At 33.5% G+C, this 72,089-nt stretch overlaps 1 pseudogene; it reads left to right on the top strand.

Annotated features, from left to right (window-relative positions):
* Positions 1-47,185: 47,185 nt before the first annotated feature.
* LOC109450186 (ectonucleoside triphosphate diphosphohydrolase 6) lies at positions 47,186-48,048 on the top strand (annotated as a pseudogene).
* The last annotated feature ends 24,041 nt before the right edge of the window (positions 48,049-72,089 follow it).

Below are 72,089 nucleotides of genomic sequence, written 5' to 3'. Positions count from 1 at the left end.
AAGTCAATGTATTTACCTGTGTAATTTAAATCTTTTAAAAATATTAACAAAGTTATGTGGTGAGAAATTTATCTTACTAGAATATAAACACTCAGCAATAAGTGATAATATTTACAAGGTTTCCTACTGTCTGTGAAGTTTTTATCATTTAATCCTTGGTTTGGCTGATTTAGTTGTTGACTTGTTCTTTTATAAAGCATATATTTCTCCCAGGTCAGAAAGCATTGATCAGAAAATTCAAAGAAGATGACATTTCTTTCATCAACTACACGTCACATGTGATAACTGAATCAGCAGGTCCTTTGAAAATCAGTGTAGCCTATTGGAAAAGGGGTATTAGTGTTAAAGACATTTCAAAACACTTGCTGTACATTACTTTCTTTATGCTTTGGATCAATTATTTCAACTTCATTATCCCATGTTTCATCAAGTGTGAAATGGGAGTAATAATTCTTAACTAATAACAATGCCAAGGATTAAAGATGCGGGACTGAAACGACGTACGTAAAACTTTAATATTTAGCTATAATAACAGTTTTATTTTTTACAGCTTCTTGTACTCATCTTTCTTCTAATGAGTGTGACACTTTCACTTTGCCTAAGGGAAAATTAGAACTTTGGTAATGCAAAAAGGAAAAAAAAAGATGTAAGTGAAATTATTGAGTCACCATATTCTGAGAAATAAAGCATTATTAATCTGGAAAGGATTTTTCTTTATTCCTTAACTGGAGAGCACTGATAAATCAGAATATGGCATACAGGAAATGCATCCAATCTAAAGTGGATGTGAAGACAGATGCTTTCTGATAAGAAATAGAAATACATGTGAATAGAAGAAGAGGCACAGCATCAAATGTCTAAGCTCCCTCCTCTGTAATAGTAGAAAGTTGATTCAGTGATTGGTAAAACAATTGATTAAAAGACTTCCATTTGAGGAAATCACATGTTACTGTGTATAATTTGTATGATAGAAATGCAAATGATTTCTTTCTGGTGAAAAGGATAAGCCCCCAAATGTATTGCCCTGTGAAATATTAACCAGTTTTGCATACATAAAGAAATCTTAACATTGTTTTGTTAAATTGCTGATTAGTATGTAGCTCCCCAAATGCTTTGGTACACATTCTTTGATGTTAGAGACAAAGTGTAAAATGAACATTTCCATCTAATGTATTCCAAAGGACAGAGCAGTAGAAACACATATTCCAAAAACAAACCTTCACTCTATAAAACTACATTAAGCTTTATTTGAGACAAATTGATTTATTTTGTGAAAAGAACAAAGGAGAGAGTCGACTAAATAAAAAAGATTAAATGTTAATTCACTTGATACTTAAAAGGAAATTCTACGCACCACATTTCTCTAGTGGTCTTACTAACACCACTTCAGGCCAAATACGATATACATGTATCATCAAAGAATTTACCAGCATATTCAAATATTCAGTTCTCTCTGATTTATCAACTGCATTTCTCACTGAATAATAATTTTTTCATTACACATATGAATTAGTTGCAAGTTAAAGTTTATTAATCTTTTATTCCAATTAGTGTCCTGATAATTGCTAACGTTGATTGCCTATGGCACATCTGCTTTGAAAAATTTTATGCATATATGTTTTTATATTCGGATGGTGATATTACTTTACTTCTGATTTGAATTATTATATTTAATTTTGCAAAGGTAGACTGCCATGTAAAGAGACAACCAATTTTATAATATTTGTTAAGAAAAAATGCAATCAACAGGCCCTCTTCATTTTCCTTCCTCATTTTCTCCTCTTAAGTAACTGTTTTCAAATCTGTTAGCTGAGTTTTTGTGATTTACTTCCATATCTCCAGAGAACATGCTTGACTGATCTTTCAGACATTTTGCTATTGACTTCCCATCATAGACGTTGTAGACTTAACCTTTTCTTCCACAAGCCCCAACACGTGGATATACATTTCCTCTCTACCAACCTCCACAAGTAAACATGCCATTGTATAAGTGAGGTCAATATTGAGCATTTACATTGATATGAGGCAAGTGAAATATATTCATAAATTAACCAACTAGTACACATGATTACTTATTTGTATCTGCATATTCTTTATTTTATTTGGAGTTCAAACATGTCTTATAGTTACATTTGCTTAATTTGCTCTTTATCGATAATTCAGTCACAATTTTTTTTTTTTCCTTTTCCAGTAGCTAAATCTTCTCTTAGGTTTGCATTTACTTCAGTTTACTAATAACTTTCTTTAAAAAAAAAAAAAAATTTATTGTAAAGATTTTTGATCTGCTTCGATCTGGATTGTTTCCCCTATATATTTAGTGTCCCGGTGCATATCTAGCTGTCACCTGTCTCTTCTCCTGGGGACAACGTATGTCTTTCCTTCCTTCTGGGTTTTTGGTTTCCTTCAGCCAGTATCATCTAAATATATCCCCTCTTCCTGCAAAAGGATATTAGGAGTGATAAATATTTGATGCATTGCACGTCTAAAAACATTTTTATTTTATTCCTTGCGATTAAAAGCTTAAATGGGTGTAAAATTTAGGCAGAAAACAATTTCTTTTCAAAATATTGAACACATTCCTCCATTATTTTTATTATCTTTTAGTTTCCTGTTCTGCTGTTCATAAATATGAAGTCATTTTGATTTTTAATATTCTAATGTGATCCATTTCCTGCCCCGGTATTCTTTTTCTCTCCAGCATTCTAAAATTTCTGGACACCCTGCTTTCGTAAAGTTTACATTTATACAGTGTGCTAAAGCCTCAGTGGACTTTATGAATTTGGAAAATGTTCCTCAGTCCTGACATATTGTCATTGATTTGTTGATTTCCTACCCTATTTTCTTTCAGGGGACAATCTGTATATGTGTATTTATGTTCAATCTGGTGTTTGATTCCCCTTTTTGTCTCCTGTTCCTCATATTTTTGACTTTCTAAGTTATTTCTTCAACTTCATCCTCCAAACATTCAAAAAAGTTTTTAATTTAAAAAAAATTCATTCCATCATGTTTTTAATATCCATTAGTTTTTTGTTTTTTGGTTTTTTTCCCCCTGAATATCCTTTTGACAGTATCCTGCTTCATCACATGATCATTATCTAAACTAATCTGAGAAAATTCCAGAGAAGATTTTATAAATATTAATATATAAACACTTTTTTTTTTTTTTTTTTGCATAGTCCCTATGTTTTATTATCTGTTGCATTTAGTCCTTTACATTCAGGTTTGATAACTTTCTTGGATTAGGTAACTTTCTATTTTCTATTATTGCTTCTGAAGAGCTGTGTGTACTAGGAGCTTCACCGAATGTTGACAGGACAGGTATATATTAGAAAAGGACCTCAATACCAATCTAAATGATATTTCTTCTTAGGCTGGTCAGTTTTTCCCAGAGCTACTCCTAGAAAGTCTTTGTTGACAGTAGATCACAGGATGAAGGTGGAGAAGAGCTATCAGGTTTCAGTTTGTATATATAATTTTGATTTCTGCTTTTGGTATAGTATCTTTGCTTACAACAGTGTCTGAATTCCCCTAACAGGCCTTTTACTATCTCCAGAGAACAAATTGGCATTCTATTGCTAGTTTCAGGGACTGTCAGTCATGCTGAAAGTAGCAGCAGAAGGAATTCAGGGATCTTCTCATTTTTTAATAAGTTTCAAATGATTATTCTAATTTTGTGACACCAGTCTTATTACTACTTGCTGTCAATTCATGAAGTGTTAATATATTCTGTGTTATAAATAAAGTTGATAATTACCTATCCCCACCACCAATTTAAAACTTTGCTTTTTATGGTCTACTAATTTAGTTAACACTCATTCATTAGCTTTCCTTTGGTTAATAGTTGATTGTTATTCTTTATTTTTTTTTGGCCTGAGAGCATTTTGCCTTAAAGAATAATCTTGTTGAACTCTCAAAAGCAACTATAGTTTTGGGGATACATGAAGAGATTATATGTTTAGGGGGGTTTTCCTTAAGAAAGATTATTATTTATTAAAAAAATGAATAAAATAAAATAATTAGATACAGGATCTTGGAAGCAGTTCATGCAATTTAGGTACCCTAAAGTTTAATATTAACTCAATTCATAGTAAATATATTTCTGATCATAGTGTTAGTGTGTTTTGGGGGGGGGTTCGGGGGTAGAAATTAGATGCTTTTCAATTTACCATCATTATGCAAAGTCTAATTTCAATCACTTTGAAAATGTGCTCACTCAAAAGTATCATGTGCGGGAAGAATTCATCCTTAATTTTTCCTTGTAGTGTATGTTTTACGGTAATTGGATTTAAATTTTGTTCATCACATTAATATATAACTAGTATACCATGTTTTTAAAAGCCTTGAATGTTTATACAACAATGTACTTCTTATTTTAACCTATTTTATTCTTTCATATATGCAAACTCTCTTCAGTTTGGTAAAATCTACTGTTTCACATGATCTGACCAAACACTGATGACATAAAAATTACTTGTTTTACACACAAGTTACATTATTATACAGAACTTCTTAGATATGGTTTAAAATATGCAAGAATGTGGTAGAAGAAAATGTTTTGTGGTCAAGAAGACATTCAAATCTTAGTGTCCTCTTTATTAGATTAAAGTTATAGTTTTGGGGAAGATGATTTATCGATTCAAAAGCTATTAATTGAGGGCCTTCTATGTGTCAGGCATTGTTCTAGGTATTAACTAAATAGCGGTAAAGAAAGTACAGTAAAATTTTTCTTCTTATGTCAGTTTTTAAAAAGGAAACAGACAAATAAAATAATAAACAAAACACATGACAGATAGTTAATGAATGCTAAAGCAAGTAATATGAAAGTGGGAAAAGGAGAATCCTTTAAAGACAGTGAAATTTTAAATGGGCAGAAATTGCTCCCAATAAGGTGATGCTTAAAAATCAATCGAGTAATATTTACCCTGGATGCAGTAAACAAGGATGTCACCAATTAAAGTAGGCAATGTTAGAGTTGTAGAGTAGGGGCGAGAAGGCATATTATGTAGTGTTTTGCAAGCCATTATATGGATTTGGGCTTTGAGAAAGGAGGTTAGCTGTTTAGTATTTGATAATAAATTAAATGTTGAATTTCACATTTTTGCCGTGGATGGCTCCAAGATTTTTAGAAGAGAGGTATTTTTTTTTTAACAAATTAATAGAAGGGAAGACAGAGTATGTATGTATAGATTAGAAAATAAATTAAATCAATTGAAAATGATGATTAAATTATGTGATATATGTGATTGCTAAAGTACTTAGTATTTTAAAGAAGTACAAAAATTATACTTATGTAAATAAAAGTGCACATAAATATGAAGATGAATCTGGTCTACTGTTTAACTGATAAGCATCACCAAAAAGCAAGTAACAAATATAAACAAGCACCAATATGTCATTTTGAAAGAAGAGGAAAAATAATATATGTCTCCAGAAAAAGAGTCCTCTAGACTCATCTGCACATCTTTTATCGTCTTATCTTTATTTACAATTTAAAATATTTAATTTCTACACGTGTTCCTTCAATAAAATATGCTTATTGATCTCAGTAAGTTAAAATAGTATGGCTTACAAAATTTATGAACAAATGTGCGATATAGGTATATACAAATGATCGCTCATATAAATTTAAACTTCAAGTCCTATGAAGACAAAATCTGATATCCATGCGATAGTGAGTAGCTATTCAATATTTTTACTAAGTCTGGGGAGGTCATGAAGAATTAGCCAGGTAAGGAATGAAGGGAAATAATTTTCTAAGCAGAGAGAATATTGTTCTTGAAAGCAAAGAGGTAAAAAAAAAAAAAAAAAAAAAATTGGCAGGTTCCAGATAGGAAGACAACATCTTGAGATGCATGACATGTTGTGTTTTTATGTGGATTTTTGAGAGAGAAGATTGAAGCTCTAAGGAAAGCTATATCTGACTAGGAAGCTATATCAGGTTTTGGCTTAAGGCTATAAAGCCAAACCAATAGGTTGAATGATAAGAACAGAGAAAAATGAATTTCATATTTGCCTAGCTAAGAGATAATGGTTTCCCTGACTAGTGTAATAATAGGGAAGTTGAAGTAAAGTAGAAATATTCAAGATAGTTTTAACTTAGAACTGGTAATTGAATGATGGATGGCGAAGGAGAATGAGGCACAAGAATAATGACTATTTTTGTGGTATGAAAGACCAGGAGGAAGAAATACAATGTAATAAAATTCACAAGACTAGAAAAGAAAAATATTTTTTGTGTATCATAAGAACATTGATAAAATAATCTCATGTTTAATGGAAATATTACAATTAGGAAATTATTTACTAGGGAAATATAAATACTTTTAATGAGTACAATAAAATAATTTGAATATATGTATGCATTTTAATAAAACACAGAGATCCATTCAGAAGGTATTATGTTCATATACTTATTGAACAAAATTATTTAAACACTTGGTATATTGGTTTAGTATTAAATAGGCTTATTCAGTGAAACATTTTGTTCTTGTTAAGTGGACGGATTGTGAATAGATGTATAAATATTTGTTTCAAATAAAAAATTGCAGGAATAAATTATTTGCTGCATTATGTACAGTTGGGAAAACAAAATAATAAATTACTAAGAAAAGTTCATTACATATAACACTTACTGATTATGATCCTTATAGTTATTAAATAATAAACTATTTCTTATGTCGCATTTATTGAACCAACTTGGAATCCTGAATATATACCTCCATCACTAAAGAAATTAAAATCTTCAAATTACTTTCAAAGGAACAGAAAAATGAAGTTAGTAATTTGTATTTTTTGTTACACTGAAGTCTCTATCAGTTTAACAGAAGCAATCAGATAGTTTATGATTACTTAAATAAACAGACTTGAATAACTCTGATTCAGTAAGGAACTAATTTTGAAAGCCAGTTTCTGCATGGAAATGTTTTTGTGCGTATTGTTTATTTACAAACTTGCACTGCAACAAACTCATACCATATAAATGAACATTATATTTTCTACATAGAATCATTTTAACAAAATTGAAACATGATATGGAAAGTTAACTATTGCATTACATTATATTAATTTTCATGCTTAATATCATATAGAATTCAAAGAAGAGTTTTGAAAAGCTCTATTATTTGTAACTGAGTTGGAAGTATTTGGGCACATTGTCTGGTCTTGCCAAATGAGACAGAAAATCAGACCAAAAAAAACAAACAAAAAAAAACAAAAACTGAACAGTAAAATTTAGCACCTTATTACATTTGAGTTTTAGGAAAGAAATGTTGTCAAGATAAATAGGGAGACAAGTCAAGGAAGAACTTATTTATGCTACTGTTTCATGATTGTAAACCCGGATAAGACAGCCTGTACTTAGAGATGGATAAGCCAAGGAGGTGAATCAACCTACAAAAAAGAAACATGTTACTTTTACATAGTTGGTCAGACAACAGTATACTAGAGAAAACAGAATTGTATACTTTAAAAGAAGATATTCAGAAAAAAAATGTATTCTTTTAAAGAAATTGAAGCAAATGCTGAAAATATTGTGAAATGAACCTTTACAGCTTCATTATTATGTTCTAGATTTAGAAACTAAAAGAGCACTTTTAATTTGACTCAGTCCCATTGTAAATGCTATAACAGAAAAAATAGTGAATTGTCTCAAATACCAGAAATTGTACTGAGTTTTTATTGTGTGTAATAAAATGATTGATTTGGGAGAAATTGGTTTTAAAAAATAACTCAACAAGCTAAATTTAAATTCAGCTAAATCTGAAATGATTAACAATAGGTGAAATATCATCAATCATGTTTTATGACTTCCTACAATTACATTAAATTGTTCAGAAATGTAGCATCTATACAAGATACAGATTAGCATTTTATATTAGTAAAGATGGGCTATGTCAAAAAATTATTTGACATGATCCAGAACTCATTACCATGAATTCCACAAATGTAATAAAAACGCTTTTACTCATGGTAAAGAAAATAGCATAGTAACATATAAATTTCTGGAATCCTTATCTCTATTTAATAATTTAAAAAATAAGATTTTTGTTTAGCTGTCTGTAAAACATTCTATAGTTTTCTTATCAGTACAAAGAATAAATTTAAAACAGTATCTGACCAGGTGAATTAATGTTAGCTCAAAGTGAATACTTTAATGATTATTTTTCAGTGAAAACACAAAAACGGAAAACAAATTTATTTTATTTCATTATATTATGCTCTCAAATTTGTTCTATTATTATTCGGTTTTCTTACTAGGAAACTAGAAATATATACATTAAAACATGTGATTCATGGAAAAGGTGATAGGCAGAGTTTTTGAAGGACTTGAGGATAAAATAAATAATTTATCTGTACATTGAATCATTATTTTTCAGGAGAAAGAACTTCAAAAACCTGATCATGAGCCTTGTCTAGTGAAGCTATATTGAATATTAAATATAATGACCTACCCCTGTTTTCATTCTGATAAGATAATAAGGTTTTCCTCAAAAATTTCTACAAAGTTAGGTATCAAGAGATAAGAGAAAAACTTTTCCCTGAATCAAATAAAAACTACTAGAACTAATAAGAGAATTTAGCGTCCTTACATAATACATTAATATACAAAAAATACTTGAATTTTCATTCTAGAAAAAGAAAATCAAATATGTAAATATCTGTTAAGGAGATTCACCAAGACAGTAACTTTGAGATAGAATAAACTATTGCCCCAAAAATATTATAAATGGGACAAAAAGTCCATATTGTCAATGGTCGAGCTGTCTCATAGGTGAAGTTATAATTGCCTATATTTGAGCCATGCATCACGTTATAAATGTGCATGTGTGTATATATATATATATATATATATATATATATATATATATGATTACTGATATATGAATAAAACACCAAGACATCCATGTCTGATAATACTAGTTATGACATTGTTTTGTATGGAACAGAGTTAGCCATACCAAGTTCATAAATGTATTTCATTCCTAGACATAATTTAAAAATAAGCAAGATTTATCAGCTTTGAATTATTGGTCTCCATTGTTATAGTTCTGAAATCAAATTCTGGGGAATCCAACTACCAAATGCCACCAAGTTCCATGGAATCAGGTAGTATAGACACCCCCACGAAATCGCTGCACTTTCTCCTTGTCCAACTCCTCTAGAGTTGCTGTCTGATGTCCCACAATTTCTTCTGTGCAGATGTCAGGTACTAGTGCAGTTCTGCCTCCAAGGTGTAGCTTATGGATCTCAGATACTGGTGCAATTTTGCCTTAAAGGTATAGCCTATGGGTGACCATGACTTCTAGATATTAAGAACAATAATAGCTTGAAGATGTGTTAGAATATCCAGATTTGGATATCTTTTGGAGTATTTGTCATTTATGATACTTTTGGTCAAGTAAAAATATAAAGTAACTATAAATGTATTGTTTCAATTAACATAAAGCCTGAAAGAAAAGGCAATTTTAGGATTAGTTAGCTAAGGAGCTCAACGATATCATCAAGGAACAGATATTATCAATTCTTCCCCTCTGCCATCCTCAGAGCACTGGCTGTTGTTTCCAGGTTTGACCTCTCATGTTTATAAAATGAACAAAGCCGTTTTATAAGTTCAGTTTCACCCAAGAATATCTAAATCCATAGGAGAAGAGAACATGTTCTTTCCACATGTCCCCTTTTCAAAGAAAATAATTTTTTTGGAAATTGTTCACACCCCAAGTATTATTTCAACTATTAACAATGCGTGTCAAAATTCTACAGAGATATGCAAAATGCCTGTGGGTTATCCATAATATGAGCGCATAAAAGGTATATGTGTAATATGCTTTTAAATTAGGATAATAGTAATTTTTCAACCATTGAGATATTTTTAAATATGAAAAGATTGAATGTACTCAAAACAATATTTTAAGCCTTTTGTTACATTGACAAGAGCAAAGAAATTCATTCTTTGGAGTTGACATTTCTAACTCCTGTTGTGAATTCTTGTTTCATAATGGGATTTTAAATGGATGTCAGTTTTAAGTTATTCTTTGTTGATTTAATTCAAACCTTCAGGCACTTCTTTTTTATATTTTTTCCTTTTTTTTTTTTCTATGACACATTATGCTGCTATAGATAATATGTTGTGTGCATCCAAAATAAAAAAAAAAAATAGTTGGTGAATCATTTATGATTATAAATACCCAATCTTTCAAAATTAGACTCTGTATACTTACTTTTAAGTAAACTTATATAACACTAGATTTCTCATTCAATTATATTATTCAATTTTATGAATTATATTATGTCTGGGTAACATTTAGGTAACTGGTTTAATTTAGCAGTTCCCAGTATGGAATTTGAGGGGTCAGTTCTATCTACCAACTAATAAGCTCTTTCTATCAATATCTAAATAGTTCTTAAACTGGAGATTTTTGACAATATTAATATACATTATTTAAAAAGAATGAAGGAACATTATAAAATACTAATAAATAACAAAAGCAAACATCACATGCTTACAATGTAACACATGTCCTCAAGGCCCATATGTATCATCTCAAATAATTTCCAAAAAAGTTCATGCAATGGGGATTATTTTTATGCACTTCACAGATGAGGAAACTCATATGAGTCGGTGTCATGTATTTCTCCAGTCACATGGTATGGTCTCTTCACACAGGTGGCTTCCTTCCCACGGTGCTCTTCAGGGATGTCCCATAAAGAAACTGTATAGCTTCAGCTGTTCACTTCCAATAGGTGCTTTTGTATCATACAGAGATAATCAGCAAACCAGTCTCAACTTCTGTCTTCCTCAGTCCACTGTTCATAGGGAATTCCTAATGAAGCCAGAGAGGAAAGATAATGTAGCAGAAGTGGAGGCATTGGTATTTTTTCCATTTCTAAGTTCAATCTACTTGCGCCTTCTGGGCAGCTGGAGCTTTTTGTCATATTTATCACTTCCATTTCATCATGCAGTGTAGCCTTTCATACTCATATTTATAGCTTGGCTCATCAGACAACATGCTATTCATGATGAGCAGCTCAGCTTTCAGTCTCTGCTAAGGCCCACTACAAGCCAAAACCTTTTACTCAAAAGGAGATCACTTATCTGCAGAGGGTGGAAATGAACAAGGGCCACAGAATTACTGGAAAATGTGGGAGCTTCTGTCATAAATGTATTGTTCATAGTCTTGGTGAAAAGTGTGTCCTATGGACTCTCCCAAGGGAGGAGGATCTGTTTTTTTATGATTTCATTCTAACACTCCATTTCCCTAAATCTCTAACCTTTTAGATCCCTTTTTCTATAGAACACCAAAGTGGTTTTGATTTTTCAGGTTACTGGTGTTGGCCGCCTTTGCGTCCATGTTACAGCCAAGCAACCAAACAAATTAAGAGTCTTCCTAACATATCAAGCTAAAGCACTGAATACAGAATCTCTGCTTAGTGGACCCATATCAATAAACTCAGGCTGCTTCAACTTTATATTCTTCCCACTAGGATCCCCACCTTTAAGATCTATGCCTGCATCTATTCCTCCAGATTTCTGTGTTTCTCTAATTTGGGAACATTATGTACTTCTGTTGGAATGTAGCACACCTCTGTGTGGGTCAGTTTATACTTCACTCATTGCGGATTATCTGGACTTCAGTGTAGTTATAAGTCTAGAAACAAAGAGCAGTGACAGGAGTAGGCTCTGAGGAAAATCAACAGTGCCTTGCAAAGCAACTACTTCAGGTCTTCAGGGGCGGCCCTAACAGACTCATTGGGAGAAAAATGGGCTGATATCCCTGAAAAAGGTGTAAACATTGCTACTACTGGTAAAGAAGACATCAGCTGAGAGGCTTCGATGCCCCCAGCTTTATTAGGATCTGCCCATATGTCCCAATTGCAATTTTAAGGATCCTATCTCTTTTCATTCAATACACTTACTTTAAGAGAAGACATGCTGCAAAATAAAATACAATTATTATTGTAACCCAGCCATTCCACTCTAAACTCCAGGCTTAGTTTTCAGAAATCTCAGCCTTGTGACTATAGGATATAAGGGTTTCTTTCAGGGAGACATGGAACTTCTCATGATATGTATGTGGAGCTTGAGCTGCCAACTTGAATACCTGCATTTATTTTCTTTCTCCACTTTGTCCAACTCAGTTAGGGACAATTAATCAATCTCATTATACTCATGAGTTTGATAAATGTGTTCCAAGGTCTCAAATACATGATTCCCCAGAACCTTGCCTCATATAAGTATTTGGTTAGGAGTATCCGAAGGTGCCATGTTTTGCATCTTTATTGCCACATTATGCCGTGGACTACCAGTATTCTCTTCCCCACTAAACATAGACTAATCAATGCCTCTAAATCAAGTTTAATTAGAGAAGCAATTCTGTGTCACACAAAACCAAAAAATCAGAATGGTCATCATTAAGAGTCTGTTCTTTTAGAACTACTTTCTATACCGAAATCTGTATCAATCAAGGTTCTCCAGAGAACCAGAAGGATTAAAAGATATATACTAAGGTATTTACTGCAAGAAATTGGCTTACACAACTGTGGGAGCTAGGTAGGCAAGTCCATAGGGCATGTCATCGGGAAGGGCATGCTTGAGCTCCTGGGCATATGTTGAAACTGCTGTCCATGGGCAGATTTTGTTCTTTCAGGAAGCCACAACACTGCTTTTAAGGCCTTTCAAATGACTGAATCAGGTCCATCTAGATTATCTATTCCTTAAACTGATTATGCAGTTTAATCACATCTAAAAGATACCTTCATAGAAACACCAAGTTAGTGTCTGAACCACTGGGGATTGTAGCCTAGACAATCAAAATGGCCATTACAAAACAAAATAATAATAGCTTGTAGGCAGAAATCAGAAAGACAACAACAAAAGTGTATTCTTTGCTAAGGAGTATGGATTTTATCCCGTGAAAAATTAATAGATGCTGAAAATATTTAGGCATGAAAATTGTCAAGATTTGAGCTTATTTTACAATGATAACTCTAGGCCCACTGTGAGTAAAGAAATGAGACTTCTTTAAGAAAGAGCTTGATTTAATGATATGGGAGTCACCAGAAGTGGTAACAAGTATATGCCATGAGAGTGAGTAATATCACTCATTAGTTATTTTATTTAATTAAGATTATATTTTTTAAAAAAATCACATTTCTTGAGTGCTTAGGCTATACTCAAAATTATGTTAGAAATTAATTATACTAACTTGATGAAAATCCTGCTCTTGCCCACAGAACCTCATAGTGCACAGACACTAAACCTGTAAAGAGAAAAACGTCAGAAGCTGGATGTGAAGTGATGGAGATATGCCTAGAGTAGTATAAGTGCAATGGGGGATGCCTGTGTGTGGGGACAAGAAAGAATTTCAGAAGCAAGACTAGTGCCTTGAAAAAGATAACAGGGCCTGGGTCTGAAACACATTTTTAAAACAAATAGACAAAGTCAAAGAAATTTAAATTCAATATTTAGCTTGAATGCTCAGGGGAACTAAAAAAAAACAACAAAAAACAAACAAACAAACAAACAAACAAAAAACCTAATAGAGTAGTGTCACAGAACCTAAGAAGGACATTTTCAAGAATAAATTAATGGACCACAAATTAAATAGTTCAAGGAGTTCAAGTGAGACAAGAACTGAAGAGGATTCATTATGTTTTGAAACTAAGAAAATAATTTGTAAACAGGGGAAAACGGTTTTGTTAAAATGTAGAGGGAAGAAGTTCTATTGTAGTAGGTTGAGGAGTTAATGGGAGGTCAGAAAAATGAAAATAATATTTGCAGACTGCAGAAGCTTAGCTTTAAAATAAATTATATTAGATTTTTAAAGGAGAACAAACACAGAGGGTATTTTTTTTTTTTTTTGCTTATGGGTGGTAATTTAGCATATATTAGGCCAGGGGAAACTAATCCAGTAGTATGGAAGAGATTAAGGAGTAAGAAAGGACCCATCTTCTCAAACATTAAGTTCGAAAAAGACAAAGACTTTCTATTTTTGTGGTTACTGCTGTCTCACATGCATAGTAGTTAATAAATATATAATCTCATTAATAAAATTAATGAATTAAACAAACCCATAAAAAGTAGGAGGGAACAAACTCCTCGGCCCCAAAATAGCTAATGAGAGATAATTCTTATGGTCATCGCATAAGAAGACAACTATTATCCATACAAGAGAATGAGAAAAAATGATGTTTATAGTATCTAGCCTTTTGCTATACTCTGACATATCTTCTCATTTAATTTGGCCCTTGCAAACTTATTTCATTTAAATATTATTTTCCTATAATCACAAAACATGAAACTCAGGTTCAGAGAATTTGACAAACTAGAGAATCCAGGAATTTAGATAAAGGTCATTCTGTTTTCACGGACTATGTAATAGATGATTAATATATACTCTATGATATGTTCTCTATTGTTTCTTTTCATTCTTCTAGGTGAAAAAATATGAAATTTACTGATCTTGTTAATGGAGTAAAACCAAATCATAACCATGTCTACATTTGTTCTGGTTTTAAGGATATCATATATCATTACTCAGGCATATATATTAAATATCTATGTTATGTCCTGCTATAGATATTGGTCCATCAGTCACTTCCTCTGAAAAACCTTCTCTGGCCTTCACAGACGGTAGGGAACTCTCTTATGTGTACATAGTACAGAGCACAATTGCATGAAAGCATTGTCTCCGATGAGAAACACAGCTTCCTTGCCCTTGTGCCTTAGATCCAGTTTCCTTGAAGAGGGAGGCAAGGCAAGGCTTAAGTGCAAATGATTTCTTGGGTGGAGCATTTGCAGAGCAGAGAGAGTGTGGAAGACAGGGACTGAGGTGGAGCAAGGTGAGCAACAAATGGACCTTCCAGGGCTTCATAGAAACCTGTGGAACCTGGGGAAAGGTGTAACAAGTTGCTGCACAAATGTCTCTCCAGCATGTAATGTCTTCCAAGAGGCCATACAAAACAAACAAACAAAACAAAACAAAAACTTGCCTCTAAATTGACTACTGGAGGAAATAAAGGAGAAAACAGGCTCCTGTCTCCCTTCCAGCTCTTGTCAATGAGAGTTTCTCCATGAGGAGTTAATCACCTCAGACCGGTGGCCATTAGGCCATTACCTGGTCACTTTGGCAGCTTCTGGGGAAGGCAGGTCCCATGGACTGAGTAATATTTTAACCAAATTCCAGACCCAGACCTTTACGTGGTTGGCCTCAGATGGTGGAATCACCAGGACTCGCGCAGTGATCCACACTGCTTTCCAGTGAACGGAGAGAAAACACCAGAGGCAGTGAAACCAAGGAAAGGAAGGATATATAAGTACAATACAATTTGTCCCAAGTGTTTCATTAGGAGTTCTACCGTATATTTCTTTGTTCAGAGGAAATATGGGAAAGAGGGATGGATGAGTCTATTCTCCTTGCTGCAGAAGAACGTATGCTATTAATTTCCAGAAAACAAAGCAATAAACAATTACTATATAAGGTATTATTTAATGCCTTGCCATTAAAAAAGAAGAAAAAGATCTATAGGGAATGTGAAGATTACTTAAGAATTTTATTCTGAAATGATTTTCCTTTACAAAAGCAAATGTGTTTAAATAATTTGAATACTATAAAGAGATACAAGACCAATCAAAAATTTCCATTTTGTTGATTATCTGAGATTCGACTTATCTTCTTTAATGTTCTCTGGACAAAAAGGCCTTAAAAGAAATCTGTTTCAGCCCAGTTACAACTCATGAATGAAAATTAGATTTACACTCACCCCCACCCATATTTATCTTGAGGGTGAGAATCTGAGACCATACTAATATTTTGCCTTCTTAATAGGATAATAGAGATAATGGAAAATGAGCACCACATCCTTCTTTTTAATTGCATACAATAAATTAGACTTTTTAAAAGCCCCGCTCTCGTTCAATTTAAATGGACCTTATGACTGAGTAAGAGATGATTAAAATAATGTTTTTTTTCATACCTCTTCCTAACTTTAGAATTCTCTGAACAAGATGTCTCTCTATACTTTTCTCATGTGGTAGGCTAGGTGCTTTCTGATTTGAGGAAACAGTTATGGAAAACAGAGACATGACAGCTATCAATTTCTTTGTCCAAATGTAATCATTAATCAGCCAGAAATAAATGTCCTAATCCATCAACACCTGCTTGGGATAAGCAGTAAATCCACTAGAGGCAGAGCCAAATATAGTGTGTTAATTATTTGAGTCTTTGGCACCTCACCGACTACATGTGGCTCTTCAGAGTATTCAACTAATACAGAGCGGAATCTATGTGATAAGTATCTCTAAACTTTATATTTCACTTATTAGAAATTTGTTTTTTTTAAATACCAGTTAATTTTAAAAGACTTCAAAGTCCTGGAAGAAGGTATAATAGGATGCCTTCTTGATTTTTTTGTTTTAAATTGGTATTACTATTTCTTACAACTATTAGATGATAAAATTTTATCAATATTTGTAGTTTGGTGCAGAGCTATGCTTCTGTATGAGTGGTATTTTCATACACCTAAAATGGTGATGATTAAATTGATGAGTGGGTGTTTTATGACAAAGCTGTATTTGTAGCTCTTGTTCTAAAAATGCATGTGCTGTAGCCTAAAGACAATTAAGTCATATACGTGGAATCATATGATATGTGGTCTCTTCCAGGCTGACTTCTTTCACTTAATATACTGTTTCTTGGTTGATCCATGTTGTAGCATATACCAGTACTTCATTCATTTTTAGGGCTCAGTAATATCTTATCCCTAGTAACATTTCTTTTTTAATTTTAAAATCTATTTTGTCAGATATTGTTATAGTCAATCCAGCTTCCTTAGTTTTTGAGGTTTGTTTGATGAAGATTTTCTCATCCTTTTACTTATCTACATCAATGATTTGTGTGTTTCCAGTAAAAAGCATAGAGTTCAGTCCTGATTTTATTATCCAATGTGTTAATCTCTGTCTTTTAAGTATGTTGTATAATCCATTTTTATGTAATATTATCATTGATATATTTTGATTCATGATTCATGTATGTTATTTTATTTTCATTTTCAAATGTTTCATGTTCTATTTGCTCCTTTGGTTCTCTATTACTAGTTTTTTTTCATTAAGTGGATATTTTCTAATGAAACATTTTAATTCCTTTAATCACTTTTTTCACTGTATTTTTCAGTTATTTTTTAATAGTTGATCTAGGGTTTACCATAAACATCTTAATTTATTATAGTCACCTTCAAATTTATACTCATTTAACTCCTGTAAGATACAGAAATCTTCCTCCTGTATAGCTTAATTCATTCTTTCCTCTTTTTGTGCTGTAATTGGTATATGTTGCACCAATTTATGTTTTAAACCCCTAAATACATTGTTTTAATTATTACATTATACATTCTTAGGTCTTTTTAAAAAGCTGAGAAAATAATGGAGAGCAAGTACATATTTACAGAGTTTCTTATATTAACTTATTTATCATTTCTGGTTCTCTTCATTTCTTCCTGTGGACTTGAGTTACCATCTTCTGTCATTTCCTTTCTCCAATACAGTTTTGTGCCCAAACCCTGCATTGTTTTCCTATGTGAAATATATTACATTTCTATATGTGGCAGGCTAAACAATATAATTATTTTGCTTTATGGAATTGATTTTTGTATCAACTAAAATAAAGAGGAAGAATGCATATGCATTTATATTGCTTTTTATAATTATGTAATTACCTTTAACATGCGCTTAACTTTTGTATGTATTTGAATTTCTGTAGAGTCTCTTGATTTCAACTTGAAAAATTCCTTTCCTATTATCTTATAAGGCCAATAAAAAATCGATAGCAATAAATCTCTCAATTTTGTTTTGCTGGGGAAGTGGTTTTTTTAAAACTTTTATTTTTGAATGAGCTTTACTGGAGATAACATTTTTGATTGGATATATATTTTTTAAACTTTCCTTAAGCACAATATGTATACATAATTTCACTGACTTCTGGACCCCATTTTTTTTTTTTTTTTCCTAATGATAAGTTAGCTGTCATGGTTATTGCGGTTTCCATACACTTGGTTTGCTACTATTCTCTTTCTGCTGTCAAGACATTCTCTTTGTCTTTAGCTTTTAGTATATTTACTATGATGTGACTGACTATTAATATCCTTAAATTAATCCTAACTAGCGTTTATTTTCTTGAGTGTACAAATTAATATTTTTATAATAATTTGGAAAAATGTATCTATTACTTCTTCAAATACGTTTTCTATTCTTATTTCTCTCCTCTCCTTGTATTAATATATGTAATGCTTAATTAATAATGTGTGCTTCCATTATTTGTATATTGGTGTAACTGTCCTACATTTTTCTGAAGCTCAATTCATTTATCTTCATTCTGTTCTTTCTCTCTTGTTCAGATTGCATAATTTCTATCACTCTGTTTACAGGTTTTCTTTTTGTTGTTGTTTATTCCTTCTCTGCCAGTTCACATCTGCCAGTTGAGCCCGTCTAGTTAATTTTTCATGTCATTTATTATGCTTTTCAACTCCAGAATTTCTATTCTATTTGTTTTATAATGTCTATATTTTGTATTGATATACTTTAGTTGATGAGACAGTGTCATCATACTTTCCTTAACTTATTTAAGCATGGTTTCAGCTAGTTGTTTGAAAATTTACAGTAGCCATTTTGAAGTTTTTGTTTCTAAGTCCAAAATCTGGGTCTGCTCTACTTTGTTTAATGTGTATGCATTGCTCTTTTTATTTATGTATGTATTTGCTTATTTGTCTCATAACTTTTCATTAAAGATTGAATATTTTAGATAATATATGGTAATAATTCTGGATTATGATACCCCCTCCACCCAGAGCATATTTGTTGATGTTCTCTGTTGTTTATTTGTTAAGTGATTTGAGTGTACTTCCTTTTATTTTTCCAGCAGGATGAATACTCTGATATCATTTTTCAGAGGGCACAGCCGTGGACTTGCACACAGTCACCATGGGTGACATTGGTTTTCACAATGTTGCCTTTAAATTATCCATCTCTAATAAGTGTGAATCTGCCTACGTTTGTTGACATCACATCCAGCTATTAGCCTCCACTAATTGTCAGCTGATTTCTCTATTGTTTTTGACATGCTCTGAAGTTAATTGTTCCACAATCTGATCAAATTAAATTTAGGGCCCGCTCTTTAAGGCTATTTTTTTTAGCCTGTCTTTGAGATTTACATATTTATAAAATACAATGACTAAATCTTTGTAACCCCAGCAGAGTAAGAAGCTATAATTTTGTACTATCTGTAAACTTGGAGGACATAAATCTAAACAACATTTTTATACAGATTGGTAAACTGAGGTTCACAAAAATGAACTATTTTGCCCAAAGTGGCATAACTAGTTAGTAACTGAAAATGGGAGCTCATGAATCTGGGTTATGTTCTCTCTCTACTTCATCATCCTGCTTTACCGAAATGTAGAACCACTTCTCCTCCCAAAGAAGAAAAATAATTCTGTCATTGTTGCCTTTTACAAAATATATACATGACACTTGGTCTAATTTTTGGGCTACAGACAGTAATCCATCATTAAAAAAAGAATCATATAGCTTCAGGAGATTACACATTTAATGATCAATAGCTACTGGCTACTTTTTTCTTTCACTTTTATTGCTCTGAAAATTACTGGAGAAGCCGAAAGAGTATAATTTATTGGAAGCAGGGAAAAGACATACAATTTTGCATCTCTTGGTAGTTTATAATGTGAATACTATATAACTATGATTGGTGAGTATAGGGGGAATTTTAGAAAGAGCAATTAAGTGCCTATATGCCACTAACTTCCTTTTCAGGAAATCCACAGATGAGAACTTGGCTACAGCTATATTTTCTCATAGATTCATTTATAAAGGGAAAATGACATAAGAGGGGCTGTTCTATAATATTTTATTGATATAATTTGTTAAGTTAAATAATCTGTTCATGCATTTATATAATTTATTAAATCTCTACCCACTGTTTCCTTCTTTTTTCATCCTGAAGGTAAATCCTAATTTCTTACTTAAATTCAATCTAAAAATCTAATAATAATAATTCAGTCAACTTCACTCTTGCATACTATATCACTTTGGTCTTTTTCTTATACATGTTTAGGCTTTTATCATTCCAGTAGCACAACATTCAACATTTCCTCTAAGTTTCGCCAGATCAATTAAGTAAGTCTTTCTAGCACATCCTGTGTTTAGAATAAATGCCAAAGTTACAAATGATTCCTATTACTTTACAGTGCATTAGTTAAGTAAAATCTTTTTTGTAACAAGATCAGTGCAATGGGTAGAAACATTGTTGGAAGCCAGAAATGAAATTGAACTACACGAACTTATAGCACTGAAGTCTAATTGAATGTGTGCTTCACCCACCTGATACCAAAAATGCTTATGGACTTTGCAACAAACACCATCTGATACCAGGGAAATGTGACTGTGGGGAAAACACTGGCAGAAAGAAATAGCAACGTTAGCTAATTACAGATAAAATAGGATATTTCTCAAAATTTATTTTTAAAAAATGACCATGTGAATACATTATCATTGCCCCCCATGGACCCATGAAAGAAAGTCGTCTTGAAGTGTAATCTTCATTAGCTTTCTGGTAAACCTTTTTTCTGACTGTATTATTTCCTAACACAGTGAAAGAAACATCTCTGTTCTCATCTAAAGTCCTTTTATGGAAGATGGATTCTATCCTCTTTTACCTAATTCAGGACGTTGGCTTCTTTAATTGTCCCAGTCTTACTGTATAACCATTCATTCTATTGTCCATTTGAAATTATATATATATATATATATATATATATATATATATATATATATATATATATATTTGATTATACTTTTAACGTCTTCCATCATTAGGTAAAAAACTCTAAAGTTTTTATCTATGTTTACAAATCCCATGACTGATTGGCTTCTCCTATCCCTATAACCAAACCTCCCATCCCTCATATTCTGTTCACATTAATATTATTGTGATCTTTGAAAGCTCTAGGCATATTCTAATCTCTTGAGTTTTTAAATTTGTTTTACTTCCATGTCCCACGATATTTTTCCCCCAGTTATTCACAAAGCATGCTTCTACTGGTAATGCATTTCTATGACTAAATGTCCTCTTAGGCAAAGCTTTCTCTGAGCACGTCACCTTCAATACCTTGTATTAATTCATTTTAAATAGTTTTATCATAATTTGAAATTATCTACTGTATGTGTGTGAAAGAGATAGTTTGACTTTAGTGCTCTGTTTCTGTAGTTCATATTCATTTCTGGCTACCCACATACTTCTACTCACCGTACTAATCTTCTTGTTACGAAAATGATTTTACTCAACTAATGCACTGTAGAATAATGGAAATATATAATTTTCAATGTTTTTTGGCTGTCAAGGCAAGGCATTCCCTGTATTGTTGGTCACTTTTTCCCTAGTACATGCACCAGTGCCTACAATCTGTTGGCTCTTAATAGATGTGACTTGAATGAATAAATTGATATTGATTATTTAGAGGAGGGATAGTTAGGTAGAAGATGTACCAACTGGAGAGAATGAGTAGGGAAAAGTTAGCACAGTTGAAGAACACTGGATTTTACAAGGTAAAGAGAATGGGAAACAAAAATGATACTAAAAAAGTATGTATAAGTGTACTTGATTTTTAAAATTGTTGTTCAATAAACATAACATTTACAATCTTAACCATTTTTAAGTGTACAGTTCAGTGGCATTAAGTACATTCACAATGTTGTGCAACCATCACCACCATCCACCTCCAGAATTATTTTCACCTGGCAAAACTGAACTTCTACACCCATTAAACAACTGTCTATTCCCTCAGCGTCTGACAACCACTATTGTTCTTTCTGTCTCTATGAATCTGACTACTCTATGTACATCATAGAAGTAGAATCATATAGTATCTGTATTTCTGTGTCTGGCTTTTTTCAATGAGCATAATGTCCTCAAGGTTTATTCATGCTGTAGCATGTGTCAGAATGTCCTTAGTTTTTAAAGTTGAATTCTATTCCATTGGCTATTGTGACTAATGCTGCTATGATTGTAAGTACACGAATATTTCATTGCAACCCTACTTTCAATTATTTTGGGTATACACCCAACAGTGGAATTGCTGGATCATATGGTAATTTGCTATTTATTTTTCAATATTGAGTTTCAATATTCATTCATCTGTTGAATTCATCAATTATAACAATTTTACGTTGAAGATTCTTTTGGTTTGTCTTATTACACAATCATATCATCTGAGAGTAAATAACCTTTATTATCATTATCAATTGGCATATATATTTTTTCACACATCCAGTGCCATGTTGAATAAAATTGGTGATATAGAATATCTGGTTTTGTTCTGGAGGAATGTTTTCAATATAGTAACATAGCTTTATTATGCATATCTTCATTAGTTTACAAAATTAGCTTTTATTCTTAATTTGTCATTTTATCCTTTGTTGTAAAAAAGGTATTGGGCTTTATATAAAGTAATAATTTCTGCATCTATTACAACAAACATATAAATTATATGCTAAATAATTAAATTATATGCTAAATTTTAATAGTTTTTCAATCACAAACTAAACTTGCATTCTCATTAAAACTCAAATTGGAATTAATATATTGTTATTTTATTTATTTGTAGATAACTTACTCAATTTAAAAATTGTATTGTGTCTCCCTTCCTTCCTCCCTTCCTTTGCTTCTGCCTTCCAGTTCAATACTGAATGGAGTAATAAGAGTAGACATCCTTGTTTTGTTTCATGTTTTATTTTAATTTTACAATAAAAACCTTTAATCATTCTTCATTAGGCATGATGTTAGAGGTAGACTTTTACAAATTCCTTTTATACTCAAGTATATTTCCTTCTAATCCTTGTTAGTGAGAGATTTCATTGTAAATGTATATTTCTTTTTTCAAAATGCTTTTTCTGTATCAATTGATTTGATATTTTTCTTCTTTAGACTCAAAATATAGTGATCTAAATTGATGATTTCCAATTATTGAAACAAATTTACATTCTTGGATTAAACATTCTTGGTTGTGGTGTATTCATTTTATATATTGTTAGGTTAAATTTGCTAACATTTTATTGAGGAATTTTGCATGTATGTTCACGATGCATATTAATTTACTATTTTCTTTTCTGTACTTCTTTCTCAGACTTTCAAAGGAAAATAATGCTACCCTCATAAATGAATTATAAAATGTTCTCATCTTCTATTTTTCTGGAAGAGATTTTGTAGAATTAGTGTTATTTATTCTTTTAATGTTTTGTAGAATTTGTCAGTAAAACCAACTGGGCCTGAAATTTTCTTTTAAGAAATGTTTTTTATGACAATTTTATTTATTTGTTTATTTATTTATTTATTAATTTATCTATTATTTGTGTGTGTGTAAAATTATTTTTTTATTTTTTATTAAATTTATTGGGGTGAAATTGGTTAGTAAAATTATATAGGTTTCGGGCGGACAGATATCTCAGTTTGTTAGAGTGCAAGCTCTTAACAACAGGGTTTCTGGGTTGATTCCCACATGGGCCAGTGAGCTGCACCCTCCACAACTAGATTGAAGACAACGAGCTGCCCCTGAGCTGTTTGAGGGGCAGCAAGATGGCTCAGTTGATTAGAGCATGAGCTTTCGACAACAAGGTTGCTGGTTCAATTCCCGCATGGGATTGTGGGCTGTGCCCCTGCAACAAAGATTGAAAACGTCAACTGGACTTGGAGCTGAGCTGCACCCTCCACAACTAGATTGAGATTGAAGGACAACTTGGGCTGTTGGGCCCTGGAGAAACACACTGTTCCCCCACATTCCTCAATTAAATAAAAAAAATACATAGGTTTCAAATGTCTAATTCTATAATAATCATCTACATATTACATTTGCATTGTGTGCTCACCACCCAGAGTCAGTTTTCCTCCCATCATCATATATTTGACCCCCTTTAATCTCTTCTACCACCCCCACCCCTCTTCCTCTGGTAACCACTAAACTATTGTCTGTGTCTGAGGTTTTGTTTCTTTATTTGTTTGTCTTGTTCCTTTATTGCTTTCAGTTTTATATCCCATATGAGTGAAGTCATACAGTTCTCAGCTTTTTCTGTCTGACTTATTTCACTTAGCATGATAATCTCAAGAACTATCCATGTTGTTGCAAACGGCAGTATTTCATCTTTTCTTATCGCGGAGTAATATCCCACTGTATATATGTACCACATCTTCTTTATCCAATTATCTATTGAAGCACACGTTGATTGTGTCTATATCTTGGCCATGGTGAATAATGCTGCAATGAACATAGGGATATATATCATATATATATATATATATATATATATATATATATATATATATATATATATATGATATATATATATATTTACGGATAAATGTTTTCAGATTTTTTGGGTAGATACCCAGAAGAGGGATTGTTGGGTCAAATGGTAAATCTATTCTTAATTTTTGAGGAACATCCATGCTTCTTTTCTATAGTGGCTTTACCAAATACAGTCCCACCAGCAGTGTATGAAGGTTGCTTTTTTTCCACAACCTCTCCAACATTTGTGTACACACAGTTTCAGTAAGAAATGTGAAGAGGAATATTTTGGCTCCTGACAGATAAGAGAAGTTCATACCTCAATCCTTATAAACTAACTTGAGTTGTAACAATAGAAAAATAATGCACTTAACTATAGATTTCTGTGAGTAAACTATATTAGGACAAGGTAAGCAGAAAAAATTAATTCCAATTAGACAGTATAAAGAATCAAGTCAGAGAGAAGGGATAAAATGAGTTCAAAGTTTATACACTTACAAAGAGAATTAAGACACATGAACAAGTGAACAAATAGTGTCTTAAAATGGTTATTAAGCTGTGGTAAGTTTGCAGCTAAATTGCATTAAGATCAAAGGGAAGTTTCAGAAAATTCAACATTAATTTGCAACATTTTTGTCCGCTGTAAAGTCATATGGAAATCAAAGCTTATAAAAAAATTTCTTTTTTTAATCAATCACAGAAAGTTAAACATTTTTAAATTTGCAACTGGCTATATGCATAACAAGTTCAATTATGGTGACTGAACAAATAATATATAAAATTTAATTCAATAATGAAACACAGGAATCATAAAAAGGAGTAAACTATATTAAAATGTCAAATTATAATCTCTGAAAAGTTAAAAGCATGCCTCTTCTATAAGTATGATATAAACATTTATTAAGTCATTAATGAGGAAATCAGAAAATAATAAAGCTGTTTCAAGGAACCATTTTTAAAATTGGGCATTAATAGTCCTTTTGAAAAAAATATAATAAAAAATGCTGAAATAATGTGGCAAAATTAGATATAAAACTAGTATATACCCTATAAGGCAATAAAATAATAAATTCTGGAGTTGTCTTCTCCATCAGACAGAAATCTGCATGTTAGCTATACATTTCACATTGTCTGGGCTTTAGTCAAATAGTAAATAACAAAGTCAGCACAGGTACATCCCCCAAGATAATTAATTCTAACGGGGGGTGGGGGAAGGGTTTTTTAAACAATTTCCTGTATGAATTGAAATCATATTCTATACTCTATTGCCTTATGTTCAAATTTTGGATACTTTTTTCTTTCCAATTGATAGATAATAACAGAAGACACTGGGCTGGCCATTTTAACTGATGTAACAAATATAATGAAATTATTTGAATTTATTATTAAAGCTGAAGTTACTTAAAACTAATGACAATATAGATAGAAAAGTTGATTATAAAATATTAAATGACTTAAAATTTCTGTGTTCATATACAAAAAAGGTAATGCATATCCGACCTTGATTTGTGATGATGGCCATCCCATTCCTTACATCATATTATTTACTTACAGAAACATGGGTGGTAGTATTAAAAATTAAGTACATATAAACTGTGTAAATGGTCCCAAACTTAACCATCAACTGTTTTTTATTATTTTCTTAATTCTCAAAGTTAAATATTCATTTGTAATTCAGTTTTATTTGTTTTTGTTAGTTTTTTAATTAACCCAACATACATATTTTTCATAAAAAGGGTAATGATGATTAGAAATAAGTTAGGAAGAGACAGAGACTAGGGAATGTTCCCATAGAAGATAGCAATTTAAGTCTGAGGGGTGGCCGGTTAGCTCAGTTGGTTAGAGCACAGTGCTCCTAACAACAGGGTTGCCGGTTCAATCCCCACATGGGCCACTCTGAGCTGCTACCTCCACAACTAGATTGAAACAATTATGTGACTTGAAGCTCATGGGTCATGGAAGAACACACTTAAATAAATAAGAGTTAAAAAAAAAATAAGTCTGAAATAATTGGTATGGAAAGATGCATAATGGATTATATACTAATCTGGGTTTGAACTTGCAGCTGCAGTGGTCAATTATTTCACATGCCAATTTTAGACATTTAACATAGCTTCACTTGAAGCTAGTTTTAAAGGTTATTTAACACTAAATGTAAAGTGATTTTTTAAAGAGTTGATGAAGGCAGCTAAGCAGTTTCAGCTATAGTATTTGTCATCTGCTGCCTAGCAAATAATAACACTAATAAAGGAATGGAATTTTCCACAATTAATGGCATAGATGGTATAGTAAATCACTAGAAAATCGGTCATCATTCTTTTCTTGGTCAAGGCTAAAACATGGTATAGGGAAGATGATAAAAAAATTAGGGTTCATAGGCTGATGTCAGGGGTGTTTTTCTTTTTTCTTGTTGTGGTTTATGCTTGTTTTTTCTTTTGTTTTGTTCCCTCATGTGAGAGACTGCATGTGAGGTGATGCTTAGCTTTTGGTTTGTTTTTTGTTCCCTCATATGAGTGACTGCCTGTGAGGTGATGGTTAGCTTGGGGTTCAGAAAATTCTCCGTCGTCTCATTCCAGGAAGGAGAGATATGGGATGATATTGCTTTCTGTGTTTCGCCCACATCACCAGATCAGGTGAAAAAGTAACTAAGTTATATCAAAATGACGTGACAAACAGGTTGCCAGGCTTTGAAAGGCCTTGGGCCGATGGTCCCAGGTGAGAACAGTAAGTATTGTTTGTCCAAACGGGCCTTTCAGCCAGATAAGCAATATTTTTATCAGAGGAACTGCAGAACCCTCTTAGAACTGGCCATTCCCTGAGGGGGAGGCAGGAAAAAGAAGCTTGGCTCTAGGATGCATCTAAAGAGATATATAAAACAGACCTCAATTGGCAGTACAGGATTCTTTTGTTTATTGGTGATTAGTGATTTAAAATTTAAAACTTGGAACTTACAACAACAACGACAACAGCAGCAACATTCTTGAGAACTTGTTAACATTTTAAAAACTTATATACAACATGCAGCTTGCAACATAAGGAGACGCCCTAGCTTCTAGTCGCAGACCTGGTGAGGTCTGGCTGGTTCCAGACCTCTCCAGTGTTGTTCCCTATGGTTTGTTCACAGCTTAAAACATCAGGGTATGTCCTAATCTCCAGCTGCAGACCTAGTGAGATCGGATCGCTTTCCCGACCTCTCCAATGTTGTTTCCCCACGGTTTGGTGAGCTTTTGACGTATACTGTTATTAGTTAATATCTTATAGAGTTTATTACTACATATAAATACTCCTTATTGATATTATTTGTGTATTTAGCCAAGTAATTTTTGATCAACAGTAAACATATGTTGGGATCTCTTAAACTTGTATATACATATACTCCTTTGACATGACATTGTTATCAATGTATATAGGTTAGTCTTAACCATCTTTACTTTTTGTCATTAACACATTCTTTTAAGTGCCTTTGTCTTTTGCAATTAGATATTGCTAAGTAAATTGATTAGATATTGCTAAATAAATTAAGTGTCCCACTCTAGCCTGTGCTCCCCTTTCTTTTTCCTGCTGGTCATTACACATGGCTAAAAATAAGAAAGAAAAGAAAAATACACAAGAAAAGCTTTTCGGGAGAGTGAACCATAAAAGTGAAGTAAATTTTACTCTTTGTATAGAAGACAAAATTTTTCCAAGTCAGGGAAAACTACTCATGCTTAAACAATAGACTTCAGTCCCTTTTCTATATCTCTTCACAGTGGAATACTTTAAACTGTAGCTTTGCAAGTTGATATCCAAAACTAAGTGTAAATGCCTCCATTCCTTTCTGTTAAGTTTATCTCTTCCAGATTATAACACATGGAAATCATAGCCACACCCACATCAGGACAAGAAAGAAGTGATAATATCTCTAAATGGAGATATTTACCAGAATTTACCAGAATGGAGATAGCAGAGTTTAGAGACAATAAAGGAAAACATGTCGAAAGGCAACAACAGAACTAATGGAAGTGAGCAATATCTCCCTACATCCATGCTTCCTATCTAAAAGAGAGTGTTAGGAATTTACATCTAGAACCATAATTTTGGGAAATTTATTAGCAACCTATATATACACAGCCTCCATTGTATAGTGATTGAGCTTAGTGACTGCATTATTGTCATAAATTTTACTTAATATTTTGTGTATGTTAAATGCATATCAAAAGCTTTGAAGACAAGATAGATCAGGAAGCATTAAACATGTATGATGATATTCAAAATGGCCAAAGGCATATTATGAGATAAGAATGATAATATGAAAAATGAAAGTTCAGAGAATTTTTTTTTGGTGTCAGTTAATAAGTCTAAGCTTTCAGGTTCATGGCCTTTAAGTAAAATGTTATTCAAAGGAACCAAGGTGCCGCGTTCAATAGAAAGATGGAAAAATGATGCATCATGAAAGAAAAAGCATTTTCTTACATCTTATTAAAATATTTCTATCACTTCTCCTAAGGAGACAAAGAAATAGCCAACAAATCCATGAAAAAATGCTCAACTTCACTAGCTATTAGGGAAATGCAAAACAAAGCAACAATGAGATACCACCTCACATCTGTTAGAATGGCTATTATCAACAAGCCACATAATAACAAGTGCTGGAGAGGTTGTGGAGAAAAAAGAACAGTCATACACTACTGGTAGGACTGTTATTTAATATAGCCACTGTAGAAAACAGCTTGGAGTTTCCTTGAAAATTAAGAATAGAATTACCATGTGAGCCAGCAATCCCTCTTCTGGATATCTACCCAAAAAATCTGAACACATTTATCCGTAAAGATATATGTATCCCTATGCTAATTGCAGCATTATTCACAGTGGCCAAGACATGGATATAACCAAAGTGCCCTTCAACAGATCATTGGATAAAGAATATGTGGTACGTGTATACAATGGAATATTACTCCGCCATATGAAAGGATGAAATACTGCCATTTGCAACTACATGGATGGATCTTGAAATTATGCTAAGCGAAATAAGTCAGACAGAAAAAGTCCAGAACCATGTGATTTCATTCATATGTGGGATATAAAACAACAAATGAACAAGACAAACAAAGAAACAAAACTCATAGAAATACAACAGTTTAGTGGTTACCAGAGGGTAAGGGGGGAGGGGGCTTATAGGAGAGGGTAAATTAGGCCAAATGTGTGGTGATGGAAAGAGAACTAACTCTGGGTGCTGAACACACAATGCAATATATGGATGATATATTATAGAATTGTACACTTGAAACCCATATAATTTGATGAACCAATGTCACCCCAACAAATTTAATAAAAATTAATAAAATATATTAACAATATATCACTTTATATAAATCAAATTGTATTTCACTATACAATACAAAGTTAATTGATTTGTTTTCATCAAACCATATATAAAATAACAACCACTTTGTTTTGTAGGTATGTTTTATGATGTCTATCAACATTAGTAACATTTTAAAATGCATTAATAGAAAATAATGAAATCAATTCAAAAATATCTCTGCATTAAGAATGTAAACAGTTTTTGATTGTGAGAGACAATCTTGAAATGAGTTTGCTTGCCATTTTAATTACTCCCAGTTCTGTATAAAGTGCCATGCTTTGGTCAAATGAAATAATACATTGTCATATGAAATCTAAGAACAGTACTTTTAATATATTTTGTAAGTAATTAAGTATACATTTTTCTCGTTCTCTCCTTTCTTATTTAGAAACACAGAATAGCTAGGCAGTTTATCGATGATCCTTGAGAAGTCACTACTATTGCACTTGAATCTCCATTCCTTTAGTAATTTTCACGACTTATCCTAACTCATCACCCCCTGGGCCCTATGCACTTTGAGTGAGCCTATTTATGGTATATCTGGGCCTGCTGCAGAATGTTCTTTCACTTGGACATAGACAACGATCTAAGTTGAAAGGCAGAATAGTATCGTAGTAATCATTACAGTGATGTATGATTATCTCAGGAAGCATGACTATTTCCAAAACTCATGAGACTACAAATAATCTTAAGGTAATTCATTTTTAGGTTTTTGCACTCTATTGACATTCTTCCTTAAATCTGATCATTAAGGGAATTCATCTGCCAGTCTTTCTCACCTGTACTTTCACAATTGTCCCTCCTCTCATATCCCTCATGTATTTGGAGTTTCTCCATAGAACATTATGCTGAATACAACAAAGGGACATTTCAGACTACAGTACCTAACTGATGAAGTTACTGGGGGAAAAAAAGAGAAATGCCAAATCCTGAAAATCAAACCCTTTTAAAAACAGTCTATTTTTCTTTTCTAAACATATTGGATGGAAACAAAATCAGTTCTCAGCTGATTTTTTTTTAATAAATCTCTGTAAAATTTTTGTCATATAAATCAGGAGGAGTACTAAGAGTTGAGTGGCGTCACTATAAGAGAATATTGCCATGTCCATGACCTTTTTATGTGAACAAATTTTCAGTCTATCGCTATATATAAATGAAGACTGGTGGACAATGTTTCATTCCAGCAGGTATCAGTATCTATCCACGTATATAATAATTTTAAATATGTATCTTCTGTCCAATTAAGATATACATAGATCATAAGATTTTATTGTTGATAAATATTTATCAAGTTTTTAAATATACACATACATACATTGCTTTGATAATCCTGTACTGATAATATTTTTATAAAAACTTTATTGAGAAGAAATTATTTAAAACTTAGAAACCTAAGGTTACAGGATATTTTAATAAATAAACTTCAAATTATGTATACATTTTATTGTATGAAACTCTGATTAATGTGATAAATATAAAATATGTTAAAGAATAAACCATATTAAATTCAGATGTATTTTTAGAGAAAATTGGAATGAAATAGAATTCAAAGAAAATTATTTAAAATCTTCATTGAACATTGAAAGGAATCAGAAAGTGCACAAATCACTCAAGAAATCAGAAAATTATCAGCATCACTGAAGATCTTTTAGTGCCTCTTTCCCATCACTAATACCACCTACTCCAGGATAAGCTGTATTTTGATTTCCAACAACAAATATGAGTTTTTTCCTCTCTTGAACTTGATTCATACAGAAAATATGCTTGGGTCTGGCTCTTTTATCAACATGTGCTGTGAGACTATTCCATATTCTTGTTTAGTTGAAGTTGGTTCATTCTAATTACTAAATAATGTTCTGTTACATAATACAACAAAATTTCATTCTAATGTCAGGGGCATTTGGCTAGTGTGCAGTTTTAGGTTGTAACAAACAGTACCGTTTTTAACATGCTTATACATACCTTCTTGTAAAAGTATTAACATGTTTCTGTTAGGTTATTTACCTGGGAGTGAAACTGCATAGTTTCAGGGCATGCATGTGTCCACTCTTCCAGGTTTTCAATTAATTTTCATTCCCAATATCAGAGTATGATTTTTTATGCATTTAAAGACTTCCCTAACGTTTTATTTTGTCTCTCTTTGATATGTCAGGCATTCTTGTGAGGGCACAGTGTCATCTGCAAATAATGGCAATTATGTCTTCTGCTCCAAACCATATGCCTTTTATTTTTTTTAAATGTGCTTATGATAGTGTATCATATAATTTGGTATTGTATTGTATTGTGTTTTTATTGTTGTTGTTCTGTTTGTTTTTTGACTTTATTGTTCTGGAGTGGCCCACTTCTGTAGAATATTTTATAATATTAGTAATATCAGGCATCCTTTTCTCATCCAGAACTCAGTATTAAGCTTTTCATATTTCACTATTATTTATTATAGTTGCTGTAGTTTTGGGGAGTACTCTTTATTTAAATAAAAGGTCACTATTTATAGTTTACTAAGAGTTTATAGCATGAATGGATTGATCATTTTATCAATTGAATTTTCTGTATTTGTAGAAAAAACAAAATATTATATTTAAGTTAATATGAATTATTGAATGCTTTCTGGATGCTACATCACTCATATTCTAGCAATAAACCTAGTTTGTTCGATGTATTTATCTCTTTGTTTATCACCTGATTTCTTTTGTTATTGTTTTGTTTGTAATTATTAAAAACTGTGCTCATGAGAATGATGTTTCTGTATTTTTCTTTTCTTCTTATACATTTGTGTGGTGTTGATATCAAAGTTACTGAGGCCTCATAAAAATGATTGTTATGGGTTCCTCTATTTCCATTACCAAGAGACTTTTGTGTAATATTGCTGTCATACTTTATTTTAATATTTGGAAGAATTCTAAGGCAGCCATATGGGCTTAAGTTTGAGGATTACACATTTTTAATAATAAATTTTATTTCTTTAGTAGATATCAGATTTTCAAATTATCTATTGCTTCCTTTATTTGTTTTGCTACATTGTGCTTTTAAAAAATTACCACTTTCACACAAATTGTCAAATTTAATTGGCATAAAGTTGTTCTTAATATCCTCTATTTATCTTCTGAATATCTGTGCAGTTTTTTCCCAGACTAATAAGAAATACTAATAGTCAAACTACAATGTGAGATCATAAAAATCATGTTTTGGAAACAAAAAGAAACAAAATAATAAAAGTCTCATAACATTTTTAAATGAGAAAAATTAAAAGTGTTTTAAAATCTTTACTAATTAGATTACTTGTATACATACAGAACAAGGAAAATAACTTGAGACATACACATGCAAAGTACATAGACAAATCATAGCAGTTATCACAGGATAATGGGAACACAAGTGCCTATCATTTTGTCCTTAAAGATTTTTTACCCGCAATTAACATAGTTAATATTGCTTTCATGATGAGAACAAAGTTTCAAATTAAAACAGGAGCCCATAATTTTGTCAGTATCAATCTCAAAACTCATTTAATTTTCAAAGCATATTTATAATGTTTGCATAAATGCAATTATTTTATGTGCTCCAAAGGCTTGTTAAATATACTGCTTTCATTTCAGGATCTGTTTTCAGAAGATAGAAGGATTCACAGTACTAAAAAATTGTTAGACTTATGGTTATACTTTATTATGTCATACTGATATAAATTAAGTCAGCAGAGGAGAAGCACATGGGACAAAGTCTGGAGAAAATTTGGTACAAGCTTCCAAGACTCCTCTCCCTGTAGAGTCACATAGGACTTATTGCCTCCAGCAAAAGATTGCAACATATATAAAGTGTTATCTGTAGGAAACTCATGGGTACCCAAGGCTTTTACAGAGGTTGGTGGTGTCATCACTCTCTATCTTGTGATCAATCTGTAGACCCACAATTTGATTTGTATGTCAAGACTGATGGTCACACACACACACACACACACACACACACACACACACACACAAACCAAGGAAGCACAAAAAGTTTTATAATCACACAGTGAGATTTTTGGGAGTGGTTGGGTAAAGAGCAGGATGACACCCAAGCAGGTTCTAGAAAGGAGGCTGGCCTAGGGGTTTTTATGGTCTGTAGGGGCTGGGGCTGGGATGAGTGTTGCATAGTGTTAAACTCTTTTTAGTGCCAATGAAGGTAGCTTCGTACTTCCATACTAGCTTAACCAGATATGAGCCATCAGGGAAAGAGTAAGGGACAATGCTTAAAAGCTGCCTATAGTCAAATATTAAAATATAAAATTAGACCCTTTAGTGCACCTTACCAGGAACATACCAAAATTTCAAACTCCTAAAATTAAAGATTCAGCATAAACCACAGTAAGCCAGTCTTATCTTTGAAGAAAGTTGGATACTAGCTTAAGGAAGTGACTACCCACCAAGTTCCCAGACACCATCCTAGGGTCAACTTAACAAGTAGGATCCTTAGTATTTCTTAGGATCAGTGTCTCGGGTGTGCAATGTTATTTGTTTTCTGCACATGTGTACACCAAAATTCATGTAGACTATGTGTCCACTTTGAGGCCACAAGATTTGGTAGTAAGGTTTTTAACAGGATTTGTTCCCCATGTTTGTCCTTGTATAACATGCAGCTAATAGGACTTACACTAGTGGACATGTTGCAATACAGAGAAAACAAACAAAAAATAATCCTCAAGTAGTGTGTTATATACAATATTTTGTCTATCTAAGTTCTTGGATTTGGTTGGGGCTTTGTCTTCAACTTGTTGAATATTTTCTGTTAACCTTCAACATCCTCACTATAAGTTGTGTAGTGTGAATGTTACATCAATGGCTGAAGGTCTCCTATGGGCAGCAGATATTCTTGATTGACAAGGCATGATGTATTTGATAACAACCAAGCAATGAATAGATAATATAGATTTATCAACCTGTTTTACTCTTTGCCCTGAGTGTTTGGTGTCTGTATTTATTTTCACCTATGATCTAATTATTTTTCATGTTCTCTGCCCAAAGAGCTACTATATATATTTATAAAATATAATATTAATAATAATGAAAGCTAAGATATATTCTATATGATATTATTGCCCATATGCTTTAGTTTATATTTTTTACGAGAAACTAATTAATGAAATTTCAGAGCAAAGACATACAACATGAAAATAACATTTAGTTAACTTACATCTGTGTATTGGGTATATATCAACATGCTTTCAAGGCTGTTAACATATTTCCATTTAAATGTTATAGTTTTAAAATTCAATTATATTCAGATATGAAAGAATCAAGTTATTTTTTTGTCGGTGCATAGTTATAATTCTTTTAATGAATTGGAGATTGAAAATAGGTATGACAAGGTATGACACATTTATTAAAGTAATTATACTTTGAATGCTAGCTACAAATTTCATACCTCCTGGCTGAGCAGTAAAATTGAAATAGCAAACTTGCTATAATAAAATTTACAATATAATTAGCTGTTGGTAGCATTATGTATTTCAAGTAACTCCATTATTAAAACATTTACAATTTACATAATCAGACAAATAATTTAATGGGGTTGAGATAGAAGAGCATCCCCCCCGCCCCCACATATATTGAAAGACTTAGAAGTAATGGCTAATTTTAAATACAGGGAAAATTTAAGCACCATAAATCATGTCAAAATGTTTAACCCAAATATAGTGGAAAGATGTATTTTTAGCATTAAACTGTGCTCCTTTTATTTACTATTATAAAATTGTAAACTTTGGCAACAAAATTCGTAAAATGAAACATTTTTATGTTTCATTATTTGAACTTTAAAGCATTTGATAATTATCATAAAACAATATAGAATTTAAATTATTAATTTGATAGTCTTACAAAAGTTATTTTGTTATTTTTGTGATTTGTCAAGAGTACAGAATTTTAAAAATTATTTTGACTCCTTCTCTATTGTACATGTCTCAGGGTTCAGGCCACTCTTGTAGTACTAAAATACTGTAGTTACATGACTCTGATCTGCTGTCAGTGCAAGGATCCAGACATATCTAGGAACATAGAAAAAAGAATATATAGGCTCAATAGGAGTTTCTCTATATGATGAGCCTCTCCTCCTCAAAGGAAACGCATTCAAAGAGAAGATTAGACTAGGCTCCAAGAGTGAAACTCAATAAAAGACGTTTCTATTTTGGAAATGAGGAATTCTGAATACAGTCAGATGTCTGCCACTGGATTTTTTTTTTCCTTTACTTTTCTGACACATTTTGAGGTCAAACTAGGGCTGAAATTACTGTATCATGTAAACCTTAAGCAAAACATAAGTCATGTTATGACATCCTATCCCATTGTCTAGCAGCCTTAGTATTTGGGCAAATTTCAAGAAGGATTTCCTGTGCAGTGGCCCTCTGAGGGCTTTGGGTCTCCAGTTACAGAAGAAAACAGGATTTCCATGCTCATGGGTGGTAAATAAGGCATGTGGATTGACATGTTTTTGTTCAAAATTCAACTGAAATATTTCAAGATTCTCACAGAAACAATTGTTTAATGTTTTATAGGAGTTTGAGGTTCTTGTGAGAAAGAAAGGCCACACATAACGGTGACTATGGTTGCTTGGGTTGGTATGATATCAGGGTTTTTCCCTGGAATTGCTGTACTGTACCTCAAGTTACAGGTAACAAGTTTTTGTCAAGTTAGAGTGCCGATCTGTCAGTCCCTTCTTAGGGTAGCTATACTCGCATTGATTACAGTGCTACTCTAGCACTGGGTAGAAATCAAAATATATTTTGGACCAACTCTGTCTTTCTTTAGAATGTGTTAATAGGAAAATTGTCAAATTAAAATCAAGGAATGCTTTAAATGAAAATAAAACTTAGAAGCTTTGTTGTGTTTTTCTTTCATTTAAGGTCTTCTTGGATCACACACAGTACTTTGCACATCTCTCCTTATAAGTATTCTTATCCAAGACTTGTTTTCTCTACAAAGTTATCGCCTAGAGTGTGGATCTACAAAGCAGGGACCGTCTGCCAAATCCCGCCCATCTTCATACTACCCACCAGCTAATAATTGCTTTTACATTTTTTATAGCGGTTGTTTGAGGAAAAAAGAAGACTTCAACTGAGACCATACATAGATTACAAAACCTAAAATCGTTCCTTTTTGATCATTAACAAAAGAATAATAATTGTTTTTCCTTGATCCAGAACAGTGCTTCCAATAGAACTTTCAGCAATAATGGAAATATCCTATATAGATGCTTTCCAACATAGTATTATCTAGTATATATTCAATATATCCAGTATAGTACCACTAGCCACACGAGTAATTATTAGACACTTGGAATGTGGCTAGCATTACAGAAGCACTGAAATTTTAATGTTGTTTCATTTCAAATAATTTATACTTAAATGTAAATGCCATGTGTGGGTACAGTATTGTGTGCCACAGAAGAATGTAGGCTACCAGAAGGCAGAGTCCATTGGATACTTTAAAACAATATTTATTAAACTTGCATGTGCCTATGAGTCACATGGAATCTTGGTAAAATAAATATTTTAATTTGGCAGACCTGGGATGATTCTGCATTTCTAAGAAGTTTCCAGGTGATGATGCTAATGCTGGGGTTCAAATGACATTTCAAGGGGAAAGGAAGAACATCTGGAGTTCAATAAGTAACAAATTATTGAATAAATGATTTCCAAAATATCATTATCAGGAATTCTTATGGAAGGAATCAGGAAATGATAATGGTAGGTGATTTGTAACCACGTATATCTACTCAGCTCTGTTTTAGCACTAGCTGCCAATCCATCTGTCACTCCATCATTTGCCTCCTAAAGTTAAAAAATCTGAGGGTGAACTGAACCCCAGATATTTCTAAAAACAATTGTGTGTGTGTGTGTGTGTGTGTGTGTGTGTGTGTGCACATGTGTGGCAATGGTATAGCCATTCACGAGTTGAGTACTATTATAATCAACAATCATGATAGACTGTTGTGTGCCATGAACTCTAAGACAAATTGACTTACTATAACCTGCATTTGTAGGGATTATGAATACTTAAGATAATGAAGCCTTCCATAAGAGCTGGTGGTTAAGAGCATGGACTCTAGAAGCAAATTTCATGGATTTCAAACTAGGTAATGCCATTAACAAACTTTGTAACTTTGGTCCTATTACTTAACCTCCCCATGGCTTCAGCACCTTCTCCAAAAGGAGGAGAAAGCTAGTACATAACCACATAAAGTTTTTTTTTTTATGGGGATTAAATTAGTTAACACAGGTAAAGCACCAAGATTAATTCCAATCAATATTTGTCAGTTGTTATTGGGCAATAAATATTGTTATGTGACCTAAGTTTATAAAATTACTTGTATGTTTAATGGGGTAAGAGAAAGAGCTGCTGAGATGTGAGAATCTATGTCTACTACTATAGGAAATATTCATGAGTCTGTGATCCAAATAGGTTCATATAAAATAGAAGTAGATAGTATATGGTACAATAGTATTAGATAGAATTATAATTTTGTTTAAATTTATAGAATAAAGTGAGTTTAAAATGTTATATATTACCCTTTAATGATTACAAAGGTTAAAAATGTCTGTTTTTTTGTTTTTAATTTTTAATTTTTAATTTTTTTATTTCATTTTTTATTTTTTTGTCACCTGTTTGATGGTTTAGCTTCATAGATGACAATTTTAGGGAAATAGGTCTTTTTTTTTTCTCACCCCATATTTAGAAGTATATTATAGATAGTAACACTCTTAGAAGCCATGAGCCATGACGTGTCAAAAATATCTTAATTAGGAAATTTTAAGGTTCCAAATTATACCTACATAGATTATAACAGATTTAAAACTAAAACTGTGGATAATTACCTTTTTTTCAGTTTAGGACAGAAGTCTGACAGAGGTTGCATCAGCCACCTTTTTTTCCCCTCCCTCCCTTCCTCCCTCCCTCCCTCTTTCACTCCCTCATTCCTTCCCTTCCTTCCCTTCCTTCCTCCCTCCCTCCCTCCCTCCCTCCCTCCCTCCCTCCCTCCCTCCCTCCCTCCCTCCCTCCCTTCCTTCCTTCCTTCCTTCCTGGCAATGATAGGTAAAGAAAAAAAAAATTAAAATAAAGAAAAATACAGCATGGCTAATGAATACAAATCAGGGTACTAAGGAAGAGTTGAAATTGTCAGTTCCTAAACAAACAAACGATTCTTCTTCTTAGAAAATGAAGTCATGAGAAAGCCATGGTAGCTATTTTTTAATATTAGAAGGTGTGTCCTGATTTTTTTTTCCTATGAAAAACAGGATTAAGAATACTTACTCAAAATAATTTTTGTGAGAACTGAATGGTAAAATTGTTTAGGAGAGTGCAAATGAATTTTTGCTGAGAGAAAATAGTCGCTCCCCATCCCCAACTTGTATTCTTGACTGTCTCTAATGAGGAAGAAAAATAAGAGGCTTGTTTTAAGTAACTTCACAATTAACGATACATTTGTTTGGGTGGAAATTTTAAGAAGAGGTTTCAGGCTTAGGATAAAAGGCCATTTTGTGAAGTTATATATGGACAAAAGTTGAATAAGCCTCATTGATAAGTAGTTATTTCCCTGTTTACATGTTTTGCAACAGAACCCAGAGAGTACCCCATCAGTAAAGAGGTTTAGAGTCCAATAGAGTACATGTGAAGATCTCCTAGAATTCTGATGTTCAGTAAGTCTATGTTAAATTGACTGGCTCTATCTTAATACTTAAAATGGATTTCATAAAAATAAATATTCACTCAAAGCAAAGACACTTAGCTTTTTAAAAGACATTGGATAAGTTTCCAGGAAAAAAAAAAAATGGTTATCATATAAACTGCCAGAAAGATCTGAGTATAACAGTTTGTCTAGATAATCTGAATATATTGTTTGTCAAATAATGGCAAAAAAAAAAGTATGTCTCCTCATTTAGGGCATAATACAAATAAAATTATGCCTCCCAGAGAGAGGGAGACGGACAGAGAGAGAGAGAGAGAGAGAGAGAGAGAGAGAGAGAGAGAGATAAAGGAATTATTCTAACAAAGAGGTGATTGGTGATTGTGTGTTTTCAGTACCTTCTGTAATAATTAGATATGCTCAATGATCAGCTGAAAACAAATTTTGAAAAGAAGCTCTCTGAGTGTTCATTTTTGAAAGACAAATGTCTTTCAAGCACATTAAGAGTTTAGAATATCAAACAGTATAATAATAAGAAAAACGGTGCTATTTAAATAAGGTAAGGACGCCTAATGAAAACACTCAATAGCTATAGAATACCCAGGACCATTAGTTGTAATATGTTTAACACACAAGAGCAAAATTATATTATTCCTTTGATTATTTTTTCTCCACTTTTATTTTGTAATTTTGTGGATACAACAGAAGGGAAAAAAGATCCCTGTCTCGATTATTCTAAAACTGGACATCTTTGTGTAGCCCCTATGCAAAAAAATAGAAGAAAAAGAAATGATCTTTCATGCTCAGGGCTTTCAAAAGACAATACACAGTAAAATGGGGGATACGGAACTTGAACTTAAGCAGCCAGTTTTCATAACAAACAAGAAATACTTATTAAATATCTCCTTGTACAAGATATTTTGAATGATACTCAAATGGATATTAACAACATAGCTCAATATTTTCTGCTAATATGTTTACAGTAAAATTCAAAATGGCAAAGTAATCAGACTTGCAATGATAGGCATATTGTTTATATCAAAGTTAATGCCAATTAAATCTCATAAATCTGTTATTACTATTATTTTATTGCAAATCAGGAAACTGTGATTTAGAGAGTTTATTTACCCAGACTCTCAATTAATAACTGATAGAATTTACTGAAGCACAAATATGCATTAAAACAATAATCAGCTAGTTAGTTCAATGACAACGTTTTTGTAAACATGAAAACTGATTGGGACATGTTAAACCTTTTATCAACTCTCAGACAATACAATATAAATATCTTCAATCTCTATGTCCAAAAAAGCCACCTACATCCTTCAAACATAGAAATAAAATATCTTTAAATTTTTGCCTTTCTCATTCAGGTCTTTATTCTACCTGAAAATTATTTTATGTATATTACAAGGTAGGATTATAAAGTTGTTTTCCCATATCATGATGATTATTATGTTATTGGTGATAAAGGTGTTTATGGTAATTATGGATAATAAAATAATAATAATAGTAATGATAATAAATGTTATTTTTTTACTACTTGTCAATTATTCATTTTAATATTTACACATATTAATTCAATTAATACCCACAAGAAATCTTTGAGTCATGCATGCCATTACTGTCCCACTTTACAGATGAGGAAATTCAGGCACATAGACATTAACTAACTGCTTGAGATTACAGAGTTGGTAAGTGCACATCTAATTATGTATGTAGGGTTTGGCTCAAGATTTTTGTCTTTAACAATTATTACCCAGCCTCTTTCAGTTGACAATCATCCAGCACCATTTATTTTAGATGTCTATCTTTTGTTCACTGATTTACAATGCAATCTTAGTTAAATATTGTGTTCATATAATATAGGTCTATTTCTGAGCCCTCTTTTCTATTCCATTGACACATTTTTCTACACCTACACTGAAGTATTCTCTCTTAATTACTGTAGCTTTATGACAAATCCTGTCGTTAGGAAAAGTCCATCAACTCTGTGATTCTTCTTTAATAGTACCTTGACTATTCTTAGTACTTTGTATTTTTTTGTTTTGTTTTGTTTTGTTTCAGATACATTTTAGGAAAATTTGTTAAATAATATCAAGAAAAGAAATGTTTAAAAAACGGAATTTTGACATATATTTTTGAATCTATAGGCCAAAGAGGAAACAACTGACATTTGCATAGCTCTAGGTTTTCTAATCTAAGAATATAGGACATCTGTTCATTCAGTTGGTCTGTTTTTTTACCATGATTTGCTCATTTTGCCTTAAAATTATTTGTAAAATTATTGAGGAAAAGTACTCCAAAGATGATGTGTATGTACTTGATTATAGTAGGCATTTAGGACAACTGCCTTTGGGCTGAAAATGTGATGCGACCTTGACTTTCAAATCCATTAGAATTTGCTCATTATTATAACTTGCTTATGATTTTCCTCATCAGACCTACTGTTCTACAATGAACAACTTTTATTTCTATCTTCTTTAGATGAGTAAGCAGGAAGAGTTTTAGACTTGGTACTCACTTTCACAGAAATCATAACCCTGTGGCACTGTAGTTTTATACGAGAAGGGTCTTGGATTCAATTTAGGCAGGCATTGTGACTGTGTACTTATACTTTGTTGTACATTGAGTCTTGGAGAACCAAAGTTTGTCAAGTTCATCATTTGATGACAGCATCCCCAGAACAAAACTCTCTGACACTAGAGTCTCACCTTCATTTAGATATCTAGCTAACTTTTCAACGTTTTTAAGAACATTTGTATAAATAATTTATATTCTCCTCACTGCTGTATTTTTTATTTTCTGAATACTTAGCCACCTAATTTACTACCAACAAGACCCAATTTTATTTATTTAAATAGTTCATAGTTATTAATAGAAGCCCTTCTTGAATATCTTATTACAATCTTTCCTTTTATAAACCGTGTTTATGAGATTATAAACCATGTTTATAAACCATGTTTACATATATGAAACATATATATTTCAAAATTTTTACTCTTCTTATAAATTACTAATAATACTGTTTAATATGAGAGGTATTGAGAAAATCAGAAAGATATAACTATAAGTGAGTAGAGGTTTGGTAATATAAAAAATTTATATGGTGTGTACTATATGTAAGAAGAAAGCCTAACAAACACAAACATACTAATTATTTATTCAGTAATCTTATACAAATTGAGAGACAGAATCTAAAATCTTTATTGTAAAAACAAACAAACAAAAAGGGAGCCCCTCCTGCTTTTAATATTTTCAAGTCCAATGATCAGCTGAATTATCAATGTGTAAAATTTAAATACTAGAGATTAATGTACAGTTGACAAATAAACCCCAAACCAAATAGTCTCTTAGAATTTAGAAAGATATTGTAGAGATTGCACAGTTGAAAAATGAAGAAAATATTCTGGGTTATAAAAAGATATGCAAAGCTACAGATCTTTCAAATATGATGTTAAATAACTTAATAAAAAATGTTTTTTGTGCCAGCTGTTTTCATATTTTCTAAATTATATCAAATGAGTTTTAAAAGCCATGCGACAGATGGAGAAAGACTCATATTTCCTAAAGTGTCAATGAAGTTTGGTTATAGCAAGCTAGATACAGGAAAAACAAACAAACAAACAACAAGAACAATATATATATATATATATATATATATATATATATATATATATATATATGACATAATGATTTTGTCAAGCCAGCAGCTGTCACAATGAGCTACTCATCAGCCTATATTAATTAGGGCATGTTTCCCGTATTTGATACTATGTGTATTATATAATGAAATACTGAAAAATGCTCACTTTTTATGCAAGTCAGGTTTAATGAATGTCATTTATTTAGAAAAACAATTCTAATATAATGTAACATTTTATAACCACAATAATTCTAAGAATACATGAATGGTTCTGAGAACACATTTTTATCCAAATTGATCACAGAGAATCACCATTTATTTTTGCAATTCCCATGTGTTTATAAAGACATTTATGTTACAATGCAGACATTTGAGAAATTAGGTGAGTTCTTATTACACAAAAGTTGAAAATTAGCCCTTGATAATATTGATGTACTCAGAAGTTCCAAGTAATTCTCATTTTAATGTTACAAACATTGCCTTCACAAATATAGTATCTCGTCTTAGAAATCAATAGGCAAAACTGTCTTCCCAAAACATGAAATGGTCTACAGTAACATGTAATAGATTATAATATTTTTAATAAGTTTTGACATATGTAGTTATTAGTCTTTAGCTTTGGAAACATGAAGGGAAGGAAAGATATTTACATTGAATTTTAGTAGAAAAGTAATGTTCATTGTAGCACATGAAGAAATGTGAACTGTGACAGCTGCATTTGATTGAGTAACTCAAAGATATATTCCCTAAAATAGCAGAATTAAGAGCTGAGTTTCTCGTTTCAGTGGTATTTCAATCAGGACGTCGATGCTTCTTGATTCCACTAGATAATAACAACCATGGTAAGAAATGAATTTATAGAGCTTTTTAGACAGTAGATACCGGATTGGCTATATTGTTAGGGAAATGGGCTCTAGATGACTGGAGGATAAAACGAACCCCAGGTTAGGTGCTATATTATGGAAAAGGAATTTCAAATCGAGGAAATCAATATTCTGTAAAACAAAGCCCTTACACATTCAATAGTACCCTGGAACAAAGAAGTGAATGCCCTCATTCACTACTTGGAAGTGGTCTCTTAGCTACATTAGATGAGCAGTCATGGAAGCAGTCAAGCAATGCCAAAGGGGAAAAAAGCAGAATCATTTCCCCAGCCTCACTAGTAAGCATGTGCTCTGTCTCCTTTCTAGTTCATTGCTGAAATCGCTGTGACAACTGCTGCACTATCAAAAACTGCACACCAATAGCATATAAACTGGAGCTTTATTCTGCCCCAAAGAGGTGTTTTTAAAATATGTCTTCTAATTAAAGCTAATGTCTCCTCTGTTTTAAAAGGCATATTTTTAGATTTTTAATTTTCAGTAAAAATAATTCTACACTTCAGATGGAAGAATTCTATAATTTAGATGTAAGAATGTATGCTAAAAGCTTTTCTGATATGTGTTACTACTTCTACTACCATTACCACTATTAGCTCACATTTATTAAATATTTGCTATGAGTCAAATGTTGTTTAATCACTCCATGTGAGTTATTTTTAGTTAAATTTGACACTTTTCTGAGAGAATATTATAAATTATTAACATCATAAGTTAATTGAGTTTCCTCAGGCACACAGCTGGTATCTGAACCTAGGAAGGTTACCTACAGAAAAGGCAGTCTGAAGCACTTGATGACGTTAGATTCCACAGTATCTGAAAAATATCCCTGTGCATCTGGGTCACAGATAATACAGAATTATACATTCATGTAAACTGCTCAAGTATCTGATGTGTGATTTTGCTCCTAACTTGTTCTATTGACATATGTAGAAACCATTGTCTTTAGAATTTGCTGGACCATGGGGTCATTCCAGAATACATCTCTCCATATCCAAACAGACACAGTCCTAATGAAACGGGATTAAGAGTACGTTTTAAAACATCACTGTTTCTGATAGCTGCTATGCTATGAAATGCTGGAAATTATTTTTATTTATTTATTTTTTTTTGGTCCGCTCTCTATAGGCTACACTATTTCCAAAAGTATTTCCAGAGGACAATTCTAGCTTAACCAGCAGAGCGTTTCTGGGCCAACTTCTCTGTCATGTTTGAATGGTTTACTACTGAGTGAGAACGCTGATTTTGTTTCTTAGGTTTTATACTAGAATGTCCCTACACCACAGAAGTATTTTTTTTAATTCATTTTTGTTATGATTGAGCAGTTGTGTACTAACAAATTTGGTCCCCCTTCATCTCCAGTTTCTAGGAAGCAAAATCTAAATCCTTGGGACTTCCCTAGTGATAGGAATGTCATTGTGATTCATGGTGGGCTCCGATCACACTTGATGTTTTACACTGAGGTGGCTCAGTGTGGGCCCCTAGATAGCTTGTGCTAAGGCGATGACTCAGGATGGAGGCTGGCAATGCCAGAAAGACTTATCCTGTGAGGATTAGGGCTCTGAGCCACATGCTATCAACCAGAGCTCTGGAGAAGGGAGGGGAGCTGGGAATTGAGTACAACAGCATGGTCAATGATTCAATCAACCATGCCTATGTAACAAAACTCCAAAAGAAACGGGTTGCTGCAGCGTGGGTGAGCGTCCTGGTTGGCAACTTGGTGTATTGTCACACAGTGATGTACTGGAAGGCTGATGCTTCCCCCACCATGGAGAGCAGACAATAGAAGTTCTGTGTTTGGAATCCTACTAGACTTTGCTCTGTGTCTCTCCCTTTGGCTGGTTCTAATTTGTATCTTTTTGCTATAATAAAACTGTAATCAAAAGTGTAGCTCTTTCTCAGTTCTGTGAATTGTTCTAACTATCAAAACTGAAGGCATGGTGAGAACCCACAAATTCATAGTTAAAACTGATCGTGGCCCAAGGACCTCCAAACGTAAAGCTGGTGAGGACAGCCTGATGGAGGACAATGCCCTTAATCTATGAAGTCCGGCCTGGCTCTGGGTAGGTGAAGTGAGAAGTCTTTGCAGCAGTAAAACAGTGTATTTAAACCCATGCTTTCACTCTAGAATTTTAAAATGCCTATAAAATATTGTGAAATATTGAAGATCATTCAAATATGGTGTGTTGTCTACTGTGAGTTTCTGCATGGCCTTTAAATATTGAGCTGGGTTAATATTATAGACAAACATGATTCTATTAGGTTCTACTATTTCCATGTATCCAAGGCTAAGTGTTGTTCTAGCCATCTATCTTTAATTTGAAATAAATTCAATTTGCTTCATTTAAAATTGTGTTGTTAGGGAAGCTGGCAGCAGAACTGGAAGCAGCCTCCTTCTACCTGATCCCGGGGAATGATACCTATGTCCATGGATGGGACAAAGGAGACTGTGAAGGGCTCATGCAAAGCACCAGAATCTGAACAACCATTTGTATAAAAAAGCCTATAAGAGCCTATGCTATCACAGAATCCTGTGAAACAACAAAAATGAATTGATAAAGTACTTTTGAATTGGAGAGAGAAGCTGCGGATTCATGTTTGTGCTCTGTCATGTGCCAGCTGTGCCGTCTTAGCTGTAGCACAGTCTTCAGACAAATAAATGAGCAAAGTACCAAATAAACAGGAACCTGAGGATAATGAGGATGGTAAAACTCCCAGGGCCATTTGTGTGTCTAGTACGTTGTATATATCAAAGGGGCACTGCACCTCTGTCATTTGGGTTTTCTTCAGCATTCTCAAGGAAGCTGTAGGGGTGTGAGGAGGCTAACAGGCCTGCAGCCACCTCCCCACAGCTGGATGTGGCCATGAGGTCTTTTACAGGATCGTATTTGGCATGGGATTACTGGTACCCACGGACATCTTCCCGTTTGCCCCATAGCCCAGGGAAATTCCCAGCTTGACTCATGATTCAGAGCACTGAAGCTGAGCCTTTCTGCTTATTCTGATGACCTTGGAAGGACAATAAGAGATGATGTTAAATAAGGAATTCCTGTTTCCTTCTGGAAGGTCACCTCTTTGTTCCTCAAGGCAACAGCTAATTTATGCCTGACCTGGGAGAAAAGGCTCAGAAGTAACTGCAAAAGACAAAAGGTGAAAGAAGTGTTTAAGGCATGTCCTGGCCTTACAGAAAATGACTGTTTTCATCATGAATGGAACAGATTAAGGGGTTTAGCATGGATGACAGTCAACTTCCTCACAAGCTGTAAAACCACCTATAGGAATACTCAACGTAGGCATGCTGGATTTGGGGGGATGACCTAATCTACTCAGGTTACCTTCCTTCCAGGAGTTGACAGCACACTTATGACATCCCCAGTCAGTGGTATAACATCATTCCAAATGATTAATAGAACCTATAAGTTGCATTTCTACATCCCCTGGGTCTTGGATTGACATTGGCAAGGCTCATAATTTTGAGTGGTGTGGAAGGGAACCTGCTAAAGATTGAAAAGAAATGGTCCACCCTTGTTTATCCCCCAGTTTCAAAGTAGAAATGGGAACATGTTGAAATAATATACAGAATATTAGGACAGAAGGCAGTTAGTTTCCATGAGATGTATGCCATCATACTGGAAGAAATCCTTTAAAACAAAGTACAAAGGAACAAGATGGAAGATGTGAAGAACTTGATGGAAGATGTGAAGAACTTGATTTTTTTTTTTTTTTTTTCATCTTCCAAGTATTAGGTCTTTGCAGAAAATTTTGGTCTCATAGATGCAGAGAGTGAAGAGTGGTTGGAAACTTTGAGATTGCAGCCAAGTATGTCTGTTGGATAATGGAGATCCAGCCACAAAACCATCCATTTTTATGTATGCATGGATCTCACCTATGTCAGCTTGCTGCTGCAAGAATTCAAGTTTCTGGGGAACAAAGTGCTGAAACTGACTTAGAAAATTGGCAATGTTAAGATTATCTGTGCTCTGGGATTCATTTTTCATTATACTGACTCACTAAACCAATAGAAGAGTCAAGCTCCTTGGCAGTCCAGCTTTTTGGCTTCCTACTGCAAGCTGCCCTGTCCCCCTAACTCCCAGTTAGCACTCAGATTTAACCTGGGGCCTCTTCACAATAGTGGCAACAGTCTCTATGAGAAGAGTCACCATTTAAAGGTGAATCAGGTCTGAGGATCTAATGTATAACATGGCAACTGTAGTTGATAGTACTGTATTGCATAACTGAAATTTGCTAGGAGAGTAGAATCTAAGTGTTCACACACACACACACATACACAAAGGTGAAGTAATGGATGTTTGTTAATTAGCTTGATGGTGGGGATCCTTTCACAATGTATATGTATATCAAATCATCACATTGCACACTTTAAATATACTATGATTGCGTTTGTCATTTATACATCAATAATACTGAAAAAAATAGTCAAAAAATGAGAGAGGACTGAAGAAATGCTTGTTGGTACACTCATGTATGGAGGTCTACAGCACAATTTGCCTCTATCTGTCTATTATATTCTTAGGATAGATTTTGAAATATGGTCAAATGGTTTTGAGCATTCCCCCTCACTTTAACTCTTCAAAACAAACAGGCAAACAAACAAAACAGAACATGACACCTTTATGTACCCCTCCTCTCTCCTGGTCTATAGGTTGGCTAGACATCAACCAATGTGGTTTCAGCCTTATTTTCACTGTGATAAAGGGCCCACAATATGGTCTGTCAGCCCCTTCCTTTCTAACCTTAATAGGGTTCTTCTGTGCAGACTTGCCCCAGGGATTTGCAGAGTTCTCAGTGTCAGGGTTAAGCTTTAACTTCACCTGCACAGGTGGCCCCGTCTCATGTGACCTGGAGACCAAAGAGTTGGAGGAGATTCCAAAGGCTGGAGTAGAATGCAGGTCCTGGCTTTGATTCCTCTGTCTATCTGTTTGTTTTAAGTGGGCAGTGGACCAGACAGGAAAAAAGGACACCTGGTTAAAGCCAGTGAAGCTCAACTCCCACTAGGTCTTGCGGAGGAGTCAGACCCTGCACTGCCCCTCTGTAATGGGGCGTCCTTGTAATACAGGAGTCATTTATTGCCATCTGTGCCACCTGCCTGGCTTCCTCCAGGAACCTCCACCTTCTCTGGGGAAAAATTGCTTGGGGAGGTTCTATAGACTGTCCTGGCTATTCACAGGGTAAGCAAAGAAAAAAGCAAACTATAAGAAAATAAAACCACAAAACACATGGCTGAGACAGATGAGTCCTCGGTTAGACTTCTGTGAACTTTGGAATTGAGCACACTTATCTATTCATTGGGTGCAGACATATGAAATTATACAGATGTCTGTTTTCCTCAAATCTTTGAATGGTTTGGTTTGGAGTTAAGTGACAGAGCTGTCACTGTGAATAGAGTCATATATCCCAAGGAAGAAGGGATGGGGAAGGCAAAATATCACTTTATTAAACAATGTGTGCCCTGGCTTTTCAAAAATTGTGCTTAAATTTGAACCTGATGCTGAGTGTTAATTGCTGGAAAAATATTTATAGTTGTAGTGCTTTAGTTTTCAGGTCTTTGAGTGACAATGTTCATGTAATGTGGCTGCTGAGTAGCTTGTATAAAAATTACATTCTGTACAACCTCTCTTCTGAATATTGACTCTATGTCCAAATGCTACTGGGAGCCAAGTTTGCAGCCACAAAAGGACAAAAGAAGGCAGGGAGCTCACGGGTGGTTCTCACCTGCTGACCACAGTCATGGATCTGTCTGGGCCAGAGTACTTGGAATCTATCTTTACCTGGTGTTTTTGGCCACAGCCCATCCATCAGCAAGGACAGTGATGTTGTTCATTGTCCTTCCACCCATCCTGGGTCCTGCTCATTCTACCTGTCCTGCATCAGGAGCATGATTGGGAGACTCTGTCCATCTTTGGTTGATTCTGCTTCAATGTGCTGTACATCCTTGTTGCCTGGTTCTTACAGTCATTCATGCAGGGAATGTGCAATAAATAGAACAAGCAGAACCTTGTATGTTCCATTCAAAATAAAAAGGCTTACGAGGGAAATGAAATAAAGTGTTATCAATTTTTCTCAAGCAAGAGCAATACTTGTCAAAAATATATTGTGTTACTTAGTGAATAAATGACAGTGACACTTTTAAACAATAATATAGGTACCTACTCCTTGTTCAGTGAACTATGACTGAAGGGATAGAGTGAAATCACTAGCCTGAGATTTAAAGTTAAATATCCTTTCTTTTGAGCCTCAACCATATATAACCTCAGGATCTAACCTCACTGCCTATAGTCTTAGATTTCATACAACATTTTTACAATTCATAGGGTAAGTTAGGTGAGGTTTAAACCCATTGAATGATTGATTTCTACTTTGAATAAAATTTCATAAATATATTTATCAGAAAAGAAAGTAAAACTTAGAACTATACTAATTGGGTTTTGCTTTGCCAAAAGAGATGGAGAGTTGGGACTGCTTTGAATGGAAAGAGGTTTTGTTCTTAACTGCTCTTGGGTGAACTATGAGAAGTTTAACTTTTACATGCGGGAGAAAAATAAGTTCCCAGACTTCAAAGACAGAATACATTCTAGAGTTCAGAAAAATCAGGAGGTCCTTCCTCTATTCTCAATACAAGCCATTGACGCTATTCAATTTTGCCGAAGCAGTTCTCCAGCAAGTCAAAAAGAATAAATGATCCAAGGAGTTACCAGAATAAGAAATTAATTTCTTCTTTTAACATTATGTAATATATTTCTAGTAGAGGGTTTTTTTGTTTGTTTGTTTTGTTTGTTTTGGGGGCTTTTTGTTTTGGATTTCATGAAATAGGACATTAATGAATGAACTCAGATTAAGAAAAAAATAAATAAATAAGATACATAGTACCCTCCTAAACTAAGGGCAGGATCAGATCACAGACTTAAAAATATCCCTAAGGACCTGATGACAAGGATTCTCCTTCTCTTATCTCACTAGTCACCTGAGACATTATTCTTTCTCCAGAAAGGCAATTGAGTCCATATGGTAAAAGGGCCTCTTCAGATCTGCTGAGTTTAAAAGTTGAACATCCAAGTGCCAAGAGAAAACTGTTTCTAACATCCCCAATTAAAAGTTCTGATTGTTCTCACTGAAATGAGGTGCCTACTCCTTGTTCATTTAGGTGTGACTGAACAGATGGGGTGAAATCTCTCTGCAAATAAAGTTTCTGACCTTACCGGAAGTCAAATGTTACTCACCCTCCAAATGAATTTCTGGCAGTTATGTACAGACAGGACTTTTATTATTTTTATAATTGGTAAAGAAGTAAAATATTTTATTAAAAGTGGAGTCATGATTAACTGAATATTTCCTCTTTTCATATTTTAGCTAAGATACCTCCAACTATCAATGAGTAATAATAACAAAGGGGTTTTAAAGTTAATTTCATATAATATTAGAGTCCTGTGGGGAAACCAGTGTTCTGCATATTCTTCCTAGAATATGATTTTACTGAACCTTTTTATACCTTATTCTCTTCAATTGGAATCCATCTGTATCACCAGCTTGTTTCTTTTGTTTAGGATTACAGATTGTTTTAATAATAGACCTCCCGGATCCCCATGGCAATGCAAATGATAAAATAAAAAGAACAGAGGAGGTGGCATAATCCCTAGAGAAAGAAAACATATTTTCCTATTTGCCTTTTCATTCTACAATGTGCTGATATGCTGCATGAATAAAATGTGTTTGTGTGTATTGCTTTTGAGGTAGTTTTCTAAATACTAACACTCGACCTTTGATTTTATCACATTCTTTAAATATACATAATGGATGTGCATGTATGTATATGTTCGATTTCACTTGACAGGCCATTATTAGGAGACAATATCTAAATATATCTAACAATCATTCAAATGATCTCTGAGGCACTGCTATTAAAATATATTCATGTGTGAAAAATTCTGAATTGTTTCATAATTAGAGTAGGTCTCCATAATGGAAAAAGTAAACCTCAACCTTTCAGTGACCTAACACAAGATAACTTTACTTCTCACTCTTTTAATTATCTAATGTAGGTATTTCTGTCTTATATGGGATTGTCTTCCTTGGATGGTGATTTAGGAACCAGGTTGCTTCCAGAATGTATTTTGCTACCCCCCAGAACCTCCAGTCCTCTGCCTTTATTCCTTCAACAGGAAAAGAGAGAAAAGGAGGAAGTTTCCCTGGTTTTTAATTAACTTTAAATGGACACTTCTGCTCACATTATATTGAGGACAACTCATAGGACCACCACATATCAGGGGTTCATGGAATGCCATCTCTAGCTGAGATGTTACTTTCCAATGAGAGCTGTATGACATAGAAGAGGAAGTATGGCTTTTGTTGGAAATAAATCATGTATGTGAAAAATAACCAGGAAAGTTAAAAGAAGCTTCTCAATTTGAAAAGATTCAACCAATCTCAGCTTTGCACAAAGTTTAGCCTCACCAAGTCTGAAATCTAATTCTAAATTCTCTCTCTAATGTGAAATTTCAATACAGTCAAAGCCAGATAATCTAGAGCACAGTTAAGATTTTCTGAATTGGGAGTTGTTCTGGACCATAGACTCTCACTGAATGGATGGAGATGTATTTCTTCATTTTGCTATTATATGTGCCAAACTAGCATTTACCATAAAAAAGTATAGTAATAGAGTGAGAATATACTAACAAATCAATGTAGTTGATATACAGGTACTGTTTATAAGTTAATATTTTCACCAAAGTCACCGAATTTGCAGATGAAATAATCTATCACATAGTATGCAGTTTGTAAAACTAAAATAGTTTGAAATTAACTGCAAGTTCATTAAAACTTCATTTTTTTTAATTTATTGGAGTGACAATTGTTAGTAAAATTACATAGATCTCAGGTGTACAATTCCGTAATACATTATCTATAAATCCCATTGTGTGTCATTTTAATAAATATTATTGCATATACAGCCAGAGGGTGCCAAAGAAATGTATTCACACTTTAAGAAAGGAAAAAAACAAACTGTATTACAATTGTAATACTCAATATATACTGATAACAAAAGATGAATACAAGTCACATTTGACTTCTGCAATTACAAGAGGTGCTCAAAGTGGTTACCATCAGCCTCCAGACACTTCTGATTATGGCGAACTACTGCTTGAGCAACGCTGACCAAAGTGTCTACTTATATACATTTCTTGGCACCCCTGGTATATAATAACATGTTTAATATAGGCAATTCTTTTTTGAATTTTACATGAACACATTTCTGTTTTATTTTATTATTTTAATGTTCAGATATGTTATGTATTTACATTTATTTATATACTTGTTTTTATACCTTGCCTCATTATTACTATTTTATGCTATTACACCATGCCTTATTACTACTATGTCTGCTATTGATTGAAACCATTAAATATTACTACTGAACTGATTTTAGTAGAAATATTTTGACTTAATTGAAACTGACTAGCATTTTGGCTTCCAAACTACAGTATGAAAAACAGTAAATAGACTACCAGGGAGTGACATAGCAAAAACTCATTAAATACACTAATTAGGAAGCTGAATCTTTCTGACATACCCACTTCACTAATCTGCTAGCTAAACACATCATAAAAATATGCCCGCCTTATAAGTGAGCAAATATGGAAGGAAGGATGTTTTGAATTTCCAGATTATTTGCAATTAGCAGAACAGTCTAGAATATGAAAGGCTGTGTTATTGGAATTTTTTTTTTAAGTCCCTAAGTAAATATTAGAGTCCAATCATACTGTTGCTTAATTTACTTAGGCAGTATTCTCGATAGTTTGTATCTTCACTCTTACTCTTCTCTTTACCCTCTCTTTCCACTGAACCATTTATTCAATTAATTATTTATTACAGATTTTGATACATTTATTACTTTCTTTTATACATTTTTATATTCTGTGTTTTATTATATCTACATTATTACAAATACTATATAGAAGGGTTTGTGAAGTCAGGGATTAAATTTTTTCTTGTAACCACGTAATGCCCTGTTTAGGGAAGTGTTAAGTCTGAGGCTAGGTAGAGACATTTCACTAGGCTTTTGAAAAACTGTTCAGGAGTTGGAAGATGGTACCTGGCGATCAGTCCCACTGAACATATTTCTTACTTCTAGTGTGTGTGTGTGTGTGTGTGTGTGTGTGTGTGTGTGTGACAGAGAGAGAGAGAGAGAGAGAGAGAGAGAGAGAGAGAGAGAGAGGGAAAATATCTGGAATGTCTTGCCATTAAAAAATTTAACCCATCACCCCTCAAATATTTTCAATGTCCAATTCATCATTTCTCATATGTTTTCTGGGACTGCAATGATAGGTATGATAGACTGTGATATTTTCCTACAGGTTTTGTATCATCTGGTCTTCTTTTTCTTCTTTCTTAATTCATTTTTTTTGTGTGTCATTCAAATTGTATTTGTATTTTCAACTTCATTGACCTTTTTCTCTGTTGATAAGGTAAAAAAGCAATCTATTTGTTGCACAACACTTTTCCATTTGGATTTTTTATTTCTTTTATTTCAATTATTTCCTATATGTTATAAATGTCGTTCCCTTTATTTACTAGATTCCTTAATACATTTAAACTGGTTATTTTAAATACATATGTGATAATTCCAAAATCTATGTTATCTCTCTTTTTGTTCTGTTGACTGTTTCATTTCTTAATGATGTGCCATGTTGTCTTGCTTCTTTTGTGCTTTTTAATTTTTTTCACTGTGCTAGACATTTTGGTAGAATAACATTAGACATTGAAAAATAATAATTGTATACAGAAAATTTTAAGCCTTCTCTTATGTTCAGATAAATCTTTTTTGAGGTTAGCAAGTCCACGTTGAAGTAGCTTTCTTGCTCTTCTTTTTCTCCTTCTCCTTCTCCCTCTCTTCCTCCTCTTCTCGTTTTCATCATCATCATCATCATCATCATCATCATCATCATCAATCTTGTGTTCGTTAGGCTCAATTCATTGCATACTTCAAATTATACGATATCTGGACCGGAAGCTTCTATTTTGCTGGATAATTGATTTTAATTACTTTCCCCTGCCATCAGCATTCTGGCCCTGGGCAATTGCAACCCAGGAGAGACCTCTCTCTTCCTCAGTTCTCCTGCCCCTCTTCCAGATGCATCCATATAAGATTCAGAGAGACTTTCTCAGCCATAAATGGGCCCCGATTGGTATTGAGCACATCCTCTATCACCTCTGCAGCTATTTCTCCAAGTGTAGAGGGCCACTATCTTGGACTAAGTAAGAGCTTGAAGTGTCTTTTGTGTTTATATCAGTTCTCTACCTTGTTCTAATGAGTTATTCAGGAATGATCTATCTCTGCCTCACAGGGATAACTCTCCTGGGTGTCCTGCTTTGCCTTCAGTCTTCCTGTGAGTATTTAGTGAAGACCAGTAAAATAACTGTCTGATCATAAAATCTGCATTTAATCTGTTACTCCAGTTTATACTCTCACTTTGCCATGAAGAGACACTCACATGCTCATGTGCTTTCTTCTTACCCAGGTTTCTTCTTCCTCCTCCTATCGCTTTACCAAAGAAAAAAGTAGCTGTGGTCTCTTTGTTGACAAGAGTTTCTCATCTTTTATGGAGTGGGTTTAGCACCTGTTATGCTGTAGGAGCCAAATTTCTGGTCACCACTGCATACGGGACTGAAGCCTCTTTAACAATGGCCTAAGTGTGCTCACTATTGTTTTAAATTGTTGTACTTTTCTTTTTTTACTGGTTCATACCTATCATTTTTTTTTATGTGAGCCTGGTTTTGTAACTTTTATTTAATATATTATCCATTATTGTAATATATTTGTAGCAAAAACAATTACCCAGATGAACTCACAGCACTACTTTGCTGCACCAACCATCCCTTTATGTTTAACTACATTTGTTTCCAAAAAGCTCAACAGAAATTTTCCTAAACCATTTTTGATCATTAGTTTAAAGAGAAAAACATGGAAGGCAGCCATAGAGTCTGAGCATAATAAAATATCATGCTGTAATGACATAGAAAGGTCAAGGCTCATGAAAAGCCGACTAAATGCTGATTGCACAAAATGTTTGCTCTTCTCTCTAACTTCTTCACTGTGGTCATATGCAAGAGCGTGTGGACAAAAAGTGCTGGTTAACCTCTTTAACTCACATTAGACTTTTGACTCAATGCTATTCCACAGTGTCTCCTGGATAATTTAGAAAACTTTTGCTTAATAACTATAGCAAAATTGGCATTTTAATTTCCCGAGGCTTCCATTAGGTAGAGGCAGCAATTTAGAAATGTCCATGGACAACTTATGAAACAGCTGAATGTTAGTGTGAGATAATGAAACAAAAAACCCTAAAAAGTTGTGTAGATAAGTAATGTTTACAAAAATAATTTGAATCTCTTACTTACACACAAATGCTTCTTGAGCTTTGGTTGCTTCGATTTGTCCCTGAATCCTACAATATATACTGAATTGAATCTCTGAATATATTAATATCTGTGTTCACTAGCTGATGAAATAACATGGAAATTGTGTTAGTAAACTGTATAATAATTTAGGTATTTTACTAATATTTAGAAAAGGTGGCATGTACTTCCAGTAAATAAGAATTAAAGTTTATATCCTACAAATGAGAAAATTGCAAAATACTAAGGGAATAAAATCACATTACAAAAGAGCTAAAATGTACATATAACATATTAACTATATTAACATAGATTCTTCATCAGCTATATCACTTTTTTCTTTATTTTGTTTGCTCTAAAAAAAAGAAAACAACAACATTTTAGATTTTATTCTCTAATGCTAACTCAAATTTGTTCATTGTTAGTTAGCATTCAGCTGAATCTCATACTGAATACAACATAAATCATGGGAGCAAATCAGGAAATGTCCTCTGAAATTAATTTTACAAATTAAGATCAAATATTATAGTTTGAAAAATACAGAAAAATGCACTTTGCTTTTTGTTCTAGAGTAATTTGAAAATACAAGATATTCTATTTTATATTGAAATGCTAAAATTAGGTATCATGGCATATTGTTGCAGTAATAGCCCCTAATTTTTTACACCCCTCCCTATCATGAACCTGTGCAGTCCTCTTCTACTCTGACTAGGCTTATTTTGGCCAATGGGACAAACAGCAAATCCACGGGAAGCAGAAAATGTAAGCTTGCTCACTGGGACTCACTGTCAGATACTCACTCACTACTTCTTCCACCAGATAAAAACAGGAAGGGTAGTTTGTTAGAGAATGACAGACCATGTAGATAAAGATCACATCTGAGATGAGGTTATTATTAACCAGTCATCCCAGACAACTCCCCATGTGATCACACACACATAAATGAGCTCAGCCAAGACCCGCCAAGCTGCACACATAGCAGAAGAACCAGCCAACTAAGTCCAGTTAAAAATTCCTACCCATGCAATCAGGAGCCAACATAATCGACGGATGTTTTAAGTCACTATGTTTCTGTGTGATTTTTGTTTTTAATGCAGCGCTACTAATTGATAGAGATAGATGTCATATTATAAAAGTATTTTGTAAAAGAAGGTATAGACAACGAACTTTATGTACAACCACACATGTGTATGGCAAAGACATGTGTTAAGTGTATGTTTCAGAGATGATAAATCAACTAAACCTATGGACAACTCTTACCTTAGTTGCAGTAAGTGATATAAAGCCAATAGAAGGCAGTATTAAAGAAATAGGGTTTAGACATTTCTGGTTTCCATCCTATTTTTGAAATTTACTAATAGTAATGTTTGGCAAATTACTTAAACTGAGTTTTACTTTACATGTAAATTGTGAATAACAATTCCAACTTGAGAAGCATTACATTATAGTGGACCTGATATGTCTGCCTTAAAATTCTGGTTGGGATGCTTAGTAGCTCTGCAAATTTATGAAGGAAATTTGCCCTGTGTCTCATTTTCCTCACCTTTAAAATGGGAATACTAATATAGCTGTCTAATAGAATGTTTCTTAGTAAATATGGTGGTATACTCTAAATAATTAGGCCATCGCTTCACACACTGTTAAGTGGTATATACACATTATTTATTCAACCCTCCTTTGCTTCCTCCTCTGTCACATGTCATTGTGATTGTTTTTCTAAATTTTCAGAGACATTATATGTTGTGATTATTAAATTAGGTCATGAAAATGAAACACAAGAACAGTGTCGGGTATAGCAAAGCTTGCAATAAATGGTGACGGTGATGATTGTGTTTATTTAAATGTATATACCTCCAGGAATAAACAAAATCTATATTCCTGTACAAAAGATATTGTATTCCGTTGGACATGGACAATCAATGTAAGAAAGTTGGTCCACCATTCATTCACTAAGGAGCTGCAGAGTGCCTAAAGTATATTCTAATTGGGCTAAATGCATCGATTCAAATATTCATTTTCCAAAAGTTTTGGTGGCAGGACAATAATGTACACACACTTTTAATGTACATACAGTATTTTGGGGGAAAGAAGAAACACACAACATAATTAGATTAAAAAATTATAAAAGCTAATAAGTACATTGCAGGTGTAATGTAAGTATTAACAGCAATAACCTATCTCATATATCTTTACCTCCAAAAGATAGTCCAGAGGATAGGTCAAATAATGAAAACTAAAACCATTCAGCAAAGTTCAACTTCATCCCTACCAGGCAAAAATAAAATAGTTTTAATAATAATGATACTCATGATTGCTTTATTTTTCATACCTCTTTGGTACTATAAAAGTTATGTTACACATTTATAACATACCAAAATGACATATGTTACACAAATAGAAAAACTATAGTTTGGTCAAAAATGTAATCATGTTCAAAGTTTAATAAAACTTTATTTGGCTAACCATAAAAATAGCAGGTAGCTGAGAAATGTTAATTCATAATTCATATATATTCATAATTTATTTGTATTTTAACAAGTCAACTACAATAGAAATGAAAATTCTAGTGAAAATACAAATAAATTATATATGAATATATACTGGTGCTGGAATGGGCATTATAGGTTATCTAGTTTCACAGTATTATCTTCCAGATATAGAAACTAAAGCATAGAGTATAATGGAAGATTTTTCAATTTGCATTCAAATACTGGCAAAGCCGGTCTCCTCACTTCCACCAATTTTTGCTTCAGATTTCTTTAACATGTAGTTCTTTAACAGCCTCAAATTTGAGCAAAATCTCTTAGAATTTCTGTAATTTAACTGTTTGAATGTTTTAAAATGGCCTTTAGACCCAGAAACAGATTCTAAGCCACAAGAAGATGCTTTGTTTTAATCCAGCAACTCCATCTTTCTTGTCTCTCATAAATCTGATGGCACTCATATTGCAAGTTGGCTTCATTGCCATGTTTATGAGTGACCAGACGAAGCTAGGAAGCTGTTGTTAAAATATCTGCTTTTTCTTTTGACATCCCTTCTAGGTGTTTTTTGTTTGTTTGTTTGTTTGTTTGTTTTGGATGTTTAGTATTTTGGATGTCTAGAATTTTCCAAACCAATAAAGGAAATCCATTTCTCATAATGAGAAAACACAAGTACCCTCACTTAGGATTGCTAACGTCCTGTTGTCTACTGTAAAATGGTGCTGGGGTGAACCAAAGTTTTCTGTATCAATATATTATCTGTAAATACAGCAGTGGACAAAGGAAAGAAAATATCTATCCAACACCACAGTCGGGGTGAGAGGAATTCTTTTGACATTAAATGGACTTTCAGGTTAAATACGTGCATTAGAAATGGAAAGGCATTGATTCTATGGAACGGTTTCTAAGCAAAGGTGACCAGATTTTCTACTTTGGCTGATATATGTGTTTATTTAATGAAATACCTTTTTAATTTGATTGTTTCTAATGTTTGTCTACCCTTATTTATTTTTTATTAACCTGCTAAGTGTTGTGTATATAAAAATATATATTGACATAAAATATTAATAGTTGCTGTACTCTAGTTTCCATTTTTATTTTCTTCTTGCTATTTATCTAGTAATCACCATGAAATTAAAGGGTGTTTTGTAGTTGATGTTTATAAATGAGATGGTTCTAAAAAATTAATAAGTTGTGTCTAATTTGTGATAGTACTTAATAGAGCAAGTCCAAAATTTAAACCATGTAGCTCTTTATAGAGAAGTCTTTCTCTTTACTCAGAAACCTCTCTACTCTCATGAAGTGAAACATTCTGTCAATATTTTGTTAAATCAGACTATAAGCAAAAATACATGAAGAAAAATAAAGAAGTTGACACTGGAATTACTAAACTGAGTGAAATCACCAAATGATCATTCTCACTTACTCCTTTTGTTTAAAGAAATAAAATGAGCTTCTAACATCAAAAAGAAGCAATGCCAAAAAAAGTGCATGCTATCAAAATACATCATTTGTAAAATAGATTATATTGATAGCCTTCGAAAATTAAAGCAGTTAAAATGTATATTTTATCTCTTGACAAGGTAAATAAAGTTTCATGTTAATTGAGCAGTAAACTTTATTTAGATTAAGATGTGCCTATAAAATGCAGCATTAAATAGCCATAAGAGCTGACAACTTGGATCTATATTTATTGTTCCATGATAACAAGAAACTGAGAAGTACAGAGCTACACACACATTAAACGAGTGTACATTATATTGTTCCAAATTTAACAAGAACAACATTAAAGACAAATTAAATATGTAGATCAGCATCATGTCATATCTCAAATTTCTTAGTATACTTCATAGGTAAATTTTAATTCCAATAATATTTCTTCTTATAATAAAACCATAATGCCTCGTGAAATATAGTGAAATGATAAACAAATTTGAATAATGTAATTATTAAAATGAGTGTGTGTTAAGTCAATGGCAAGCAAAGAAAGAAAACAATAAAAATTCCACTTTTTTTTTTTTAGCTTTGAGATTGTAGTATTTTTTCTCCAAAGCAAAAGTTAATCAATTCATAGCTATCAGCCTTTTTTTGTTTGATAATTTTTTTTTACCTTAATGTTAACTATCCACACTAAATTTGCTTTAGCTTATGTTCCCCTTCAATAATATGAGCCAAAAGACAAGGACAAGAAAGTACATTTCTAAAACGTATTAATAGAAAAAGCATATTTTAAAAAGAAGCAATAAGTGAAAAAATTAAGGGCTAAGCAAATATATTATTACTCTCTGCGCTGGTTTTATAACCAAAATATGTCTCTATAAAAATTTTTATACACATATTTCATTAATTTCTGCATACCCTGTTGGAATATATTAAATAGTGAATAAACCAATGAATAAAATCTAGAAATTTAGGAACCAAAATATGAAGTTTCTTTTGGTAGTGGGAATGCTAGGTATTTTTACCATTTTATTTATACTTATTTACAGTATCTGATTTTTTTTTTCTTTTTTTTTTTTTTACCTAAGGAGCATACATTATTTTTATTACTTTAAAGGTCTATTTCCAATTTGGAAGAAAAATAAAGTGAACATATCTTAATCTTAAAAATAGTGTTCATTGGATGATTGATATATTCAAAATTGACCTAAGATATACACAATACTAATTTTTAAAGTGATTAGAAAGCATTATTTAATAATAGCAGGTATCTATCATAAATGTAGGTCCATTTTTGGTGATTTACTAAATTTTAAGATAAAATAAAATTTTTACAAATCAAATTATGCTTTGCTCTTTATTTATATTAACACTTTGGCATTGTTTTCTCTTTTTTTTTTTTTTTTTTTTTTTTTTTTTTTTTTTTTTTTTTTTTTTTTTGGCATTGTTTTCTCTTAATTTCTTCTTGGTTTGATGTTGACAATGGGTATTAGCATATTGGCTGGTTCTGTTTCCCTTTGCCTGACACACTATTACTTTGTAGTATATAGAATTCTTCAAAAGATTGAAAACTTTACTAACTGGCTTACACAGAACTGTTATATTGTCTCAAGATAACAAAATATTTGCAGACATATGGCTCTAATTCTTTTTTTTAATACTTTTATTAAAGTAAAATTGATATTAAAAAACTTCACATAGTTAATGTATAATTTGATGATTTTGGACATATGCATACACCTGTGAAACCATTACCAAAATCAAGATAATAAGCATATCCATCACCGCCAAAAGTTTCCTCATGATCCCCTTTTTTGAGGGGAATAGGAAGGCAAAGAATACTTAACATGTGATCTACCGTCTATACAATTTTTTAAATGCACCGTACAGTACTAACTATAACACAGACACTATGTTATACAGCAGATCTCTAAGACTTATTCATGTTGAATAACTGAGTAATTCAGAGCTATGAGGACAACATCTCTGTGGCTTTTTCCACAACGTCTACCCTGCAACTTGTGTCATCCTATTCCTTGTCAACACAGGAAGGAGGAAGAAAAATTACCACCTTGTATGAGGGAAGTAAAAGCTTCCCTTGAAGTTTCCCAGCAGTTTTGTTTTTTATTTCTATAATAAGGATTATTTTATTTGTTACTCCAAGCATCAGTGGAGACAATAAAGCAAGTATTTGGCTTCTCCAATCTCTGGAGTGAAGTTGGCAAGATAGAAGTCATTTGGGAATGGGTGGTGAGTTAGCCAACTATTTCTGTCTCGTTCTGAAACTTTGCTTGGCTCTGTTTTGCTCATCATTTCTCATGTAATACAACACTCACTCCTTAAGCAATCTTTTATATAATTCTCTACCAAATGTTACCTCTTCCCCAAACCATACACATACGTGAACTCTGAGTTCCATATCCACATACTCATATACTACTAAACAAACTACTCTCTCAAAGTAGTGCACATATTAAATGTATCAGACAAGTCAGTGTGCACCATTTTGGATAATTGCTAATACATAACCATCTCCTTACTCTCAACACACATATACAACAACAACATCAACAACCAACAACTACCCACACATAATAGATCCAACCCATATGAATTTTTAAGTCAAAGTTAGAAATCCAGGCCTTGACATTGACTCCCTGTTACTCCTCATCAGCTATGTTGACCCACTTATTAAACCCCTCAAGCTATTATTTGACTCTGTCCTATGTTTCCTGTTATAGATATAATTATACTTTTAGGTCTATATTTTCTGACACAAACTATTGCAAAATCTCCAAAGCTCCAGTATCTTCATTCCCCGACATCTCTTTGAATAATATCATGTATGTTATTTTCAAAGTGTAAAAGATTGATAATGCTACTTCCCTGTTGATGACCCTTTCAGTGATTGCCAGTTCTAGTGCAAACACCTAAATATGAAATCCACTACACGTTTTCCTCTCCTATACCCTTCATTGTTCTAGCCATATTGAACAATTTGCAGTTATACGCAAGTTTGTGCAAATTATAATACACAGCTGGGCATGAACGCTAATGATTCATCTGCCAGTGACTTCCGGTTTAGTCTGTATGACCCATTATTGCAACAGTTGTGATTTTTTAAAAATAATTTTCCCCACAAAGGTTATAACCATCCTCCCTACTTGGTTAGCAATTCACCTTACCATGCTGTTATTATGGAACTTAGTCATTTATTTATCCTCTGTTTCTCATACTAGAATATAAGCATCTTGGAGGCAATAACTCTTATTTCCCTGTCTCTGAATCTTCAGAGCCTAGTTCCTTACAGATCATGCAGTCCAACAGAACTGGTGTCCTTATAAGAAGAAAACACATCAGTGTTTACACAGACAGTCTCTCTCTCTTTCTCTCTCTGCACATAGGAAAGGCTATGTGACAAGACAGAAAGAAGGCGCCAGCTGCAAGCCAGGAAAAGATCCCTCACCTGCCACTAATCATTCCAGCATCTTGATCTTGGCCTTTCAACTGCCAGAATTTGGAGACAATTAATTTCTGTTGTTTAAGCCATACAATCTGTGTTATTTTGTTATGGCAGCCTGAGAAGACTAATACGATGTGTGAAGCAATTGTTCAGTTCTCTATGCTAATTATTCATTTGTTGAATAGTATAGATTGTGCTAACAGAATTCATCACATACCTGATTTTCCATGAGAAAGTAAAACAAAAATATTGAGTTCATAACAAGTACAACATAAGGAAATTTGCATTGCATTTATGCAACAGGTTTAACAGGTTGTCAGATTATTCGGTAAAAGTTACTGGGTCTGAAGAGTGTAATTCATGTTTATATTCAGAATCTAAGTATATATCAGAAGACATCAATGTAAATTCAATCAAAATACTCTTTCTAGTTTAGTTTTATCTAAGTGTCTTTTATTGAAAAAAACTCAGAAAAACTAAATGTATCACTAATTCTGGTTCATGGTATAAGGTTTTCTTTTGAGAAATAGAGATTGATAATGTTTTATGTAAATTTATTTTAATTCAAATGTAAAAGTTTATTCCTTATACTTACTAAATTACTATTTTGTACAATTATAAACCTACAGCTAAATTCTATATAAAAAGAATCTGAAAATAATTGTGTACCTGTACTGACTTTTCCCCTCTTTTTAAGTATATTATACGTATTTTAATTGCACTGATTAACACAAACAAAGACATAATGAATTAAAGTTAAAAATTCCACAGCAAATCTACATAGTAGGATAATAATGGACTTAAAAGATTCCACTGAGAAAAAGAAAAAAAGGAGATTTAGAATTTGTTTCTTATCTATGTGGGAAATTATTTGAGGTAATTTCCTATATTGTTTGAATTTTTAAAAAATGCTGAAGAAATAAGACAATTAGAATAGATACTGAATTTCAGTAAATTTCCTGGAATTGAATCCAGGCTCTGTTGCTTATTCTCTTTACGACTTTGGGCAATTTATGTAACCTTTCTGAACTTAAATTTCTTACACTATTAAAAAGAAATAATTACAGAACTCACCTTTTAAGGTTGATGTAAAAATTACGGGAACTTACATATTTTAAATGCTTGGCATAGTGCTTGACACCTAATAAACACGCAAAAAGGAGGGGCTAGCTAATAATAATGCTAGCAGATATTCATTACACATTTTGTATATGATATTCAAAATAAACTGAACACATTTAAATTGGGCAAACTGAGAATACTTGCCTGACATATAATACATTTCAGAGATATATTCAGTTCTTTGTACCATTATGATCATCTGGGGTTTTGAACTTTTGACCCCAAATAAAAAGGGTTTTACCTAGAAAAATAAAGTATACAACACATTTTTTATCTACTCTGTGGAGCAAAGAGTTTCTTTATACTTTACCAAGATGGCAAATGCTTCCACAATACAGTTTCTGTATAATACAGAAGTCATTGAAGTAATCAGGAAGTTACCAGGTTATCTTGATACCAATTTATTTTCACACACACACACAAACTAAAACTAAACATCACCCAGAATAAACAAATACCAGGAGTGACGTCATAGGAATGGCAGCAGTGGGGCGCACTTTTTGAGTTCTCCTCCAGATTTTATCAGAAACGGGACATTTATAACCCATCAAAGGACTCTCTGCTCATCACGCAGAACAGCTAAAAGATTTGTGCAAGGATTACTTGCAGGTGGGGAAAATTGGGTGAGCAGGGGAAGAGGGAAGGGAGCGGAGTGGAGAAGCGGCCCAAATCTGCGGCTGTGGAAACACGGCCGACATCTGCAGCTGCAGAGACCCAGGGGATCCCAGGACCGAACAGAGAACACAAAAGCCAGGAAGTGGGCTCTTTCCCTGCGTCCCACAGCTGATCTCTTCCTCAGAGAGGGCAGCATATCCAGCATTTGAGGCAATAACCTCAGCTGATAACTCCAATTAAGCCCTAGGCCGAACAAAGAACACAAACTCCATACCTGGGCCCCTCCCCCCACTCCTCCAATCCTATCCCCACCCTTACAGAGACTTGAACTGGCCCCTGAACTGAGGAGTGTTGTCAGATTGCAGAGGAGCCTTGGTGCTCGGGCTCTGCGAAGACTGGCGGGCAGCTCTGGCTCAGGGAGGAGGCTGGGAGGAGTGTGGTTTTTGCTGGGCTAGGAGAGAGGGGACTCCTCCACCCCCAGCCACCAACTTTTCTGGCCTGCAGGAAGAGTGTGACACAGCTGGGCTGGGAAAGAGAAGACCCCTCCATCCCCAGCCCTCACCCTTTCTGGTCTGCTTAGGGCAGGGCAATTACATCTGCGGAGGCACTCCCAGGGATCAGCAGTAAGCCACAGATGCAGCTCCCCAGGTTTCAGCAGCTCAGAAATCTCCCGCCTGCCACACACACAAACACACACACACACACACACACACACACACACACACACACACACAAGGAAGAAGTGCCCTAAGACTCAGGAGAACTGGACACAGGGCTGGTGGTGCTACTCTCAGTATGCATATGTGCAGGCAAGGGCACAAACTGCACTGGCTTTGTATAAACTACCTTCCAGACCACTCAGCCCCACGCATCTAAATCTGCAGTCCCAATGTCACTCTGGGCACCAGGTGACCGGCTCTGCCTGCACAATACACAGGGGACGCTTTAGTACAGCAGAGGACAACCTGGAGTTTACTTGGTGGGCTTAAGCCAAGACTGGCGCTGTTTTCTGTTTTGTTTTGTCTTTATATCTTTGATAACTTTGCCTGTGTTGAGTGGGGGTTGTCGGTTGTTTTTCCATGTGAATGTATTTGATATTTTCTTTGTTGTTGTTGTTGTGCTTGGTGATTTGCTTTGTTCTGAAATTGCCCTACCAGGGCCCAGCTTAAGAGGCACAAGATTCAACATACCCAGAGGCCAACTCCAGAACAAACCAGAAGTACTACCGGGTTTGACCTACAAGTGACACACCGAGAGGGAATTCTTTACGGGCACAAGAGCCCATAGAGGCCAAACCACATTTAAGTGGTCAAGTCTCATGCAGCAGAACACCCTGCAGTGGGCAGAGCCAAGTCTCACAACTAATCAACCTAGGAGTTAACCCCACCTACTCACAAGTGAAAAGCAATTAAAGATCTTCTTTAACAGGAAGATATATACAACACAAGAGTCACCTTTGGAGCACATGCAGAGGAGAAGAACAAAGTAGTGCAAGTCAAATATAAAGGACACATACTACATAAGAAAATCCAGGAAGAACTAAGAACTCTAGGAGATGTACCTAATACATTGAAGCAAACACAGAGAGTCAGCCAGAATGGGGAAACAAAGAAATATGTCCCAAATAAAAGAACAGAAGAAACCTCCAGAAATGGAACCAAATGAAACAGAGGTAACCAACCTATCAGAGACAGAGTTCAGAACACTGATGATAAGAATGTTTAAGGAGCTTAGAGATGACATCAAGAAGGATGTAGAAATCATAACGAGCAACCAGTTAGAATTAAAGAACACAATTACCGAAATAAAGAACTCACTTGAAGGAATTAACAGCAGGTTAGATGAAGCAGAGGATTGAACCAGCAACTTAGAAGACAAGTTAGCAGAGATCACCCAAACAGAACAACAGAAAGAAAAAAGAATAAAACACAATGAAGATGGTTTAAGAGACCTATGGGATAACATCAAGCGCAACAACATGCGCATCATAGGAATACCAGAAGGTGAAAAGAGGAGGCAAGGGATTGAGAACACTTTTGAAGTAATAATGTCCGAAAACTTCCCTAACCTGATGAAGGAAACCATACAAGCCCAGGAAGTGCAGAGAGTTCCAACCAGGATAAACCCAAACAGGTCCACACCAAGACACATTATAGTTAAAATGGCAAAGGTTAAAGACAAAGAGAGAATCCTAAAAGCAGCAAGAGAAAGACAGAGGGTTACATACAAGGGAACTCCCATAAGACTATCAAATGACTTTTTTGCAGAAATATTGAAGGCCAGGAGGGAGTGGCAGGAAATACTCAAAGTGATGGAAAACAAAGGACTACAACCTACAGCAAGGCTATCATTTAAAGTTGATGGAGACATAAAGAGCTTCCCAGAAAAGAATAAGCTAAAGGAATTTATTACCACCAAGCCAGTATTGCAAGAAATACTAAAAGGACTTCTGTAAATAGAAGAAAGATGAAAACAATCTAACTACAAATTTAAAAATGGCAATAACTATGTAACTATCAATAATCACTTTAAATGTAAACAAATTAAATGCTCCAATCAAGAGACATAGGGTGGCTGAGTGGATAAGAAAGCAAGACCCTTGTATATGCTGTATACAAGAGACTCACCTCAGATGAAAAGACACACACAGGCTGAAAGTGAAGGGTTGGAGTAACATATTTCATGCAAATGGAAATGAGAAAAAAGCTGGAGTTGCAATACTTATTTCTAATAGACTTTAAAGTGAAGAAAATATTAAAAGACAAAGATGGGCACTATATAATAGTAAAGGGATCAATCCGACAAGAGGACATAACCCTAGTAAACATCTCGGCACCCAACGTAGGAGCACCTAAATATATAAAACAGATATTTACTGACATAAAGACAGAGATCAACAGTAACACTATCATAGTAGGGAACTTCAACACACCTCTGACAACAAAGGACAGGTCTTCCAGACAGAAAATCAATATGGAAACAACAGCCTTAAATGATACATTGGACCACTTGGATTTAATCGATATTTTCAGAGCATTATCACCCCAAAGTTGCAGAATACACGTTCTTCTAAAGCACACATGGAACATTTTCCAAGATAGACCATATGTTAGGCCACAGAACAAGTCTTGATAAATTTAAGAACATTGAAATCATACCAATTGTCTTCTCTGACCACAGTGCTATGAAATTAGAAATGAACTACGAGGAAAAAAAAAAAAAAAAAAAAAAAAAAAAAAAACCTGGAAGACACACAAATTCATGAAGGCTGAATAACATGTTACTAAATAATGAATGGGTCAATCAGGCGATCAAGGAAGAAATCAAAAGATATCTCAAGACAAACGAAAATGAAAACACGGTGACCCAAAATCTATGGGATGCCTTGAAAGCAGTCCTAAGAGGGTAATTCATAGCATTGCAGGCCTACCTAAAGAAACAAGAAACATCACTAATCAACAGTTTATCTTCACACTTAAGGGATCTGGAAAAAGAACAACAAAATAAACCCAAAGGGAGTACAAGGAAGGAGATAATAAAGATCAGAGCAGAAATAAATGAAATAGAAACCAGAAAAACAATACAAAAGATCAATGAATCCAAGAGTTGGTTCTTAGAGAAGATAAACAAAATTGACAAACTTTTAGCCAGACTCATTAAAAAAAAGAGAAAGAGGACACAAATTAATAAAATCAGAAATGAAAGAGAAGTGACAACAGAAATACGAAAAATTTTAAGAAATTACTATGAGCAACTATATGCCAACAAATTTGACAATCTGGAAGAAATTGACAATTTTCTAGAGGCGTACAACCTTCCAAGGCTAACTCAAGAAGAAACAGAAAATCTGAATAGACTGATTACCACCAGGGAAATTGAATCAGTAATCAACAATCTCCCAACAAACAAAAGCCCTGGACCAGATGGCTTTACAGGTGAATTTTACAAAACGTTCAAAAAAGAATTATCACCTATTCTCCTCAAGCTCTTCAAAAAAAATCCAGGAGGGAAGACTCCCAAACACTTTTTACGAAGCCACTATCACCCTGATCCCAAAATCAGACAAAGACACCACAAAAAAAGAAAACTATAACCCGATTTCACTAATGAACATAGATGCAAGAATTCTCTACAAAATATTAGCGAACAGAATTCAGCAATACATTAAAAAGATCATACACCATGATCAAGTGGGAGTCATCCCTAGTATGCAAGGGTGGTTCAACATTCGCAAATCAATTAATGTGATACACCACATTAATAAAATGAAAAATAAAAATCACGTGATTATATCAATAGACACAGAACAAGCATTTGATAAAATCCAGCAGCCATTTATGATTAAAAACCCTGAAGAATGTGGGAATAGAGGGATCATATATCAACATAATAAAGGCCATATATGATAAACCCACAGCTAACATCATACTCAATGGGGAAAAGCTAAAACCATTCCCCTTAAGATCAGGAACAAGGCAATGTTGCCCACTTTCTCCACTTCTATTCAACATAGTGCTGGAAGTTCTAGCCACAGCAATCAGACAAGAAAAAGAAATAAAAGGCATCCAAATCGGTAAGGAGGAAGCAAATTTGCATATATGCAGATGATTTGATACTATATACAGAGAACCCTAAAGACTCCACCAAGATACTATTAGAGCTGATGAATTTAGTAAAGTAGCAGGATACAAAATTAATATTCAGAAATCAGTTGCATTTGTACGTACCAATAATAAAACATCAGAAGGAGAAATTAAAAAAGCAATCCCATTTATAATGCTCCAAAGACTATAAAATACCTGGAAAAAAATTTAATCAAAGAAGTAAAAGATCTGTACTCAGAAAATTATAAGACACTGAAGAAAGAAATGAAAGAAGATACAAATAGATGGAAACACATACTATGTTTATGGATAGGAAGAATTAATATAGTTAAAATGTCCATACTGCCTAAGGCAATATACAGATTCAACGCAATTCCTATCAAACTACCAATGACATTTTTCACAGAAATAGAACATATAATCCTAAAACTTATATGGGACCATAAAAGACGCCGGATAGCCTCAGCAATCTTGAGAAATAAGAACAAAGTGGGAGGTATGACAATACCTGACATCAAATTATACTACAAGGCTACAGTAATCAAAACAGCATGGTACTGGCATAAAAACAGATACATAGATAAATGGAACAGAATAGAGAGTCCAGAAACAAATCCACGCCTATATGGCCATTTAATCTATGACAATGGAAGCAATAATGTATGGTAGGGTAAAGACAGTCTATTCAATAAATGGTGCTGGGATACCTGGACAGACACATGCAAAAATATGAAACTGGACCACATCCTTACACCATATACAAAAATAAATTCAAAATGGCTTAAAGACTTAAATGTAAGATCTGAAACCATAAAATTCCTAGAAGAAAATATAGGAAGAAACTTCACAGACGTTACCCGGAGTAAGATTTTTACTGATATATCCCCTCGCAAGAGGGAAGTACGAGAAAAAATAAACATGTGGGATTACATCAAACTAAAAAGTTTTTTCACAGCAAAGGAAACCATCAATAAAACAAAAAGGGATCCTACTGAATGGGAAAAGATATTTGCCAATGATATAGCTGATAAGGGGTTAATATCACAAATTTATAAAAAACTCACTCAACTCCAAAAAAACAAACACCCCAATTAAAAAATGGGCAGAGGACTGTTGGTGGGAATGCAGATTGGTGCAGTCACTATGGAAAACAGTATGGAGGTATCTCAAAATCTGAAAATGGAACTACCTTATGATCCAGCAATCCCACTCCTAGGTATCTATCCGGAGAAATCCAAAACTCCAATTCAAAAATCTTTATGCACTCCTATGTTTATTGCAGCACTATACACAATAGCCAAGACATGGAAACAACCGAAATGCCCACCGGTAGATGACTGGATTAAGAAACTGTAGTACATTTATACAATGGAGTATTACGCAGCCATAAAGCAGAAAGAAATCTTACCATTTGCAACAACATGGATGGACCTAGAGAACATTATGTTAAGTGAAATAAGTCAGACAGAGAAAGACAAATACCATGTGATCTCACTTATATGAGGAATCTAAAGAAAAGAATAAGTGAATGAACTAATCAGAAACAGTTTTGGAGACATAGTGGAAAAACTGAGGGTTGCTAGATGGGCGGGGGGGATAAGGGGGAAGGTGAGGGGTTTAGAAAATAGTCGGTAACCACAAGATGGCCACGGGGTTCTGAAAATTAATTTGGGGAATGTAATCAATAATGTAAAGATTTTGTAGGGTATCCGATGGACACGTGTCCCATTTGGGAGACCACCTCAGGGATGATGTAGATGCCTGATCTCTGCACTGTACACCTGAAGCTGAACAATAATGAATGCCAACTATAAATATATATGGTTATAGGAAGCAGAGTACAGCATTAGGAATAGAGACAGTGGAAATGTAATGGCTCTGTGCGATGTCAGAGTGATAGTGGATGGCGGAGGGGGGTTCACACAGTGTGAGGGATATAAATGATAAACATCTAAGTATTGCTTTGTCTTTGGCACCTGAAACTAATAAAATTAAAAAAAAAACAAAAAACTCATAGACACAGACAATAGTTTAGTGGTTACTAGAGGGTAAAGGGGGAGGGGAGTGGTAGATGAGGGTGAAGGGGATCC

This window comes from Rhinolophus sinicus, linkage group LG03, assembly GCF_036562045.2.
Source record: "Rhinolophus sinicus isolate RSC01 linkage group LG03, ASM3656204v1, whole genome shotgun sequence".
Classification (NCBI taxonomy): domain Eukaryota; kingdom Metazoa; phylum Chordata; class Mammalia; order Chiroptera; family Rhinolophidae; genus Rhinolophus; species Rhinolophus sinicus.
Note: the sequence above shows the minus strand (reverse complement) of the source record. Positions and strands in the feature narration are given on the sequence as shown.